The following is a 72089-nucleotide window of genomic DNA, read 5'->3' on the forward strand; positions in this document are numbered from 1 at the left end:
CAGTGTATACTTGGGACAACACATTAAGTAAGTAGCAGAAACCTAAGCAAGAGGCCATCTCCAGCAATAGTTTTACATACCCATACACAGCCAACCATTTGCAAGGCTGGTTGGGGGTGCCACAAGTCCACACAAAAACTATAACTATAACAACATGAAGAATGATTTTGTTGGGGATTACTTTCAGAGTGATCTATACCCTATTAACCTGACTACACTTTTCAGTTATCCAAAAAAGACATTTGTCCTACTTACAAAGATAGCTGACCTAATGAAAGGCAATGCCCTCTTGTCACGTCAGTCTCTTCCATGCAAACTTCGCTATGTATTTGACAAATTACTTGGCAGATAAAGCAATCAAAATTATTACACCAAGAACACCAACACGAAATGTAAAATTACTGAAAACTATATGAACTGTAACCGATCATCAGTTGGAGCAAAAACTCCTGTAGGCTACAGACGCTATACTGTGCCACGACCACGCTCGTGCCACACCCGCCTACTGTTTGTGCCACTGTCCCGTTTGGAACAGTGATAGTGGCACAGGACTGGGCTGGCAAGGGACACAATAGAGCCACGCACCAGTAACAACAACAATACCTTATAATAGTCTAGGTTTTGCTCCTACTGCTTCCCCTGAAATTCATAACTGAAATCCCCTCGTTCACGAGTCGTGGACACTAGCCTACTTCATGTCATGTTCAGCCCATGGTCAGTTCATAACGCCATTAAACTCGCCATCTAGCAAGCTAATCTATATCAGGTTTAAAGACAATAATCACATTCATATCCTCCATTTTTCACCTGAAGAGCGTTAATCACAAACCCATTGATAACCAGCACATCTGAATATATAGTTACCATGCTGTATGAAATGTATTTTATCAAGATAAAGTTTGTGTTCCCCCTCATAGCATGTCTAACGTTAACACTATGTGAATGAGCTGACTAGCTAACGTAAGCTAGTAAGCTAACGCAATCCGGTTTGAAAAATATAGCATTATAAACATAATAAAAACCTGTTGACAACCAACCTATCATCAGTGTTGTAATGTAACGGAGTACAAATACTTCGTTACTGTACTTAAGTAGACATTTAACGTATCTGTACTTTACTTCGCTATTTAAATTTATGTCAACTTTCACTTTTACTCCACTACATTTCCTAGATAAAATGTATACTTTTACTCCGTTATATTTCCACTAAGCATCTTCGTTACTCGTTACTAAAACATAAAATTAGAAGAAATGTGTTTCGACTGCAATAAGGGAGGTTTGGCGAATCACTGCTCCTAGATTGCATTACGCACGCTCCGCGCTCTATTTCAGCGCGTGTTTGTTGCTAAAGGAGGAGGACGCACAACTGAAACCGCCATGGAAGCACGAGCACCTACTGGAGGACCTCCCGTTATCATAGACGACCACCCCGACGATAGTGGTGAACTCGGTGAACAAGGTAGTGGTGAAGAGAACGTCATACACCCGTGGCCGTATTTGCAAGAAATGTTTCTGTACATTGGCAGCTTTCTGTGTAGCTGAACACTCCGCTACCTGCCTCAGCGGCCTGTGAAAGGCTATTTAGCATCGCAGGACTTGTCTTCAGTCCAGGAAGTGTAAGACTGAATCAGGCCCGGGGTGGGTAATCGGGAGAATTCCCGGTGGGTCGCTTCACTTTTGGGCTGGTCGAGGAAAAGAATATTGACATTTGTCACGTTAGTCTATCTTTTCTTAAAGTAGGACACGTTCCGCATTCTGTGCATGACCCCAATGTCTCTGCATGGGTTGTAGCCTACGTGAGGGAGTTCTCCCCTCCCAAAAGAGTTGGTTGGGTCCATAGCCCGTCTTTTCCAAAAAGTTTTCTCAGATACGGATAGCTGAGCCGGCCATAGACAGTAAAAGAAATGGACGAACAGACTCTGTCGTTTTCAATGGGAGTGCACTGAGTCAAATAGAACGATTTTTCAGTTGGTCCCCCCAGTACTGCGCAGACTCACACTTAACTTCGTGACGTTAGCCATCAAACTGAATCTTGTAACTCATATGATAGATACACAGAAATTCTTCTCACACTTCCTTCGCCTTCAAAATGTATGTATTATTAATATCATCCTCACCAAGTCGTGTTAATGTTGAAGCTACCACACATGATCATCTTCAAAAACAGTCATGCTAAAACAAAAAAAAAAGTTATAGCCTTGAAGCTAATCTTCTTTCCACTTTTCCGACCTACGGTCAATCCATCTAAAACCTCTGAAATGATTAGTGCCGTTTTAAAAAAAAAATAGGTTTACTTTTTTATTATTATTAGGTTGCCTCTGTGTAATGCTTTACCTTACATACGGTCGTGTATGCTAGGTTTTGTTTATGAGTTACCGTCATAGACAGTAAGGTGGACTGAGCTTCTTATCCAAACAATACGGTTATCTCCCTACGGCGCGAAAGAGAGATTACGTCAAAGCTAGCTTCCCTCCAACCGAACAAGCTAACCATTCTTCTTACGGGTAACCAACGTTACGGACGAGGTAGTGGAGTCTGTTTTGCCTTTGTAGTGTTTATGTAGATTACACAGAAGCTACAATATCGGCACAGGATATATGTTATATGAAGTTATGGTATTTCAAAAAAATCATAGAATGAATGTACTTCTATGGGAGTTAGCAGAGAGGTGGTCCCTCCAGCCTACGTCGATTCTTCTACTTCCGGGAATTCGCCTGCCCCCTTGGAGCCGGCCCTACAGTAGGCTAGACACAAGCGTCAAGAAGAATGGATGGTAGAAAGTGGCCAGGAGAGACTGAGCAGAAGATCAACCAGTCGACCACTGAAAATTATGAGCCCGAAATTAGTGATGAGAAGGCCATGACTACAGGGACAAGCAGAGAGGATAAATTAAAGTTATTTAATGTAAGAAAGAGCAATTACCCTACATGATAAACCTATATGCCTTGTTTGCTCAGAAGAGGGTGTAGTAAAGGAGTAGGCTAAATCACTAAACAACAATATAGACTACCCATGCAAAAAACATGTAGCCTAAACAGTAGTTCAATATGCCTCTTTGTGGAAGCGTGGGATAGGCTACATGTACATTTCAAAGGCTTTCTTTCTTTCTTTCTTTCTGTTTTTGTTAACTTGTGGAATAGTGGAATTTTTTTGTTAACTTCTCAGTTGAAGTGAATTATTATGACCGCCGCTAGCGAAGCTAGCGAAGCGGTCATATAGGGATTGTCAAAGTTTTTTTTTTTTTTTTTTTTTTTTTCCCGTCATCTACTTCCTGAAATTTTGGTCAACGATACCCGGGGCACCGAAACACCAGGGCACATGAAATTTGGTGGGTATGTAGCCCCACTAGACTTTTAGGGAAAAATTTCGTTTGGTCCCCGGGGGCCACTCCCCCTCCGCGCTGGGCCCCCCGAAACCCAAAAAATGCAGTTTTTCCTCAATAACTACCTGAACCGTGGCACCGAGGATGAAGAAATTTTTATGGTATGTTGGTCTCAAGGGCCCACATCAACTTAGCCCATAATCACTCATTTGTGATTTGCACCCCCCCGGTAAAAAATGAAAATGCAATATCATTCTGCTTTAATCGCCCCTCTCTTCAGTAAAGACGTTCAGAACTGCACCAAATTTTATGTGTATGATTAACCTGACATTCTCTGGGGGTATGCCAAGTTTCGTAGAATTTCATCCATGGGGGGGTCTAAAAAATTAAGTTATGTGTACATTTAGTGACTCTACACTCATTGGCCTGTAGATGGTGGTGCACACATATACACATGCACACACACACACAGGCACCCACATACTATCGGTATTAGAACGGCCGATACATAATTACAAATTCAGTAGGATTAAAAGAAAGCCAAAATAAATATTCATCATCATCATCATGGCTGCATTTCCAGTATTGGCGATAAGTAGTCGTTTGTCCACTAGATGGCGCATCGTTGCAGTGAGACGTAATTTTGTTGGAAGTTAATCTTAAATGGGTTGGAAAGACACTATGCTTCCTACAAGGACAAGACTGTAGGCTACAGTAGTTTACCGCAGAGAACGTCTAAGGGTAGGATGATTTCTGCATGACATGTAATTCCCATTTCCTCTTGAAGCCGAAATAAATCTGAGAATGTTTATCGGACATGCTTGTTTTTTACTGCAGGTAGGCTACGTTAATCCTATCAATAGCAGAACGTAGGTAAAATAATGTTACCGTTAGCATGGTTGAGTGATGGAGGCCAATTTGATTATTGATGTATTTGTAGAAAACCATAAATGCGTTTATAAGCTACCAAGCAAATCGATAACAGCACTAATTGTATCTTTCGACTGTCATCTCATTTGCTTATGACCATAACCTAGGCTACTAACAGGAGCTAAGTGAGTTAGCCACAACACGTTCGCTACGTGATGGTTTTTTAATGGAAAATATATAGGCTACCTGAAAGATAACCTGTCTATGATCCCGTGATGATCTACAATCTCCATTTAAACCAGATGTTTTAGAGCGCACGTTGAGATGTATTCAGGGCAGGGCTGTACCTACACATATTTGTTGCACGTGCTACAAAAATCATTCTTTGCGATGAATGATTTAGTACCAACGTTACAAGGGTCAGATACAGTTTTGCCTATGGCTATTCCGTGAGACTGAGGCGCTTTTTGTTTGTTCGAAGTGCGTGTTTAGGGTGTGAGAGGGGAGTCGATGTGCTTTGATTCCAGCTTGGTAGTTGTAGTCTATGCGATTAAAAAACACGTGTGTGTGAAGTATCCAAACAATGATAACGCTTTCATTATGGCTGCTTTAGCCACAGACCTTGAGCTACTGTACAGTGGGTTGGGTTCCGTTTAGAAGTGTCCACTTCATTCGCCCTTTCCGTGATTCACAGCTACGTGAAATGTATTACTACTGATATGCAAAACTATTAACTTTTTCGCCAAGAGGTGGCAGCTTGATACTGTAAGGTGTAAGCCATTGGTTCCAACGGAGATTTTATTTGGGTCGCCAGCATAGCCTAGCGACAATTTGTGTTGTGTAATAGGCCTAGCATAGGGCCTACCTTATATAGCTTATAGTTTGTTAACAGTCACGGTTTTGTCATAACTCCCTCTATGCATTTTTGCATTTAGAATAGCTCTAAAACCGGGGGGCGAACACGTCGCAGGGGGGGCGCCAGTGCGTGGATATCTCAATCGCAAAATTAAACAATATTTCTATCGGGCGCCTACCATGGACTAGGCTGGGTGAAAATCAAAAGATTGCGTCAAAAGATTGAGCTTAACCATTGACCTCATGGTTGCAAAATGCAAGGGAACATGAATCAGCATATTATTTGCACAAACAATAACGGAGAGTAGCTCTTCAACTTTGCCCGTTAAAATGTGTATGAACAGTCTCGCAACGCATTTCATGAAGGCCCTTTGGACATGTCAGTTATTTGCACCACTGGGAAAAACGGCATTTTGTTTTAGACTACTGGTATTTCATTTGTGCATTGACAATAAAGCTGAATATCATTTGAACTAGATGACTAAACTTATGCATATGTAGAAGAAGAAACATTCACAAAAATCCATGACATGACCTCTCTTCTTGATAGCTGTTGAAAACTGCATGGAACTGACAGGGATTGTTTTGTTTAATAATAAATAAATAAATACATTATGCTGCTACCTTCTGCTTTTCCCAAATACAATGTAGCCTACAGGTGTACCTTTCATCAGTCCAGTTGCAATGGATGGACTGTGATGAACTGCCCTACTTGTGATTGTTTAGAGATTTTAAAGGTTTTATAACAATGTTACAGATTTTTTGGCCCAGAAACAAATCTATTCACCTTTGCAGCGCCAGTAGGCTACTTTGTGTGCGGAATGTGTGCAAACACACATTTCAAACAAGCATACACAAAAGTTTCAAGAGTGGGGAATGGAGTAGAAGATGGAGACAAATTCATTAATATGATTTATTTTCGCGGAATGGATGTGCAGGACTGAGCGGCGGTCATATTTTGTACCGCTATGCGGTACATCTAGTTATATAACCTTTACACATTTGTTGAACCATGGTACTAATAAAAACTACAGGATAGTAATAGCTGAAATGTTGCTTTATTATGACCGCCGCTAGCGAAGCTAGCGAAGCGGTCATATAGGGATTGTCAAAGTTTTTTTTTTTTTTTTTTTTTTTTCCCCCGTCATCTACTTCCTGAAATTTTGGTCAACGATACCCGGGGCACCGAAACACCAGGGCACATGAAATTTGGTGGGTATGTAGCCCCACTAGACTTTTACGGAAAAATTTCGTTTGGTCCCCGGGGGCCACTCCCCCTCCGCGCTGGGCCCCCCGAATGTCATGAGCCCTCTCACTCCACCGGGTTACCACCTTAATTGGTTTCCATTATCTTCCACTCTGCTCACCACTCTCTCTACTCAGCCTAACTAGCTCCACCTGTCTCTGCTCTGCTCTGCTCTAATTACTCTGCCAGCTGCGCTGCATTACCCACTAACCTCTCCCAGTATGTAAAGCCCTGTCTTTCAGCTCTCCTTTGTCAGATCGTCTGCAAAGCTCACACCCGGAACCTGTTTGCTCGCGCTTCTGGCTGACTCTTGTTTTGTGACCACGGACCTGCCTGAATCTTGGCTACTCTTCTGCCCCTGAAAACCAGACCTGCTTTCTGCTGTAACGACTCCTGACTACTCTTCAATCCCGGACTTCCGGACCACCCACCACCGGCATCACAGGACGCTTCGCTGCCACTGGGGGGGGGGACAGACACAGCACGTTCCCGGCTACCCCTGGAACCCCTGGAGCCTTCATTCACTCCCTACTTCCCTTTTCCCTTAAGTTTAATAAACTTTCTGGTGTGACGCAATTGTGGTCCTCTGGTCGTCTGTCTGAACCGTGACAGTACGATCTGACCATCATGGACTCAGCGCACACTTCCCCCGACATGGAAGCCGATGAACCTGAGCAACCCACCGCCATGCAACGCCTGGAACACACTGAGAGAGGATTAGCCCGCATGAGCGGCGACATTGCCTCCCTGCTTCAGGTCGGCCACCAACAGCATCAGCAGTTCCAGCAACAACAGCAGCAGTTCCAGCAGCAGCAACAACAACTCGGCATGATCATCCAACTCCTCACCAACCTTACCCCAGCCACTCCGCCCACCGGCCCAGTTCCAGTCAGTCTGCCCACCAGCCCAGCCCCCGAGTTACCTGCCCCGGTCATTGCAGCCGCTGTCCCGGAACCCAAGATCGGAAACCCAGAGCGGTTCAACGGCGATTCAACCCAGGTCCGGCCATTCCTGACTAGCTGCCGACTTCAGTTCTCCTTGCAGCCAAGGACCTTCGCCACTGAAGGGGCTAAAGTTGGGTATGCCATCACTCACCTGACGGGCCGAGCTCGACTCTGGGGAACAGCAGAGTTCGAACGTCAAACCCCTGCATGTGCAACCTTCGACCTGTTTGCTGAGGAGATGCTGAAGGTGTTTGACCTGGATTCACCAACTGCAGAGGCGTCTCGTGAACTGTTCAGTATTCGGCAAGGCAGACGTACAGTTGCAGACCATTCCATCGACTTCCGAACCCTGGCAAGACGAAGTTCTTGGAACACACCATCGTTGGTGGACGCATTCTTCCATAGCTTGGCCGACTATATCAAGGACGAGTTGGTCTCCCATGAACTGCCTTCCACCCTTGACGAAGCCATCGCACTGGCTGTCCGGATCGACAGAAGGATACAGACCCGTCGTCGTGAGAGGGGGCGCCAAAATCCACCAACTACCGGCATTCGGAGAAATCCGACTGGGCTCCTGTCGTCTACTGCCACTCAACCAAGCCAGCTTGACCAGTCTGAGCCCATGGAAATTGGGCGAGCCTCCCTCACTCCTGCAGAGCGCCAGCGCCGCTTCACCTCAAACCTCTGTCTCTATTGTGGAGGTGATGGACATCGTGTTGTGACCTGCCCTTTAAAAGCCGAAGCTCACCGGGCATAGGGGGAGTCCGGTTGAGCTCAATGACCGTCCAGTCCCCCGACCGCAAACCCCTGCTGCAAGTTCACCTCCGTCTCTTTGACTCAACTCACACCCTGGCTGCTCTGGTGGATTCTGGCGCCGAAGCCAACATAATGGACATCAAGCTGGCACGCCAACTGGGACTGGAGAACCACCGATTGACACCTCCTATTCCTGCCCGGGCACTGGACGGACACTTACTCGGATCGGTCACTCATGTCACGGCCCCGGTCTCTATGGGTCTGTCCGGAAACCATCAAGAAACTATCCAGTTTCACCTGCTCCCCTCTCCAGGCCAACCCATCATCCTGGGTTACCCATGGCTCCGCCGGCACAACCCTCAGCTCGACTGGGTGACCGGGGTGATCAGGGAGTGGGGAGAGGACTGCCATCGAACCTGCCTGCTTGCTGCCGCACTACCTCCTCGGCCAGTACCCACCAACTCTGCTCCTGACCTATCCAATGTCCCAGAATGCTACCATGGTCTCAGAGAAGTGTTTAACAAAGCAAGAGCCACATCTCTGCCCCCTCACCGACCGTACGACTGTGCCATTGACCTCCTCCCTGGAACAGCCCCTCCAAAGGGCCGTCTCTATTCGTTGTCTGCTCCTGAAAGAAAGTCCATGGAGGACTACATCAACGACTCTCTGTCCGCAGGATTAATCCGCCCGTCTTCATCTCCTGCTGGTGCTGGCTTCTTCTTTGTGGGGAAGAAAGACGGATCTCTTCGCCCCTGCATCGACTACAGGGGACTCAACGACATCACGGTGAAGAACCGTTACCCTCTGCCTCTGCTCACCTCTGCCTTTGAGTTGCTCCAGGGAGCCACTGTTTTTACCAAGTTGGATCTCAGAAACGCTTACCACCTAGTGCGGATCCGGGAGGGAGATGAATGGAAAACCGCTTTCAATACACCAACAGGCCACTACGAGTATCTGGTTATGCCTTTTGGCCTCACCAATGCTCCTGCTGTGTTCCAGGCTCTAGTGAATGACGTGCTGCGGGACATGTTAAATAAGTTTGTCTTCGTTTACCTGGATGACATCTTAATATACTCCAGAAACCTGTCTGAACACACCCGCCATGTCCAGCAAGTCCTTCACCGTCTCCTGGAGAATTCCCTCTACGCCAAGGCGGAGAAATGTGAGTTTCACGTCAAGACAGTGGCCTTCCTGGGGTACATCGTGGCAGAGGGAAGTATCCAAATGGATCCTGCCAAGATATCAGCAGTCACTTCATGGCCCGTTCCGGAGAACAGAAAGAAGCTGCAACAGTTTCTGGGGTTTGCTAACTTCTATAGGAAGTTTATCCGGAACTACAGTACCGTTGCTGCTCCTCTCACTGCTCTAACCAGCACCAAGCAACCCTTCACCTGGACCCCAGCAGCCGACAAAGCCTTCAGTACCCTCAAGGTAAGGTTCACCTCCGCTCCCATCCTCCAGATGCCTGATGTGGACCGGCAGTTCATTGTGGAGGTGGACGCCTCGGATGTGGGAGTCGGTGCTGTGATTTCTCAGTGGGCTGCGGAGGATAGGAAGCTCCATCCCTGTGCCTTTTTCTCACGTCGGTTGTCCCCCTCTGAGTGCAATTACGACATAGGGAACCGAGAGCTGCTGGCTGTGAAGCTTGCCCTGGAGGAGTGGCGTCACTGGCTGGAGGGGTCCACTGTTCCATTCCTCGTTTGGACCGACCATAAGAACTTGGAGTACATCCGCACGGCCAAACGGTTGAACTCCAGGCAGTCCCGCTGGGCCCTGTTCTTCACCAGGTTTAACTTTACTCTGTCATACCGGCCTGGGTCACGCAACACCAAGCCAGACGCCCTCTCCCGTCAATTCCAGAAGGATGACACCCCCTCCAAGGATCCTGTGTCGATTCTGCCAAGTCCCTGCATCGTAGCAGCTCTGACCTGGGACGTTGAGGAACAGGTGCTGGAAGCTCTCCGTAACCAGCCAGGTCCCAGCGCTTGCCCAGCTGACCGCCTCTTTGTCCCCGAAAACCTGAGGTCCCAGGTCATTCAGTGGGGACATGACTCCCGCCTAGCTTGTCACCCTGGCTCCACCCGCACTTACAACCTGCTCACCCAGAGGTTCTGGTGGCCCTCTCTGAGAAGAGATGTACGGGAATTCGTCCAAGCCTGCCCCATCTGCAACCAACACAAGTCATCCTGCCAGCCCCCAGCCGGATTGCTGCAGCCCCTGCCTGTGCCCACACGTCCCTGGTCTCACATCGCCCTTGACTTTGTCACGGGGCTGCCCCCTTCAAGTGGCATGACCGTCATTCTCACCATAGTTGACCGATTCAGCAAGATGGCACACTTCGTTCCCCTCCCCAAGCTCCCAACCGCCAAGGAGACCGCCCAGGTGGTCCTGGAACACGTCTTCCGGATCCACGGACTGCCAAGGGATGTAGTTTCTGACCGTGGCCCACAATTCTCCTCCGCCTTTTGGAAGGAGTTCTGTCACCTGCTGGGAGCCACAGTCAGTCTGACTTCCGGATTCCATCCCCAATCCAATGGGCAATCAGAGCGGGCAAATCAGGAGCTCGAGAAGGCACTGCGATGCATGACATCCCGCAACCCCCACTCCTGGTCGCAGCAATTGACATGGGTGGAGTACGCACACAATTCCCTGACCTGCTCTGCCATCGGTATGTCCCCCTTCCAATGTGTCTATGGATACCAGCCTCCTCTATTCGCCAGCCAGGAGGGGGAGGTTACTTGCCCATCTGCACTTGCTTTTGCCCGTCGATGTCGCCGCACCTGGTCACAAGCCCGAGCCACACTCCTCAGATCCGTTGCCAGCTACACTACCGGGGCCAACCGTCGGAGAACTCCTGCTCCCACCTACCAGGTTGGTCAAAGGGTATGGTTGTCATCAAAGGACCTGCCACTCAGGGTGGAGTCGCGAAAGCTGGCACCTCGGTTCCTTGGCCCATTCCCTATCGTAAGAGTGATTAGTCCAACTGCTGTCCGGCTCCAACTGCCTAATTCCATGAGGGTGCACCCCACTTTCCATGTGTCCAAGATTAAGCCCATTCATGAGAGTCCGCTGGTCCCTGCTGCGCCTTCTCCTCCTCCTCCACGGCTCGTCGATGGTGGTCTGGTTTACACCGTCCGCCGCCTGCTTCGGTCCAGACGGAGGGGTAGGGGTCTCCAGTACCTCGTTGACTGGGAGGGCTATGGACCTGAGGAAAGGACCTGGGTGCCGGCTTGTCGGATTGTGGATCGGACCCTCATCACCGCCTTCCACCAACGGAATCCTGATCAACCTGCAATCCGTAGGGGCCGCCCCAGAGGGGTCCCTAACCGTCCTGCCCGCTCGGCTTCCTGTCCTGTGCCTGACCCTGTTTCGGGACCTGTCCCGTCTCCCGACCACGACCCTCCGGCTTCCTCCGAGGATGAGGACGTTCACTCGGACCGTTCGGAGGAGTTCTAGCCCTCCGCCGGCTCCCCTCCTCCCACCCGGCATGGTGCTGCTCTTGGGACTTCTGGGGCCGTCCCTTGGGGGGGGGGTTCTGTCATGAGCCCTCTCACTCCACCGGGTTACCACCTTAATTGGTTTCCATTATCTTCCACTCTGCTCACCACTCTCTCTACTCAGCCTAACTAGCTCCACCTGTCTCTGCTCTGCTCTGCTCTAATTACTCTGCCAGCTGCGCTGCATTACCCACTAACCTCTCCCAGTATGTAAAGCCCTGTCTTTCAGCTCTCCTTTGTCAGATCGTCTGCAAAGCTCACACCCGGAACCTGTTTGCTCGCGCTTCTGGCTGACTCTTGTTTTGTGACCACGGACCTGCCTGAATCTTGGCTACTCTTCTGCCCCTGAAAACCAGACCTGCTTTCTGCTGTAACGACTCCTGACTACTCTTCAATCCCGGACTTCCGGACCACCCACCACCGGCATCACAGGACGCTTCGCTGCCACTGGGGGGGGGGACAGACACAGCACGTTCCCGGCTACCCCTGGAACCCCTGGAGCCTTCATTCACTCCCTACTTCCCTTTTCCCTTAAGTTTAATAAACTTTCTGGTGTGACGCAATTGTGGTCCTCTGGTCGTCTGTCTGAACCGTGACACCGAAACCCAAAAAATGCAGTTTTTCCCTGAATAACTACCTGAACCGTGGCACCGAGGATGAAGAAATTTTTATGGTATGTTGGTCTCAAGGGCCCACATCAACTTAGCCCATAATCACTCATTTGTGATTTGCACCCCCCCGGTAAAAAATGAAAATGCAATATCATTCTGCTTTAATCGCCCCTCTCTTCAGTAAAGACGTTCAGAACTGCACCAAATTTTATGTGTATGATTAACCTGACATTCTCTGGGGGTATGCCAAGTTTCGTAGAATTTCATCCATGGGGGGGTCTAAAAAATTAAGTTATGTGTACATTTAGTGACTCTACACTCATTGGCCTGTAGATGGTGGTGCACACATATACACATGCACACACACACACAGGCACCCACATACTATCGGTATTAGAACGGCCGATACATAATTACAAATTCAGTAGGATTAAAAGAAAGCCAAAATAAATATTCATCATCATCATCATGGCTGCATTTCCAGTATTGGCGATAAGTAGTCGTTTGTCCACTAGATGGCGCATCGTTGCAGTGAGACGTAATTTTGTTGGAAGTTAATCTTAAATGGGTTGGAAAGACACTATGCTTCCTACAAGGACAAGACTGTAGGCTACAGTAGTTTACCGCAGAGAACGTCTAAGGGTAGGATGATTTCTGCATGACATGTAATTCCCATTTCCTCTTGAAGCCGAAATAAATCTGAGAATGTTTATCGGACATGCTTGTTTTTTACTGCAGGTAGGCTACGTTAATCCTATCAATAGCAGAACGTAGGTAAAATAATGTTACCGTTAGCATGGTTGAGTGATGGAGGCCAATTTGATTATTGATGTATTTGTAGAAAACCATAAATGCGTTTATAAGCTACCAAGCAAATCGATAACAGCACTAATTGTATCTTTCGACTGTCATCTCATTTGCTTATGACCATAACCTAGGCTACTAACAGGAGCTAAGTGAGTTAGCCACAACACGTTCGCTACGTGATGGTTTTTTAATGGAAAATATATAGGCTACCTGAAAGATAACCTGTCTATGATCCCGTGATGATCTACAATCTCCATTTAAACCAGATGTTTTAGAGCGCACGTTGAGATGTATTCAGGGCAGGGCTGTACCTACACATATTTGTTGCACGTGCTACAAAAATCATTCTTTGCGATGAATGATTTAGTACCAACGTTACAAGGGTCAGATACAGTTTTGCCTATGGCTATTCCGTGAGACTGAGGCGCTTTTTGTTTGTTCGAAGTGCGTGTTTAGGGTGTGAGAGGGGAGTCGATGTGCTTTGATTCCAGCTTGGTAGTTGTAGTCTATGCGATTAAAAAACACGTGTGTGTGAAGTATCCAAACAATGATAACGCTTTCATTATGGCTGCTTTAGCCACAGACCTTGAGCTACTGTACAGTGGGTTGGGTTCCGTTTAGAAGTGTCCACTTCATTCGCCCTTTCCGTGATTCACAGCTACGTGAAATGTATTACTACTGATATGCAAAACTATTAACTTTTTCGCCAAGAGGTGGCAGCTTGATACTGTAAGGTGTAAGCCATTGGTTCCAACGGAGATTTTATTTGGGTCGCCAGCATAGCCTAGCGACAATTTGTGTTGTGTAATAGGCCTAGCATAGGGCCTACCTTATATAGCTTATAGTTTGTTAACAGTCACGGTTTTGTCATAACTCCCTCTATGCATTTTTGCATTTAGAATAGCTCTAAAACCGGGGGGCGAACACGTCGCAGGGGGGGCGCCAGTGCGTGGATATCTCAATCGCAAAATTAAACAATATTTCTATCGGGCGCCTACCATGGACTAGGCTGGGTGAAAATCAAAAGATTGCGTCAAAAGATTGAGCTTAACCATTGACCTCATGGTTGCAAAATGCAAGGGAACATGAATCAGCATATTATTTGCACAAACAATAACGGAGAGTAGCTCTTCAACTTTGCCCGTTAAAATGTGTATGAACAGTCTCGCAACGCATTTCATGAAGGCCCTTTGGACATGTCAGTTATTTGCACCACTGGGAAAAACGGCATTTTGTTTTAGACTACTGGTATTTCATTTGTGCATTGACAATAAAGCTGAATATCATTTGAACTAGATGACTAAACTTATGCATATGTAGAAGAAGAAACATTCACAAAAATCCATGACATGACCTCTCTTCTTGATAGCTGTTGAAAACTGCATGGAACTGACAGGGATTGTTTTGTTTAATAATAAATAAATAAATACATTATGCTGCTACCTTCTGCTTTTCCCAAATACAATGTAGCCTACAGGTGTACCTTTCATCAGTCCAGTTGCAATGGATGGACTGTGATGAACTGCCCTACTTGTGATTGTTTAGAGATTTTAAAGGTTTTATAACAATGTTACAGATTTTTTGGCCCAGAAACAAATCTATTCACCTTTGCAGCGCCAGTAGGCTACTTTGTGTGCGGAATGTGTGCAAACACACATTTCAAACAAGCATACACAAAAGTTTCAAGAGTGGGGAATGGAGTAGAAGATGGAGACAAATTCATTAATATGATTTATTTTCGCGGAATGGATGTGCAGGACTGAGCGGCGGTCATATTTTGTACCGCTATGCGGTACATCTAGTTATATAACCTTTACACATTTGTTGAACCATGGTACTAATAAAAACTACAGGATAGTAATAGCTGAAATGTTGCTTTATTATGACCGCCGCTAGCGAAGCTAGCGAAGCGGTCATATAGGGATTGTCAAAGTTTTTTTTTTTTTTTTTTTTTTTTTTTTTTTTTTTTTCCCGTCATCTACTTCCTGAAATTTTGGTCAACGATACCCGGGGCACCGAAACACCAGGGCACATGAAATTTGGTGGGTATGTAGCCCCACTAGACTTTTACGGAAAAATTTCGTTTGGTCCCCGGGGGCCACTCCCCCTCCGCGCTGGGCCCCCCGAAACCCAAAAAATGCAGTTTTTCCCTGAATAACTACCTGAACCGTGGCACCGAGGATGAAGAAATTTTTATGGTATGTTGGTCTCAAGGGCCCACATCAACTTAGCCCATAATCACTCATTTGTGATTTGCACCCCCCCGGTAAAAAATGAAAATGCAATATCATTCTGCTTTAATCGCCCCTCTCTTCAGTAAAGACGTTCAGAACTGCACCACATTTTATGTGTATGATTAACCTGACATTCTCTGGGGGTATGCCAAGTTTCGTAGAATTTCATCCATGGGGGGGTCTAAAAAATTAAGTTATGTGTACATTTAGTGACTCTACACTCATTGGCCTGTAGATGGTGGTGCACACATATACACATGCACACACACACACAGGCACCCACATACTATCGGTATTAGAACGGCCGATACATAATTACAAATTCAGTAGGATTAAAAGAAAGCCAAAATAAATATTCATCATCATCATCATGGCTGCATTTCCAGTATTGGCGATAAGTAGTCGTTTGTCCACTAGATGGCGCATCGTTGCAGTGAGACGTAATTTTGTTGGAAGTTAATCTTAAATGGGTTGGAAAGACACTATGCTTCCTACAAGGACAAGACTGTAGGCTACAGTAGTTTACCGCAGAGAACGTCTAAGGGTAGGATGATTTCTGCATGACATGTAATTCCCATTTCCTCTTGAAGCCGAAATAAATCTGAGAATGTTTATCGGACATGCTTGTTTTTTACTGCAGGTAGGCTACGTTAATCCTATCAATAGCAGAACGTAGGTAAAATAATGTTACCGTTAGCATGGTTGAGTGATGGAGGCCAATTTGATTATTGATGTATTTGTAGAAAACCATAAATGCGTTTATAAGCTACCAAGCAAATCGATAACAGCACTAATTGTATCTTTCGACTGTCATCTCATTTGCTTATGACCATAACCTAGGCTACTAACAGGAGCTAAGTGAGTTAGCCACAACACATTCGCTACGTGATGGTTTTTTAATGGAAAATATATAGGCTACCTGAAAGATAACCTGTCTATGATCCCGTGATGATCTACAATCTCCATTTAAACCAGATGTTTTAGAGCGCACGTTGAGATGTATTCAGGGCAGGGCTGTACCTACACATATTTGTTGCACGTGCTACAAAAATCATTCTTTGCGATGAATGATTTAGTACCAACGTTACAAGGGTCAGATACAGTTTTGCCTATGGCTATTCCGTGAGACTGAGGCGCTTTTTGTTTGTTCGAAGTGCGTGTTTAGGGTGTGAGAGGGGAGTCGATGTGCTTTGATTCCAGCTTGGTAGTTGTAGTCTATGCGATTAAAAAACACGTGTGTGTGAAGTATCCAAACAATGATAACGCTTTCATTATGGCTGCTTTAGCCACAGACCTTGAGCTACTGTACAGTGGGTTGGGTTCCGTTTAGAAGTGTCCACTTCATTCGCCCTTTCCGTGATTCACAGCTACGTGAAATGTATTACTACTGATATGCAAAACTATTAACTTTTTCGCCAAGAGGTGGCAGCTTGATACTGTAAGGTGTAAGCCATTGGTTCCAACGGAGATTTTATTTGGGTCGCCAGCATAGCCTAACGACAATTTGTGTTGTGTAATAGGCCTAGCATAGGGCCTACCTTATATAGCTTATAGTTTGTTAACAGTCACGGTTTTGTCATAACTCCCTCTATGCATTTTTGCATTTAGAATAGCTCTAAAACCGGGGGGCGAACACGTCGCAGGGGGGGCGCCAGTGCGTGGATATCTCAATCGCAAAATTAAACAATATTTCTATCGGGCGCCTACCATGGACTAGGCTGGGTGAAAATCAAAAGATTGCGTCAAAAGATTGAGCTTAACCATTGACCTCATGGTTGCAAAATGCAAGGGAACATGAATCAGCATATTATTTGCACAAACAATAACGGAGAGTAGCTCTTCAACTTTGCCCGTTAAAATGTGTATGAACAGTCTCGCAACGCATTTCATGAAGGCCCTTTGGACATGTCAGTTATTTGCACCACTGGGAAAAACGGCATTTTGTTTTAGACTACTGGTATTTCATTTGTGCATTGACAATAAAGCTGAATATCATTTGAACTAGATGACTAAACTTATGCATATGTAGAAGAAGAAACATTCACAAAAATCCATGACATGACCTCTCTTCTTGATAGCTGTTGAAAACTGCATGGAACTGACAGGGATTGTTTTGTTTAATAATAAATAAATAAATACATTATGCTGCTACCTTCTGCTTTTCCCAAATACAATGTAGCCTACAGGTGTACCTTTCATCAGTCCAGTTGCAATGGATGGACTGTGATGAACTGCCCTACTTGTGATTGTTTAGAGATTTTAAAGGTTTTATAACAATGTTACAGATTTTTTGGCCCAGAAACAAATCTATTCACCTTTGCAGCGCCAGTAGGCTACTTTGTGTGCGGAATGTGTGCAAACACACATTTCAAACAAGCATACACAAAAGTTTCAAGAGTGGGGAATGGAGTAGAAGATGGAGACAAATTCATTAATATGATTTATTTTCGCGGAATGGATGTGCAGGACTGAGCGGCGGTCATATTTTGTACCGCTACGCGGTACATCTAGTTTATCCAATTTCCACCACTATGGAAAACGTGGGCCGGTCTTGGGCCTGAAACTCCCGGGCACTGAATTCTGGCAACTTTGAAAACCAGCTTCTTTTGAAGATGAACAGACACCTTTTCAGTTTCAACTAATGACTGGCATATTAGTAGCTGCTGGACATAGGTGGCCTGTGTGTGTGTGTGAGAGTGAGATGGTGACCTGGGGAGTAAGCCCTAGAAATGCTCATACCACATGACCAAAATGTTCTCCCTACAAGCAGGTAATTTGTTAAAAAAAATAAATAAGTTATTTATTTTTCATTTTTACCTGAAGTTCATACAAAAGTGAAATTTCTTGATGAGATTAACCTAACCTGGGAACCCTGAATATGCTTTATGCTTTACTATAAAAAAGCCAAAATAAAGTTCACAATAAAAGTTCAAAATAAAACCGCTTGCTTTTTACTTTTTACTTTTACTTCAAATACATTAAAGTACATTAAATATCAGAAAATTACTTTTGATACTTAAGTACAGTATATATCAGATACTTTAAGACTTTTACTTAAGTAATATTCTAAAAGGTAACTTTCACTTCTACCAAAGTCTTTTTCTAGTATGATACTTGTACTTTTACTCAAGTATTGCTTTCTAGTACTTTATACAACACTGCCTATCATCTAAAGTTGTCCTACCAAATGTGTTTTGTCTGAAATTCATTATTGACGTAGGAACATTATCTTTAAGCTAGCCTCTCTCCACATTAAGGTTTGCAGGCTAACTTTTGGCTTTAAAATTTCGGTCAACATTTAAGCAATAAATATCAGTTAAACAAGCAGCACCAATACCTAAAAGAACAATACCAGTATCTACTAGTGCAGTTGGTATAGGAAATGCATACCGGTATGCCAATTGAAACAACGTCGTACCTTCGTCTACTTACCAGTGACAATATCAGGCAGAAAGCAATGGAAGTGAATGGGGCTAAAGCCGTGAATGTCAAAGTTAGGAACTTTTGAGCTCTGCATAACGCCGAAGTAGCCTGGAAAAGGCGCCGCCATTGTTTCCTATGGAAGTCTATGGGAGTGTCGCCACTCTGTTTTTCTACCGCTCTGGGCCTACTGTCAAACAAAGGCGGTGTAACGTTTAGGTCCTTCGACTATTTCATTAAAATTAATGTCATTAGGACTGGCTATTTTATGCCTCAGAAGACCATATTGGTAGGCCTACTTATTTGTATAGTATCATATTGGATATGAAATGATCTGCTCTGCAATGTGTATCATGTTGATTGTTGTTAGCCTAGTCTAGCCTGTGCAAGACTTATTGTATACCGAGACAAATATCTGTAATAAACTACTCTATGTTATCACTTCGTATGTTTCCATTGGTGTTCCTTGCCCAAATAGTGTTTGTGTAGATTTAGCAAGTGTAGGCCTACTAGGAAGACCATATGGCCACAAGCCTGTGTCATAACAGAAATATATTTAGACGTCATCAGCACAGTTGTTTTGGGACAATCTATAGCAATTACTACAAATGAAACTGTAAACACACAAAAGGTTGTTGAATTATTTATTAGGCTACTCTGGCCCTTTACTAGCCTCGCGAGACCATCCTGATCTCGCGAGCTTCAGGGTTTCACTCTCAGATCAGTCTGGATACTTTCCGTTAAAGAAAATTTGGAGCAGTTCACCAAACGAACGTCCAATCAGCGTTGGCTTTGAGGCGGGTTGAGGTGTGACGCAACGAACAACATGACGGCATCCACAGAGATGAGCATAGCTATCGCGCAAGTTTTATTCAAATTAGAAAGTATTCCTGGGTAAACTGTGAAGCTATGAGTCTCAGCCATGCAGCTGGGAGGAATGACCGACACAGACATCCTCCACGGCTGATTCCAGTTCATAATGGAGGAATATACTATCTTCAGAAGTGTAGGGCCTACCGTGAAAACTTGATGGGAATTGTCGTTGATTAGGTTCATAAATGGTAAGTTAAAACATCTTAACGTTTGTCACGTTACCTAACTTAATTGTATGTTAAACGGCATTAGAAGAATACTTTGTTCATCTAATTGGTTGATTTGGCCCGTCGATAACCAACAAAGGTGGTGATAGACAGATGGTTTATCCAATCAGCTAACCAGTATGTCCGCCCCTTCCCAAAAATTCTTCAATGAAAAGTTCCCAGATGGATATGCGGAGCAAATCCATCTGGCGGAGTCAGGTTAGCCCTTTACAACCTGGGCAAATAAAAAGTCCTTTGGTGTCTGGCCAGTTCACACACTCGCAATGGTACCAACCCTGGCAGCCATCACATTGTATCTTAAAGACAAAAAACATAGGATTCACATCAGTATTAACTCAAGACGTTATATACATTAAAAAAGAATCTTATGTGCATATCATACCCAAGTATCCACGGACTCCTGTGTACAAGGATAAGTGTCTCCACATAATAAACATAATTTACCAAGGTCTTCTGTGGAAACAAACATGGTATTATGAATTCTGATCTGTAAGTCTTGAACTTAGATCTCTGACCTTTCAGGTAAGTTTGTCTGAAATACCTGATTTTTCCAGAAGGTATAGACCCAACTTTTTTCTGAGGTTGGCCACATCCCTCTGGGTGCAGGGCAGGGCCCGATTTATCTGTTTGTCTTTAAGGGGGTCTCGCGATCTCATAAAAAATAAGTTGGCACACCCCGCATATTATAGTAAATAGCCTGGCGCTTTTGCGCAGTATATGCACACGATAGGATAGGCTATGACTTGACACACGAACACAACAGACAGAGATTTTTTTTACAGAAATTGATTCCTTTTAATTCATTTCAACATATTATTGTTTGTAATAGTCAATATTTCATTTCAGTGTCATTCTCAATTTCACAATGAAATAAAGTGCAACTCATTTGAACCGGACAACCGTCTCAGATATCTTCAGTGTCAAACACTGTCTTTTCACGAAAATGCACTAACTGGCAGAAATTAATAAAGCCATGCACAGCCAAACTATGTTCTAGTCTAATTATGTATAGGCCTGGTGTTTTGAACTGATATATACCTACGAACAATTTTGGAATTTCCACCTCTGTGCTGGGCTTTACGGAGACAAAACAGACCAAATTGCCCTGCTATCTGCTGGCTGGGGCCTGCGTCCAGGAATCCATGACGCTGATGTCCGATGCCCACTCTTAATCCATGACTGGACAAACGGCATGGGGTTAAATTTCTCGATAGGAGGTCCATTCAAGTCTATGAATAACAGAGCAGTGAGGCTCGGGGCACGCAGTCTGTTTCTAGTTTTATCGTCTGTGTCATTGCAAGCAGAGAAACCCCTCTCACACTCCGCTGAGGTCGGGAGTACAGTGCGGCATGCAACGATAAGTTTCTTAAGAGTCTTCCCCTGAGAGCCTTGAAACTTCCAATCTCGGAATTCCTCGATAGCCTCGGGAGAGGATTCACCGATGAGTTTTGAGAACCTCCCCACTTCGCGCTCTCCAAATAGCACTAGGTTTGACCTCTCTGCAGGCCAGAAGTGCTGATCTAAAGGCTTGAGCATGGCAATAAGTCCACTGTCAGGAAGACGTGTTCTGAGACTATCAAGGATGGACTGATAAAACTGGGCCTTGTTGATTTTAGGCGGCGTTTCCCTGAGTACAACACCTTTGAACTGACGTCCACTTGTTATGCCTGTGTTAATCTTTGATTCCGTTTTACCTGCATCTTCTTTCATGGCAGACAGTACCTCGATGGTTTGATGAACATGTCTGCTGGCACCCACCAGAGACGTGTCCCTTCTCTGTAGTCTCAAGGAGAGCCCCTGCAGTTCACGTAGCACATCTTTCATTACTGCCAAATCGGAGAGGAAACCAGAGGATATCAGATGCTTGAGAAGGCCACCATACTTGGCCCTCTCCAAACCGTTACGCGAGCCATCTTTGCTGGCCATTCTAAAGTGCTGTGCCAACACGGGAAAATCCTTCACCACTGCTTTAACAGTCCGGAAACTGCTTGCCACCCACCTTATGGTGAAGACTTTGCCAATTTTTAGAATTTGCATGTTGAGCTCTACAGCAGCTTTCTCAAGCTCCCTTGCGTTTTTCGTGGATTGGTGGTACAGACTATGAAGCTTTGAAATGAAAATCTCAAAATGATTGCACCCTGCCACAGCCTTTAAAGAGTCAGTAACCGCTAATTCTAATCGGTGAGCCAGGCAATGCACACCCTGCAGTTGAGGGACTCTTGTTTAAGTTTTTCAACGAGTCCGCTATGCCTACCGGTAAGGACAGCGGCTCCGTCTGTGGCAGGGCTGTACAGTGCGACATATATGTCGCACGTGCTACAAAAAAAATAGTTTGTGCGATGGATGATTTACCAACGTAGCACTGGTGCTACAGTATACAGTTTTGCTTATGGCAATACAATGCATGCGTGTGAGACTGACAGGGAGGCTACAGCAATTACCTTCTACTGTGATCAGTGCAACTGGCTACACCAGATGTGATAGCGGCGCGTAGGCTACGTAAAAAAAAAAAAAATAGACCCTTCTGTTTTTGCGCGTCGCAAACGGAGCTCTTCGTTATGCGCCCGGTGTAGGCTCCCGGTGAAACGCTTGTTTGTTTGTTTGTTTGAAGTGCGTATGTATAGATTACTTCTGTAAGAGGCTACTTTGATTTCAACTTAGTTGCAGTCTACGCGATTAAAAACTATGTCTACTTGTTTGTAGGCATAGTATCCAAACAATCCAACTCCAAACCAAAAAACACCTTGCAAATTATCCTCGCGAATCAAACAAGTGATAGCTATGCTTAGCCTAAAGCGAAAGTATCTTCCGACCGGGCCGGGCTGAGGTGATTAGATTAGTCAAGCAGAGGTAGAAGTTTGTGGCAATCGCCTTGTTGCTTTGCATTTTTAGTTCAGTTTAAAACGAACAAGTTATCCAAACAGCACCATTCAGATCTAAAACTTAGAAGAAAAAAGTCCACTGGGACGTTCGCTTCTATCTGTCAAATATGAGCCCACTTCATGCGCAACAGTCTCGCTTAGTAGTGCTTAACCTATACAAGATCGGTTCCGAAAAAACCTTCACGACACTTTAATTACGACTGCGTTAGCCACAGACCTTCAGCTATCTTTAGTAGGCTACCTATTGTAGCCTACCTATTGTAGCCTATGTGTATGGAACAGTCTAGGGATGCATTTGACATGTCAGTTAGCCTACTCATTTGCACCACTGGTTAGATGTAATTACGGTATTTCACTCGTGCAATGACAATAAGGTTAAATGTAGGGTTACACTAATTTAATGAACTAAACGTGAATTAAATCTTAGTGGAATAAAATCTTCAGCATATCTTCTACTTATTCAAAAATAAATGAACAAAAAATCAATGGCATGACCTGTCTTCCTGATACCCATTGAAAAGTCTAACTGCATGGAACTGTCATGGATTGTTTTTTTGTTTTTACAAAAACACAACAACCAAATAACATGCTGATAGCTTTTGTTCATCTCAAACACAATGTAGCCAGGTGAGATGTTTACAACTACATGACCTTTTATCAATCCAGTTGCAGTAGGCCTAGATCCCAACCACAATTGATGAACTGTGATGAACTGATTGTTTTTAGAGATTTTAGAGGTTTTATATCGATGCTACAGAATTTGTGGCTGGTGCTACAAAACGTTTAACCTCTGTAGCACCAGTGCTACTTGCAAAAAAAGTTAACGTACAGCCCTGGTCTGTGGCTATACTTATGAAGTTCCTTTTAAGAAATTCTGTCTCTATTCCCAACTTTTGAAAACTGTCTTTTAGCGCATCGCAGAGCATCCCCTTTTTCCAACTCAACTATGTCCAGAAAAACGTTCTCTACATCTCCGTTTCCTGTAACATCGCACCTCATGTAGATAATCATATAGGAGCGTCCATGCACAGTGCTTTCATCCAGTGATATGCTGATACGTGAGTCAAGTTTCAAGACATGGGAAACGAGTCTTTTTTTCATTTCATCTGCTATATGTTTCACAATAGCAGCACAGGATTGATCAGAGCGATGGGCTGGGCCCACTGTCGCACCATTAAGTTCATTAAGTGTCATGATAAGCGTCATTTTGGTGTATGGCAATCTCTCTTTGGCTACAGTGTATGCTGCCCTAAATGAGCTTGATGTAACGTCGATGGCAGCCAAACTCAGCTCTACAACTTTGGTGGGCAGAATATCTTTTTGTTTGAGTTCTGCTATTTCCACTGCTCTTTTATGGGCAAGGCTGTCACGGTGCAGGTACATTTTCTTACGTAATTGCTTTTGTAGTGTGCTACTTACAGTCCCATTAACCCATGCATCCGAAAGGTGCACCCCATTCTTTTTTTCATGGAGCAAGAGAGTTTTTGCTGCCTGACAGGGAGCGCACCCAAGACCACTCTTACTTGTACACAGCCATGGATTTCTCTCCTTCCACGATAGCCACTGAGCCCCCAGCTCTTAGGAAGGTGCAACGTCTTCTGCATCGGTAGAACTGGGCGCCCGGCTAGAATTATCTGTTGCTAGGGCCATATTTTGTTTTTTGGTGGTAAAACCAAAACTTGTCAGGGCAGAATATGAATTTGCCACAGGTGGCCTTTTTTTCGGTGGCATAACTGACTGATATTAATATTTAGGATGTATTGGTATTTACCTGAAAAGCACATTTCACTAAAATCAAGTTGACTTCTTCGGACTGACTTACTGCAGTCAAATTGACCGTAGGCCTATGGTTTGCTCACATAGCCTAGTGGTGTGGTGGTGAAGTGTGCAGTCATGCTGCGTTCTTGAGCGTAGGCTCAGGTCCCGTTGCCTAGGCTATATTTTAATTTAACTAATGGTAAGAGGCCGCTCAGAGATGGATAATGAGCGTTGTTTAAGATTAAATTACAATGCCACATATGGCAGACACCTTCTGGCTCCCACGTAATTCGAACTCTGGTGCAGGGGAACTCTAAATGTCCCCCTGTTACGACTGCCTCTGCAAACTGAGCCATAAACATTCAATTCAGCAATGCTCTTTACATTAATTCTATTTGGCAGATACTATTAACAATTAACAAAACATTTGAATATGTCAACACACTTACTTTACACACAAACACACCACATGAAGTGCCATCAGGCTGGAGGCTGTGGGGTAGGGTTGAGCAACTCCACCTACCACTGATGCCTTTACTGGCCATGAAATTCCTTTAAGAGCGAGAAGTCATGAACATAGGATATGTTGACATTCAAATCAGCATTTTATTTTATCCATGTGTGATTTTACTCACCGTACAGCATTCCTGCAGTGTCCCAGTTTTTTTATGCTCACACCACAAGAGTTAAAATATTAAATGTTTTTTTTTGTGGGTATATAACCTGTAAAGGTAAGTAAAGGAATCAGGACTGTGCAGTGCTTTAAATAACTTTTAATAAGTTATTTAATTTAAATAAGTTTTAAAATTGAGTGATACTGACCACAAGAGTCCAGTGATCTCCTTCATTCACTGCCCCTATTATGAGGTCATACACCTCTGGATTAAACTACAGGGCAGAGACGTTTTGCATTATGGGATTGAAAAGAAAACCCTTTGTGATTTTATCTAGAGCATAATAGAGGGAGAGCAGCTTCACAGAAGAGAACTTCTGACGGCAAATTTGAGGAAAAGTCGGTAAACCACCTTTCTTACCTAATTTGAGGGTGCTGATTCTGAATATTTTGTTTACCAAGCTCAATTCTGAGTTCTAAGCCTCATAACCGGCATTTTAAAATAAAATAGCGATTATTTTGCTTGTTTTTCCCTTAATTGGGTGGATTTCAAAAGTAATCACTAAAACCAATTAAAAGTGATCTCTAAATACATGTTTGAGCATTAAAGAAGACATACTATAGTTTATTAACATATTTAAGTTTTAATAATTAAGTTTCATATTAAGATTACAGTTAACATGTAATGAACTCGAAAATTCTAATCAAAACACAACCATATTTTTTATTGCTATAGTTAGTCACTCATGTGGTGATTTAATGCATTTCATCACAATAACATAACACAATAACATAATAAAAAGTTGCACAGATAACTTTCAATTCAGAAATAAACCTACATATGAACTTAGATAGCGGGAATAAGCCCAACTGCAATATCTACAACATCTACATTAAAACATCAGCAACAACCGACAAGCATTTTTATTCACAGTTTGAGTTCCACACAAGATGCCTTCATCTTCTCATTCGTGGTAATTTATTCCATTGGCCTGTTGTTTATCAATCTCCAGAGGGTCACTGCAAAATACATTAAATTGTTAATTAAGGACATGTGCCAGTATGTAAGAGTAAAAGAAACTAAAAATAAAAATAAAATAGAAATAGAATTAAAACTTACCTTCCTCGGATATTCTATTCCTGGTCTTCATCTCCAGTGTTATGGCATGGGTGATCAGCAGTAGCTCTACATCTACAGGCCCCTGTACAGAGTAGGCCAGCACTGTGGCAACTGCATTTGCCTGTCTTACAACCAGACTTGCATCTGCAGTTCACCATCAGGTTGCAGCTTTTTGGGATAGGTGCAACAGACATGAGCTTGGGTTCCAGGTTGCCACTGACTAAATTCCATCCCATTTTCTCAACAGGTGGTAGCACTGGATTTGCTATGTGTGCTTGTCTCCATACCGTAGCTTGATAATGTGCTCTTCTTATATGCCATTGAGCAGCATCACTTGTTGGTGGTAGTGCCTCCGGTCCTCGACATCTAGAAAATAGAGTGGCTCTGGCATCATTACAGCTCTCATCGGTGGTGTCATAAACATGGCAAATGAACTTCTCAGCAGACTTTATTGTTGTTTCACTCAGTTCACCCCTGCCGAGTCCATCCAGGAGAGCTGGCTGCTCCAAGAAAGTCTGCCATGATGTTTTCTTGCTGTGACCCGCAAAGTAAGAGACTGTGTCACAGCCAGTTATCGCATGAAAAGAGAGAACATTCTCAATATTCAGTATCTGTGCCCTTAGAGACTCACGCACGGTGTGTATAGGAAGATTCTTTGGCTTCTTACGCGTTCCCATGCTCATCCACAACTGCTTGCACTTCATTTTATCAAAATGCGCAATTAATAACAGAAATACATCTGTGTCTTGACTTGAGACAACAAGGAAATCTGCATCAGAATGCACACAGTGCAGGACCATTCGAGTGTCTGCTTCCTCATGGTAACCCTGAAGAGCAGTGATGTCTACATCTGAACGTGAGCATTTCACTGTGTTCTCCTCTTTAAAACCACCCGCTGCAATGATGATCTTGTCATCTGGAGAAAGAGCCAATAACTCATCTGACAGAAATCGTGCAAGGTCTGCCTTATTCTCATCAAGAGCAAGAAAGTTAGACCAGTTCTTTGGCAGTGGCACAGAACCATCTTCAATGGATCGTCGAATGGGTGTAAACCTTCTAGTGTGTTTCTTCCTTGTTGTGTTTTTAATAGAGGTTTCCCTGTATCTGTCAAATGTTACATCAATTCTGTGAAAGTTTTTGCCAATTGCAAGCACCCCTCTCACAAACTTTCCTGCATACTCCTTAAATGTGCTGCAGTCAGATGGGTGTCCTAAAGACATGACTAGAGCTTGACCATCTATTACCAGTGTTGAATGAGCAGTTTTTGGAGTGATCACTACTGGACATTCCACATCGCTAGACAGCACCTGAGTTAGGATAGACTTATTTCCACTTCGCAAATAACCATCATTATCTGCAATAGCTACAGGGACATTAATCAGTTCATAGCTGAGAATTTGTCCTAGGTCCACTTTCCTTCCAGCATCATACGCAGTAATGATGCGTTGCAGGATGTTTCTTTCAGCTTTAACTTTGATTACTGCCTTATCACCTCCTTTCTTTCCTGCTGTATGGAGAGAGGAAAATGTGAGGGCTTTATTTTTGGGCAAAGTGTCTCTGAGCTTCTTATGCTTGCCATCTTTCCTTGGTAGCATGAGCCTCTCTTTCACAAAGTTTATCAATTTCTCCTGGCCAAGATTAAATGCATTAAGTAGAGAGTCTTGTATTTCTTGTGTTGCAAGGTCTTTGGTCACAATGTTCTGCAACTTATCTGGTATTGCTCCCTTTTTGCCATCAGCGAAGACCATTGACTGCTGCAACAGCTCCACCACTTTATCTTCATCAGCATTATCCTGTAGCTTCCTAAATAGGTTTGACTCACTATGACACATTTGATCCTCATTGTCAACGTGGTACATTTTCCTTGTATGTTCAGCAATGCGTGCACGAAGACTGTATGATAAAGTCCACCGGAATAGCGCTGATGGTGTTCGAGTGATACCAACTATCCCTCCACTTCTTTTCCCTATTCCATTCAGCCACTCTTGAGCTTGATCAGGATCCACTTGATTGAATCTTCGGGATGAGCCTTTTACCACCCAGTTTCCTCTCTCAAATTCTTCATGTACTTCAGCTGGCAGCTGCTTCATCTGTGCAAGGTACACAGGGCCCCATCTTGCATAGTTTGTTTGGTCATAGCGATGGAAGAAAGGTAGCATTTCCTGAAAAGCATACAGGTGTAAGTCCCACTGTCCTTCTCTCTGAGCTCGGATGAAAAGCAGGAGGATATGAACCATCTCTGTGTATTGCCACCAGAAATGAAAATTGGGGTTGTTTTCTTTCTTTGAGGCAATGAAAGAGGACAGAAGTGTTGTGTAATTGTCAGATGATAGCAGATTATGCATTCTTTCAAATTCCTCCCTTTTATCAGATTCTGCACACTCATCAAGACTTTGTTTCAAATTCCCATCATGTTCTTGTAACAGTTGGGATGATACTTGCCCTCAGCTGCTATCAAATCACTGATCCCTGCCACACGCACAGAAAGACTGTGATCACACTTTGCACCCTCAATAATCTGTTGACTGACTTTAAAAGTCATAACAGAACTTAGGGTTTCTTTTTTTGAACCTTTACTCTCTTGACAAAATATGCACAAATTCCAGTTGGATGATGAAATCCTACTCCGTAGCCCAGAGCTGGTCGTCTGTGGATTCTGCTTGAATGAAGATAATTGCTTTTTTAATCGAGTGATCTTACCCTTGTCTGTGAAAATAGCAAAACATTTCTTATGCCAACGAACATCTTCGATGTTGTCCTCAGCAGTAGACAAAATTCTTTCAATCGTGTCCATATTAGCAATATCTTTAAAATTTTGTCTTTCCTCTGCAGTCACTTTTAATGACTGTAAACCTTTTGTTGTTGCTTTATAAATGACATCTTGTCGAAATTCTTTGCAAATAATGCAATCTCCATAGCGCTCTTCATCGCTATTCAAACATGCACACTCTTCCATTTTTCTGCATGGCTGGAATTTCAATGATAGGAAAGAGTACCAGAGAGAGGTTTTATAACTAGGCAAGCACAGTCACCTTTACAGTAAAAAAAGAAAATACAGTGTAAATCCTCTGTAAAGACTGAACACTGATGATAATAGTTAGTGACAAATGAGCAGTCAGCTACTATTATATCAAATTATAATCAAGGAATCTATTTTGTTTCTAAACGTCATACCAATTTTTAGCTATTATTTCAATTTATATTTTAATTTGAGCTTATTTTCATGTTAATTTGCTACTTGGGGGTCACTGGGGTAATTCCTATCCTGTCCTACAACATATCTGATACATAAAGAGTATATTAGTGCCTTATTTTTTTGCGATTCCTATGATATCTGATGGCAAAACCAAAAAGTATGTGAATTATGCTAATTATGCTAATTAGCAATCTTAAAACTCCAAATTGAGCTTGGTAAACAACATATTCAGAATCAGCACCCTCAAATTAGGTAAGAAGGGTGGTTTACCGACTTTTCCTCAAATTTGCCGACAGGACTTTTTCTGAATGTTTGTTAGCTATCTGCTCTCCCTCTATAATGAGTATGAACCTTTTTCATTTTGCTGCCTTTTCCTTCCCAAATGTTTGTCATTTGAAATGTATCTATGGCAAATGCTTTTGTTGATGAGCCTGCAGCCAGGCTCCATAAATATCCATTGATTACCTGTGGTAAACATCATACATATTTCAAGGAATATAATCACAATATAGGTTATAATATTAAGAAAGGCATTTATAAAAATATACTGATAATATCAAAGAGAACCTCGCTTTATTTCCTGGTTTTAGATTTTCCAGGTCCCAGGTAAAAATCTTGAATGGGCCTATTTTGCTGCAGAGCTTGCCACCCATCCTCCTCTCCCAAATATTTTCCAGCACTGTGAGAAACGGAGATAATATTGCAGTGAAATAGTATGCATTTCATATACAAAAATCTAAATTGGCATGTATACAGTATAGGGACCTGCAGCAGCAGGAGAAGCAGGGCTCTCAGCAGGGGCAGGAGCAGCAGCAGCAGGGGCAGGAGCAGCAGCAGGGGCAGCAGCAGGAGAAGCAGGGCTCTCAGCAGGAGCAGCAGCAGTAGGGATGGCAGCAGCAGGGGCAGGAGCAGCAGCAGGAGTAGCAGGGGCAGCAGCAGGGGCAGGAGCAGGGGCAGGAGCAGGGGCAGCAGCAGCAGCAGGAGTAGCAGGGGCAGGAGCAGCAGGGGCAGCAGCAGGAGTAGCAGGGGCAGGAGCAGCAGCAGCAGGGGCAGGAGCAGCAGCAGGGGCAGGAGGAGCAGCAGGAGCAGCAGCAGGAGAAGCAGCAGTAGGGATGGCAGCAGCAGGGGCAGGAGCAGCAGCAGGAGTAGCAGGGGCAGGAGCAGGGGCAGGAGCAGCAGCAGGAGTAGCAGGGGCAGGAGCAGCAGGGGCAGGAGCAGCAGCAGGAGTAGCAGGGGCAGGAGCAGCAGCAGGGGCAGCAGCAGGAGTAGCAGGGGCAGCAGCAGCAGGAGTAGCAGGGGCAGCAGCAGGGGCAGGAGCAGCAGCAGGAGTAGCAGGGGCAGCAGCAGGGGCAGGAGCAGCAGCAGGAGTAGCAGGGGCAGCAGCAGCAGCAGCAGGGGCAGTAGCAGGGGCAGCAGCAGGGGCAGGAGTAGCAGCAGCAGGAGTAGCAGCAGCAGGGGCAGGAGCAGCAGCAGCAGGAGCAGCAGCAGCAGGGGCAGTAGCAGGGGCAGCAGCAGGGTCAGGAGTAGCAGGAGCAGGGGCAGGAGTAGCAGCAGCAGGAGTAGCAGCAGCAGGGGCAGCAGCAGCAGCAGGGGCAGGGCTCTCAGCAGCAGGAGGATTGTAAGGTGTATGGATGACAGGGGAAGGTGGCTGGATTATTCATGTAGGGAGCTGTACAGGGGGAATGGGTTTTTGTTTTTTTAGCTGGTGGTTCCTCAAAATGAATTAAATGGTCAATGTTGATTTTGGGAAAGACTGTACCCCTGTCATCCATTAAGTCAACACTTTTTCCATCTACCTTCACAACTGTGTATGGTCCTAGAAAATTAGGGTCCAACTTGCCACCCTTCCTCTGCTGGCTTCTAATATTTTGCCTCAGCACCTTGTCACCTACTAGTATGGCCAAATGTGTGCCCTGCTGCTGCTTCCTTTTCCGGATTTTATCCCTGACTTTTGCTGCATTAGCTTGCACAATTTTAAATATCTCATCCTGCCTCTGGATGGGATAAAAAAAACAATTCTTCGGCCACCAGGTCCTCAATGGAGTCATCAACCTGTAAGAGTAAGGTTGCATGTCAATTGTAATGATAGGAACTGTACATGTAACAACATTTAGTAGCTCTTTATTTGTGCAAACCTCATAATTGGGTGGTATTCCACTAGGATACTTAGCTTCTCTCCCAAACAATAAATAATAGGGTGAGAAGCAGGTAGTTAGCTGCTTCTTTGTCCTCAGTGCAAACATTGTTGATTCGAGATAATCTGCCCATGTCTCTGGCCTATTTTTTACAAGTTTGCTGAGGCATCTGCAGAAGAATAATACAAATGATTATGAATTTGTATCATGCCTGCTCAGTCATTATTAGCTAAATAATGATTTAATTTGGTATGGTTTACCTCTGGATGGTATCATTGAGTTTCTCCACCAAACCATTGGTCTGGGGATGGTAAGGTGCACAAAGGCTGCGCTTTATGCCCAGATATTTGCATAAGCCGTCATTGATCTAAATATGTGGAGTCAACAGAATTAATTAGAAGTGTTAACAATAATTACATCTATCACTGATATTTCATACTGCAGTATTCTAATGATAAAATGGTACTAACCTGATTTACAAACTCTCTTCCGTTGTCTGTTAAGATTATTTTTGGTGCTCCAAATCGATAAAAGAGTTTGATAATACACATGGTTACTTCCTCTGCACTTTTAGATTTTAGAGGGAATGCTTCTGACCATTTAGTGAAATAGTCAACACATATGTATTCATAGTTGCCCTCACTTGATTTCTTTACCTTTCCAACCAAATCCATCCCCACAACTTCCCAGGGCTCAGACACCTGATAAACAATTGTCAAATAATTAAAACATACTCAGTTCACATAGACAACACATTCTTTCATCTCAGAAAGTACTTACCACAATGGGCTCATATTGCGATTTCTTGCTCTGGCATTCAGCACACTGTTTTATCTGCAAATAATGGGATTGTTGATTCATTGTGAAAAAGTAGTGAAAGGTCTTATTTGAGAGAATGACCATTTCTTGTACTCACCCAGAGAGAATTACCATTTCTTGTACTCACCCAGGTTTTCACATCTACAGACATACCAGGCCAGTAGTACCTAGCATTTAGAGCATGTAGAGTCTTCTCTACTCCACAGTGTCCACCATGCGCAGAGTTGTGAAATTCCAAGAGAAGGGTTTCCACCTCCTCCTTTCCCTGGACCACTTTTACCAGCTCCCCGTCCTTTCTAGCGTAGTGAAGTTCTCCATCTAAACATAAAGTTTGACTGAGAAGTTCATTCTGAGGGTTGTTACCTAGGCCATGTTTGTTTCACATATTTACTTACCTTTGAGGGCAAACTTTGCACGTCTTAGTAATATATATTTTTCATTTTTACTAAGGTCATTGGGCAATCTCCCAAATGACTTGAATTCAAATAGTTCATTATAGAAGCATCCATCCTAGTAAATTGTTTTTTTTTCCTTTTGCTATTCTCCTGACTCACTAAACCCACAACTGGTCTGACAAAGGATGGGTATATATGTAAAGTTTGTTACTCAAAGGATTGTGGGTCTGTAATGCATCACATGACATTTGGGTTTTTAAGGGCCTTTACTATGTGTCTTAACTCTTATTTCAATTGTGTTCTTAGCTTATACTTTATCGTTTACCTGTTATATCAATATATATATAATCAGCCCATATGTAGTCATTCACCTCATTCGGATGAACTTATGTAGTTTTTTGTCATCCTCCTTGATGAGCACATAGTGCTTATAAAGTGTTACTTTGTTGCATTTGTATCTACTTTTGGAACAAACTGAGTCTGTATGACCATATTCTCCACATTAACAACCTTTAAGCTTTCCATCTCATTGTGTATCAGAATGACTTTTATAAGTAGCCATCATCCATCTAAAGGACTGTTTAGACAGTGTTTGTGAGATGATAAAACATATTGAATTAATGACCTTCATGAATAAACCAATGTGAGTGTATGGATCATTAATGCACTACTTCCATAATGGCACAATAACAACAACAGGATTGTACAAAACAAGTTTTATTATTGGATAAAATTTGCTTTTATTACATGATATATAACAAGGCCAGACACACAAACACACACAAATGAACAAATGAGCAAAAGGAGTGATGAATACAGACAGTATTTTTACAAGATACTCAGTAGCCCAATTCTGGTAGACCACTAGGGTTACATACAATATGTGATGCAAGTAGTTGCTTACACTAGGGTGTAAATATGCTATGTGTCTGTACAAGAGAAATAAATCTGATGGATAGGCCTAATTAATTACACAAGATTCTATGGTGGGATACACCAGAATGTCAAATAAAACATGGCTTAAAGATCTGCTGTGGCAACAACATCATTAGGTGTATAGGGATAATAAACAATTATGGACAAACGCTAATTATTGATAATGAATGACTATAAATGACAACTTAATGACAAAAGTTCCGTTTTATTTTACAAAGCTACATATGAATTTGGCTATATTATGATTTCGTGAGGTAGCCTAGGCTAGTGGTGGTCGGGGACTGGGCAGATAGCCTACATGAATTGCACTGAACGAGGCAATTTCAAACTAGGTTGTTTGTTTTAGCATTGAGTAGGCATACTTTAAGTAGGTAAGGCTTGAAACTCATTTGGAAAATCACACAAGTATCATCTTGAGTAGCCTACTGACACTTTAAAAGCAACAATGTAAGGTAGCCCATAATGTCCCAGTGACATTAAATAGGCCAAACAAATGGAAGCAATGACATTTGGTAGGCTATGTTTATATCTAGGCTACAGTATGTCACAACATAGACAATATAGGCGCAAAAATGCATTTACACTTACACTCGAACACTAGCTGTTGTCGAAATGGTCATGTCTTCTCATGATATCCCATGTGAACATACAAAAAAACGTGTTAAAAAGCCATGGCAACATCTCTGCCAACATTTTCAGTTCCATTGTTTCACGCTGCAGGAAGGAATGGGTCGCTAGGCGCGCGCGCACGACCTCCGTTCATAAATATTCACGCTAAACTCCACCCGACTCCACCCATGGAAACTCAGAATCTCAGAAACCGTATATCCGGTAACACCTGCAGTAAAAACCAAGCATGTCCGATAAACATCCTCAGATTTATTTCGGCTTCAAGAAGAAACGGGAATTACATTTCATGTGAACATCGTCCTATCCTTATTAGACGTTCTCTGCGGTAAACTACAGTCCTGTAGGAAGCGTCCATTGTTTTTCCAACCCACTTTTAACTTCCAACAAAATTACGTCTCACTGCAACGATGCGCCATCTAGTGGACAAACGACTACTTATCGCCAATACTGGAAATGCAGCCATGATGATGATGATGAATATTTGGTTTTCTTTTAATCCTACTGAATTTGTAATTATGTATCGGCCGTTCTAATACCGATAGTATCTGGGTGCCTGTGTGTGTGTGCATGTGTATATGTGTGCAACGCCATCTACAGGCCAATGAGTGTACAGTCACTAAATGTACACATAACCTAATTTTTTTTAGACCCCCCCATGGATGAAATTCTACGAAACTTGGCATAACCCCAGAGAATGCAAGGTCAATCATACGCATAAAATTTGGTGCAGTTCTGAACATCTTAACTGAAGATAGGGGCGATTAAAGCAAAATAATATTGCATTTTCATTTTTTACCGGGGGGGTGCAAATCACAAATGAGTGATTATGGGCCAGGTTGATGTGGGCCCTTGAGACCAACATACCATAAAAGATTCTTCATCCTCGGTGCCACGGTTCAGGTAGTTATTTAGGAAAAACTGCTTTTTTTGCGGTTCGGGGGGCCCAGCACGGGGGGGGGGAGTGGCCCCCGGGGACGAAACGAAATTTTTCCGTAAAAGTCTAGTGGGGCTACATACCCACCAAATTTCATGTGCCCCGGTGGTTCGGTGTCCCGGGTATCGTTGACCAAAAATTCAGGAAGTAGATGATGGGGGAAAAAAAAAAAAACTTTGACAATCCCTATATGACCGCTTCGCTAGCTTTGCTAGCGGCAGTCATAATAAGGGATTGATGAAGCAGTGGATTTCAGTATGTAAGGCAATGTTTGAATAGTAGGCTAGTTAGATCTATCTGCTCATATTGTGTTCCTGATGACAAACTTCACATGACTGAAACCAAAGTGAACTTCAGCTAAGCACCAAATTATAGATGCTAGGGTGATGATGGTCAAGGTTTTACTGTGTGTACCTGTGTTGCAGCTGTAAACTGGGCAGGATCTGGAATATGAGTGAGGCTGAACATTGCCTGTGGAACAGATAATCATGTACGGAGCATTAGTTTATAGACAATTTGAGGACCTTGCTATCAATACATTATATGACAAATATGTAGATTGTGATCTAGGCTACAGTGCAATGTGAATGTAGAGGATGTTTTTGTGAATGGACCGAGTCAAAAAAGCAAAATTACGTCCGAAGTGCCACTTCTGAGCTTGCATTGTCGTTTTCAGGTGAAATGGCCTTTTGATGCTAGGGGCACTACTACTTTTATACATGATCGCATCAAATCGCTAGCACTATTTTAAAAACACTAAGTCCAACCCTTTCATTCTAGTAAACTATGTGTACACGAACAATGTTCTCAATGCTCGAGTTCATGTGTAGAGACACTGATAATACTTCGATCAAAGTTTCAAGTTGTGTCGAGCCTTCTTAGTGTTTTAAAAATACAGATTTTGACACGATCATGTATCAAAATAGTAGTGCATTCAAAAGGCCACCCCACCCGAAAACTACAACTCATAGAAGCTTAAAAATGGCGCTTCGGACGTAATTATGGTTTTAAACTAAAGTTTGATTCAGGTAGCAGCTACATTCCCAAAAACACCCTAGGCTGCATTTTGGCAGTTACGCTTGAAGTTCTGCTTTACTGTTTCTGTTCTGTTTAAATTGAACGTAAATGCCAAATATGTAGTCTAACCTCTAGTCCAGGGGTCACCAAATGGCGGACCGCGGTCCGAGTCCGGACCCTGACGTGATCCTATCCGGACCCGGACCATAATAGCCTAATTTAGATTTTCACGTAAGATTTCAAAGCTGCGCTAAATGTTTCGTTGGTTAGGATAACAGCATTTACTTCAGGAGCTTCAGGAACCATCATTTTGCTTGCTGCTACTCAGCCAGTGAAATCTGTGAATTCTGATGAAGTCGAGTCAGTGAGTAAAGTAGCCAAATGGGAAAGAGACTCACTGATAGCCTGAAACGAGCGAGGAGGAGACAGGACAAGAAACAATCAGATGGATATCTAAGTTAACAATAAGTTATTTTCAAATCATCGATTTCTCAAAGAGGAGAAAGCTAGACAGCGAGAACAGAGCTATATACAGAGCCGGACAGTAACGGAGTACATTTACTTGAGTACAGTACTTGAGTACAGTTTTGAGGGATCTGTACTTTACTCGAGTATCATTTTTGGGGAGTACTCATGACTTTACTCAAGTACATTTGAGAGGCAAATATTGTACTCTTTACTCCACTACATTTCTATCCATAGCCGTGAGTACCCGTTACTTCTTCTAAAAAAAAGGAAAAAGCAAAAATCTCGGAAACCCTCAATTTGTTGTTACCCTCTCAAACGTGATTGGATTGTGCAGGCGCCACTGATTGGGACAGCCTATCAGCAATCACCTTCAGCTTTCCGCCAAAGTCAACTCCATGGTTAGATTTAGATAAGAGACGAAACCATGGACGAAACAATGGATGAAGACGCAGCAGGTCCATCCCGGGAATGTGCCAACCTGTGGCCCCACCTTGCCAGACTATTTCAATTTAAGTTAATGATAGTTTTCACTTCAAACGTTTCAATTACAAAATAGTATTTTGTATTCGTATTTTAAATACATGTATCAGAAATACTGCCCATCCCTGGCAACATGGTAAAAAGATATAAATTACTTGATTTTACTTTCAATTCCTTTTACATTCTCCAAGGTATTAACATCATATCTCCATGTAGGATGTTTCTGTACATAAATGTAAGCACTGTGGCAGTAGTAATGCAATATTTAGAAAATGTACTCTTGTACTCTTGATACTCAAGTACTTTTAAAAACAAGTACTTCAGTACTTTTACTTAAGTAGACATCTGACTGTTGTACTTTTACTTGTACTTGAGTAAAATTTAGCAAAGGGTATCTGTACTTTTACTCAAGTAATGAAGCTGTGTACTCTGTCCGCCTCTGGCTATATATATAACGATACGGGGGCAATACCACGCAAAACTGTCACGTCCGTAAGCCAACTAAATATGGATGTGACAGTTTTGCGCGGAATTGCCCTGGACCTCTTCTACATATTCTGAGACAGGCGATTTTTAAAAGCGCCAATTTGAAGCACCTCTACTAGACAAAGCATATATTTTGAGCAAGCATAGGGTAGGCTAGGCCCATTCAACAGTGAACTGAGACCACCGAATATTTTACGATTTAAGAAGGCAATATATTGATCCACCACAATCTAGTTAAGCCTACATGCATTCACTGCCCAACAACGTTATGTTCCTGGGTTTCCAGGATTTCGGGTCAACATAACAAAAAAAAGAAAATTAAACTTGCTGATTAATGGGTTCAAGGAACCAGCTGTGGAATATCCATCCTTGTCTCAGCTCAAATTTTATTATTTTTATTTATTATAATTTTCTACTCAGTTTTTCTCCCCAATCTTGCCTTATTTCTCCTCATTTCGAATGTTGCCTTTTAGGCTACTTATTTTATTTCACATTAAACATTAGGCCTAGGCCCACAACTAGGATCCATCCATCCATCCTAATACATATACATATATATATATATATATATATATATATATATATATATATATATATATATATATATATATATGCATACATAGCCTAAACACACGCGTTAAATATTATGATGCTCCGGACCTTTGCTTGAGGAAATTTTCCGTAACTGGACCTCGCTGAAGATTAATTGAATATCCCTGCTCTAGTCCCTCAGATTCAAAAGAAGTGCCGAACTTCACCTCTGCTATGACTCAATGCTATGGCCAGCGAAGTGGCAAGCTAACGTTAACGCTAACTAGCTAGCTTCTACCTACCTAACGTTTGCTGAAAACACATCCCGTTAAAGCACTTTCTAACCACAACAGACGTCATAGAATACAGTATCTAATTAAAAACACTTTTACAATGAGTTTACTTATGTGTTATTCTAAGTTAGCTATATATATATTGTAGCGTCGGCGCATAAAGACTGTGTTAGCGTTCTCCACCGAAAGGCATGCTGGGACACGAGGGTGAACAATCGGGGGGTTTATGTCGTATTTCCCCTAAGTTAGAAGTGTAAAGTTGGTGTTTTATCGTAACCTGTTTCCCTTTTTAGTTATCCCTCATGTGTGTTCCTTTTCGTGTGGGGGGCTGGACCTCCCCTGTTGGTGTAGTATGTATGTTTCCTTGACCTGCCGTGTGTGTATTGTAATCTGTGTCTGAGTCCCTGCCCTCGTTCGTGAGCCAATAAAGCTGCCATTGAACAACGTTGGTGTCGTGTGCATTAAACGTTACAATATGTATAGGTCTACAGTATGTAAGTTAGCAGCTAACGTTAGCAGCTAACATAACCAAATAGCTTGAAAAATAGCTAATGTTAACCTTAATATAACGTTACTATCTCCAAAAAGTTAGCCTACACCGGATTAGTCTATGCATTCTACCAAATATCATATCATATCATATATCATCATATAAATTGTGGCATACGGATTTTACACAAGTTCAACATACCTTCGCGCTTTCACTGCCGGCTTGTCGCTTGATGTGGAGGACCAACGGTTGCAATCAAAGATTCTAGAACACCGTTCCACAATGGCAGGGGTACAAGACTGTTGTCTTCATGTCTTTGCTATTGTCAATCCAACTGGTAGACTATATTATAATGACCAATGACTGGGTTAAAATTACCCAGGCACTGGGTGCATTACATGATTTTTTGTGCTTTCAGCCCCTAACCCAGCACCTGGGTCTTAACAATAACCCAGCATGGGTTATGATAACCCAATAAAAAGTAAAAATGTCATTAACCCAGTGCTTTAGTTAAAATAATAACCCAGCACTTTTAAGAGTGTACTTTCAGCTAGACACATCAAATTTGGTAGGTGTGTGTATCTCCCCAAGATGAACAACTTTCATATGTACAATGCATTAGCCACGCCCAACAGGAAGTGAGGTATTTGGGATTTTGTGCGGACTAAAATGTGATGAATTGTGATGCCAAAAGAGGTGCTTCCCATCGTTGAAAACGCATGAAATTTGGCACACAGGTCAAGAGGTACCGTGAATATACAGGGGAAAAGCCTTGGCACCGGGCGTTGCCCAGGAACTCCATAGCGCCCCCTTATGTCACTGTGACTTGTGGTTGGCATATAGTTTTAGATACACACACCAAATTTGGTGGGTGTGTGTAACTCCCAAAAACAATCAACTTTTGTATTAACATGCCATTAGCCACGCCCACAGGAAGTGAGGTAATTGGGATTTTGTGCATTGTGGACATGATCCATTTTAACATACTCCTCCTAGACGGTTGATCCGATTCATGTGAAAGTTGGTATACATGATGCCAATATGCTCCTGATTCTAAATTATAGGCCTGCCTGGCATAGCGCCACCACCTGGTCAAGCAGGAAAATGTGCCAGAAATTGGTAATGCCTATATTGGTTGATCTGAAACTTTGCAAAATATTGGATATCATTATTGTGATGATATTCACATGTGTAATTCAAATGCCTAATATAGCGCCACAATCTGGCCAAAAAGTGTATCAGAAATGTTCTTTGCTTAAAATGAATGGTCTGAAATTTCTCAGGTTAATATATATTATGATTATGATGACACACAATGGGCCTGCCTTGCATTGCGCCCCCACCTGGCCAAGCAAGTACATGTGGCAGAAAATAAAATACAAAAACAAATAGCACACACATCAAATATGTACATTTTACAAATGCACCACGTTGGTGCTTCGTTGGATTCTGAAATGTCACGGGTTGCGGCCCGCAGGTGCTCGGGCCCGCCATTGCCGCTTGCGGCTATATTTTAATATTATGTTTTGTTTTGCTAATGCTGAGGCCTTCCTGTGGTTTTGATCAGCCTAATAATCTCTGAAACATCAATTGTAAACACTAAGGTGAAATGTGTTGCCACCAGAACAGACAGAGGCATTATTATGCCACCAGAACAGACGTTTATCAGCTTTGAGGTAAAATAAAGTCTCCAGTCTTGTAAATTCACATTATGTAACATCGATAACGTCACATCCATAACGCACCATTAAAGGTTTTAAAAGTAAGAAAGAGGCACAATTTTGTTAATCATACTTTACATTGATATAAATCAGCTTTGCACAGACACTTTGGACATTGCTGCATCAACACTGTATGTGTAGCATAAACTTTTCCTATAAAACGTTATGGATGTGACATGGCCATGGAACTTGCTGACTTAAAAATAAAAGCCTTACAAAGGCAAACTGAGCATACACATTGCTCTACCATCCCCTTGTCGGTCTTAAATTTGTCAAATGATAACAATTTGTTGGAACTTTGAGTCCATTTATCCCCTTTTTAGATATGTATAATATTGCCATGTGAAAACTGTTGTTTCTGTATGGTTGCACACCATATTTATGATGTAAAAAGAGTGTAACTCTCCATGAAATTCAATCAGATCAGTTACAAACAATAAAATATAGACCTAAATGAACATTTTAACAATAGCTATATTTGTGTGTGCACAACTTTTTTTCCATGGTAAGGATGACCTTTGCATGCAATTGCCCTTAGGCTACCCGATCTGCAATATGTTGCCAACAACCTTGCCTTGCTTTGTTCACTGCCGACGTATTTGATTTTTGTCGTAGAGTGGATTTTAATTCCTCATAACTTGTCATAATAATTGTGCATTCCTCATCCGTAAAATAAGGTGATCGCGTCATCATTGAAAGTGGACTTGCGCTGCAACCCGCCCCTTTTATGTGAACGCGCACAAACTCAAATTAGGTTAACCCCGGTTCAACTAATCAACTTCATAATCAGTGTCGTAGTACCGATTAACACCACTTAAGATAACCAGGCTTTGTCAACCCCGGTTTAACATAGTAACCCTGGGTTACATCTGGGGAGGTTAAGCTCCCTTCGTAGTACAGGCCCCAGGGGCGTTATTATGGGGTGGACAGGGGGGACGTGTCACCCTCATCTTTCAAAACGGTGGTGTCCGCCCCAACAAGATGTGTGTGATCATGGCAGTAGCAGAACCTGACTGATGCACTGCTGGCTAATTCCAGCTAAGCTGGAAAGCTAGTGCCCTAAATCTAAGTTTCTTAACTCTATGATGTCCACACAAAATGTAATTTTTGTTTATAAAAGCAGAGCAAAGTGTTTTGGACAACCTATGGCCATGACCATTTCCCCTGTGAGTTAAATGTTTTCATGCAGATGTCGGATAATAGATGAGAGGTGGATTTTCCTGGGGTAACACACCCAAACCCATACTGAGTTTTAGGCTATGCCTCTATGTTTGATGACACCAAATTAGCATGCATTTCTTCCTGATTGCGAAAAATTTTTTTCTTTTTCTGTCGGTCCACGGTTCCTTGATAAATTGCGCAGCAATTTGGACATTCGGACACCTCGCTCTCCCGTTGACTTAACACTGGAACAGCTGATTTTCGGCTGCATCGCTGGAAACACCCCAACATGCTTGAAAATCAGCCCTTCCCAAATTAAGTCAAAGGGAGTGAGGCATCTGAATGCTTTTCACCGTTCTAGTAGGATCCCACCGTTATATTAGGTTTTATTGATTTGTTTAGGCTTATTACATAGGTGAATCACATATAGAAAACTACTGTACAACAAAAATAAGAAATTCCCCCAAAAAATAGTCTGTCAGTTTAAAAGTAAATAGTCAGTTAGTTTAAAAGAAAAATCAGTCCAGTCAATTAGTTTACTTTTAAGATGCTTGCTTGCTCCACTGTGTCAGTTAATTAATGTCAACACTTGTCTTGTCCAGAGTCAATGGCATGAATCTACCATGCACAGATAGATAGATAGATAGATAGATAGATAGATAGATAGATAGATAGATAGTTCGATAGATACTTTATTGATCCCCAAGGGGAAATTCAAGGTCTCAGTAGCATACAGACATCACACACAACATGCACTTACAGCAGAACAAGTAATATAAGTAAAAATAAATTAAAATATATATATATATATAAATTAAAAGCAGAATTAACCTCAAAAACATGAAGTTTAGAGGCCTACTATTTTTTGGGGTTCATCATTTGGGCTTGTAGTCTAGACGCTTCAGAAATTGGAGTAGGCTATATGCATTTAATTCCATTGAGCAGCCAAATTCGTGTTATGCAGTATAGTGACTGTGACCAATCTTTGATGCAGCCTGCTGCATCCTGCTGGCTGCCTCAAGATGATTGGTCACTGACAGTCTATAATGCAGTGCAATATGGATAAACTACATCTTGTGGAGGTTCAACCATATGAAACTACAATATGAAAATATAAGCAATTGTAAAACGACATAAGCTTAATTAGAATGGCTTAAGAATGGTAGGCTGATTAGAGGTGGGTAAACGCAATTTCTGAAATTCAGGAGGTGTCTGAACGGCATTGACATGCGTTTAGCTTCCATTACAGCCCTGGACATAACGCCATAACATTTTGTTTATCCACAGAAAGCCCTGTTCGACCTTTCATCCTAGTAGCTGTTGAGGAGGGAAAGAAAATTGTGAATGAGGCCTATAAGTATTCACGTGAAGAGTAAGTAAATTCAAATTGTCATTAATTGTTTTCCATCTATTGGTGTTATTCAAGTTAACACTACCAAATGCTATTATATAAGGGTGAATCAGTATAAAATATAAAAGTATGGTCATGAACGTATGGTCATCTTCTGCCATGTCCCACCCTGTAGGAGTCTGAGGAGAGTGCGCAGAGAGGACATCCGCCCCTCAGATATTTTGCGACTGATGAAGCAGCCAGCACGGGATACCCGCAATGCAGTGCGGGCCGCCGACACCATGGATATTGCGCTCGGGCTCATCCACCAGAAGGCCCATCACATCCATAAGAGATCGATCAATGCCACAGGTCATTAAATCCTATCACACTTATCATAACGTGTAGGGGTTCCCCGGTATCCGGGCAAATTTCCAAACCTGGCTCGGCTCATTCAATCTGTCCCTCTAATCATCCCCCAGTGTAATTGGCTCATTCAATCTGGCCCCCTAATCATCCCCCAGTGTAATTGGTTCATTCAATCTGGCCTCCTAATCATCCTTCTGGCACATCCTTCTGGCACATAATGGCTGCCATGCATTACCCAGGTGGGTGCTACACATTGGTAATGGTTAGTGAGGTTCCCCTTTTATTGTAAAGTGCTTTGGATGCCTTGATAAAGTGCTATTTAAATGCAGGTTGTTATGGTTCATGTTGAAAACAATACTTGGATTCCCTATCCCCACAAAAATGTCCTTGCCTTTGTGTTAGGGAGAACTCACTGTGTCTCCCTCTTTCAGACCTGATCACAGAGGACGAACGGCAGCTCATTGAGCGTCTCACAGGCTGTACTAGCCGTATCCTGCCCCCATCCTGCAGAACAACACCCTTAATCAACAAGTACCGTACTGCCACCAGTGTCTGCAACAACAAGTGAGTTCTGCAGATCAGTCTCATGTAGGGTTGCCACCTGTGTCTGCCATCCAATCGACCTTTTTGTTTGTAAGCAACGGCGCCTTTCGCACATCTAACCCAAGATAAAAACCGTCATTCTAAGCGACAATTGTATAGCTATTTATTTATTTGTTTAGTTAATTGCTTTATTTAATAGCAGACCTTTATTATTTTGTTATATTTTCAACAGTTTTTAGTTGTGGACACCTGGGGGCAGTATTGAAAAAAATACTTTCTCTGTCTCTCCTTGTCCCACACACTCTCCGTCTCCACCTTACCATTTCTAACGAACCTCCACGGTGCGTGCCCCCACCACCACCACCCATGTTATGCTACGTCATTTTTGTAGAGCCAATAAGGCTGTGCATACGTTTATGGACGTAGGCACGCTTCAATTAAACTGAAATACACATTTTGCGCATCATGTACAAAAATCCGGGACAATCAGTGTCCAGGATTTTTATTTTTATTTTCCTGGACAGACCATGAAAATCCTGGACAATCAGGAAAATCCTGGACAGGTCTCATGTCACTGGATTTTCTTTAATGCTACAAATACATCAGAAGAACAGATTTGGGAAATACTTTTGAAAGACTACAGTCTCACACTTAAAGACAAGTCACAGACTATGATTTTGCAAAGACTGGGGGCCAGATGTACTAATGCTTTTGTGCCCACTTCAGGCGTATTTGTTTCGCAACGTGCGTGTAAAATCATTGTGAGGTATGTACAAACTCAAACAAAGCGCAAACTGCCTGATGCGGTAGCTGAAAGTGGCAGATTGCGTTGTTCATGTCATACATATGCATTCATGGGAGGATCCAGGGGAAAGTGGGAGTTTAGCGTAAAAAGATGGGAGGGGAAGAGTAAAGAACGCCTAATTATGTATTCCGCGGTATGTACAAAGACTGCTCCTGAAAGCGCACGTCTATTCTGCGCCTAAATACTTCCGCCTTGTAAAAGCAGGTGTTAATCCAAATTGCAGTTCAACACGTCAATAAGAGAACCTTTCAAGACAACAGAATCGCTATTTAGAGCACCCGTTTTGTAAGTCTTTATACTATCAAAAGCAACATTAACTTTCGTTGGCCTTTTGAATGTCTTACTTTCACTTTCACGTCATTCACTTAAACTTTCCTACTTGTTAGATTTGACCAATCTTCCATAGCCTACGTGCACAAGTAGTTTGAGTAGAACTACTGATCCTCATTATCTCCCTGCTTGTTGACATCTTATCATGTATGGTATTATTTAATGATCGCTAAACGTTTGATTCTTTTTAATGTTTTCATCAGTTAACTTCATTCATGTAGGCGCTGGCATTCAGTTGTGGACGTTCGTAAATTGCGTTTATGGGCGGAGAAAGGCAGAGAAAGGTGCAGTTTACACTAAGGATTGAACGATTGATAAATATGACGGAAACTTGGGTCTGACAGCTTTCGCAATCTGCGGTTTGTCCATGACGCTGATAACGCTAAGTTCACAAATGTACGTACATCTGGCCTTGGGAGTCTTGCAGGGTCACCGTTTTTTTTTTTTTTTTTACTCTTTTGATCTTTACATTTGGTCTCTGCATTTATACCAATCCGTGAATTAGTAAAACACACTCAACACACAGTGAGGTGAAGCACACACTAATCCCGGCACAGTGAGCTGCCTGCAACAACAGCGGCCCCCGGGGAGCAGTGAGAGATTAGGTGCCTTGCTCAAGGGCACTTCAGCCGTCCCTACTAGTCGGGGTTCGAACTGGCAACCCTCAAGTTACAAGTCCGAAGCGCTAACCAGTAGGCCACGACTGCCTCCTTTCAATTATTTCCCATTGCCAGATATTAACAGAAGCTCAACTAGACTTGTATAAACCATTAATACCCTACTCCGAACATATATCTGTGCTTCCTAGTCACATTTTTTGTTTCATGTGTGACCACCCCAACCTGCAGTATCATGTATGTATCCTAACAACATCAAATAAGATCATGTCACGTCTCCATATGCATGATCAAGTTCTGGTTTTTTCAGGCAGCTCATTGGCTATTGCGTTGTTCTGTCATATCAGGTGGCACTAATAAATAAAAATTTAAAAAATAATCATAAATAATCGTGTAAGGCTTTGTCCCTTTGTCACTTCCTGTTTGGTGCTGGGGAGAGTTCACTTATTCGTTTTTATATTGTCCACTATGTGTCTGAGCCTAAAGACCAAAGGACTTGTGATAATATTAAACATGTTTGATATTGTTGTATCGTCAAGACAAGAAAAAGATTGACTGACAAAAACAATTTGGATTGCCACGATCGAGATGTAAAACTCAAGATATCATTCCGACTTTGGAAATTTAGTCTCCGACTGTTGAAAATCATTTGGTCTAAGGCAGGGGTCTCAAACTCAAATGAGCTGGGGGCCAATTCTGCCAACGTCATCTGATTGGAGGGCCGGCTATTTCTGAAAATGCAATGTTCTTTTTTTCATGCTGATCCTTGCCCTACCTCTCATGTCATAGACATCGAAAACCCTTTCAACCCTTAACCCTGTCTTAGTGACCTAGAAAAATCTAGTTCTTCTCCCTGCCTACAGATGGCATGTTAGATCGCTCTCTAAGAAGACATTTATTGTAAATGACATTATCACAACCCACAAGCTAAACTGTATCTTTCTCACTGAAACATGGCTGGATGCCTCAGGCAATTATGAACTTCTTGAAGCATCACCATCTGACTTTTCCTTCTCACATTGCTTTCGCTCCAATCAGAAAGGTGGCGGCGTGGCAGCTCTTTTTTCTAATGTGTTACCCTGTAAGGATGTTTCTTTTGGTACTTACTCCACCTTTGAATACCTAGCTATTGCAATGAAGCCACCAAACTCCTGTCTAATGGTCAGAATTTACCACCAATTTTCTCACATGTGGTGATTTTAATATTCACATTGATAACACAGAAGACTGTTATGCAATGCAATTCACTGATCAGCTGTCAATGTTTGAGCTTACACAACACATTTCTGTACCTACTCACAATCATGGTCACACTTTAAACCTTGTTATTTCAAAAGGCCTAGACATTTCCATAACTGGTACTTTAGATGTTGGGATCTCTGATCATCTTTGTATTTTCTTCAATGTTGCCTGGCCAACTAAACTTACATCTGGCCAAAAAACATTTCTTAGACGCAACATTAGGGAAGACACTCCGAAGGATTTTATCACCGCTTATATTAATGCTGCTGGGTCACATTATGACCTGAGTCAGGTCTCTGTTGCAAACCCAAATTTGAATTTCTCTGATTTTATTTGTGATAGTATAGGCTCATCCTCAGACTGTGATGAATTAGTCAAGTATTTTAATGCTTCTGTTACACAAATTATGGATAACATCACACCAATGCAACTTAAGTCTGTCTCAAGAAAACAAAAGCCACCCTGGTGGACATGTAAGAGAATAAGCACCTTTAAAAGAACCTGCCGCAAATATGAACGCAAATGGCACAAGACTAAATCACAGGTTGACCTCATGAACTATAAGAGTCAATTGCTTATGTACAACTGTGAAATAAAAAAAGCTTGACGACAGTATTTCTCCCAGATTATATCAGATAGTTCTAATAATTCTAAAGTCCTGTTCAATACCATTGACAGACTAATAAATCCTCCTCGTTTGATACCCTATGAGCTCCACACTGAAGAGAAGTGCAATCAGTTTGCTACGTTTTTCAGTGAAATAAATTCAACTATCAGGAGCAGTATCTCTTCATCTTTCACTGATGGTTTCAATCCTCAACCTCCTCTGCCTGATAGTAAGGAAGAAAAAAAGGAAGGCCCAGGAGAATTTTTTTGGCCTGGGGGGAGGGCCGAGGAAAATTATTTTTTCCTGATCCATGATATTTTTTTCCCCTGATCCGTTTTCGATATTTTAAAAGGTTTGTAGGCCAAAACATGATTCACGTCTCTTTGACAGAGTGGGCGAGTCCCAAAAGTCGCAACCTGAATCTCCCACAACCCTCGTAAGCTTGCAGGTCACCCGCGGTTATGAGTCATAAACCAAATATTTTAATGATATTCGGGTCATTGGCGGGCGGATCAGTTAAAAATTAATTAAATATATATTTTCTACAAATAGGCCTACTTAAAATATCACGAGAAGGCTATAGCAATACAGTAAGTCAACAGTAAAGAAGCTAAAGACGCGAGTTAAAATAATAAAGACACCCCTTCAGGAAAAGCGATATAGGCTATGGGAAATATTGGGAAAAGTTCTTAAAGAAGATGACAGTAGTACATGTTATGGTCTATGTAGGCCTACTTCTTGCGAAGCCATTTAAAAGTATGACAGCCGAAACGGGCAGCCTGCAGAAATAAATCTTATGGCACAGACTACATAGCCATATCTACTGGTAGGCTATGTATAGATTCGCGCATGCATAAAAGTTACCTTAGTTCTTTGTGTTTGTGACTTTAAACAGTGGATGTGCTTTAGTAAAGCTTTGTGCTTCATTCAGCATTTTAAACCAGTTCTTACGCTAACGTTTTGACCAGCAATGTATCTCTCTTGCCTACCTTTCCTACCCATTTCTATTTTCGAAAGAAGTATGTCCATGGCCAAATCTTATCCTAGTGTTCTGCGTGCTTGCGCTCTTATTCTCATTCTCTCTCCTGCGCAAACATTATGTCCTGCATGCCTGCGTGTAGTTCTACTGCATAAAGTTTCGCAAATAAATTAGTTTGTTTTACAGAAATGGACTACTGCATGCAGGCTATAACCAAAAGCAAACATTTTGTAAATAAGCGGGTCGGATCGCGGGTCGGGTATAATTTTGTCCTAATATTCGCGGTCCGAGTTGCGGTCGGGTTGATTAAAATATCGGGCGACCGCGGGCCGCTTGTGACCAAACCCGCGCAACACTGGTTTGTAGCCCCGTGTTTGTATGTGTGCTTATGACATTTGCTGGCCGTTTTAACCTTGTAAACGTCATTTTTCGACCAGTTTTATTTGATTCACGTAGGGGGGAGGGCCTAGGAGAATTTTTTTGAGCTGGGGGGAGGCCCCTGAAAAAAAAAAAATTGACCAGGGGGGAGGGCCAGGCAGAACATTTTTAACCCGATCGTCTGGCGACCGGCCCTCCCCCCCGCTAAATATCGTACAGTCCCTTAGGTTCAGCTACTTGCTCCCTCGACCCTGTACCTACTAAGCTATTCAAACGAGTCTTCAGCTGCTTGGCTGCTGACATACTTCAAATTGTCAATACCTCCCTACTATCTGGAACATTCCCTGGTTGCCTTAAACATAGGGCTGAACGATTTATTGCATTTGCGATAATATCGCGATATGATGAAACACGATTTTCAAACCGCAAAGGCTGCGATTTGTAATATGTGACGTCACCAAAACGCATTTATACTTGCGCTTGCAGATGCGCCACCGACTCTTCTCACCTACCACTGAAAAAGAGGACCAGCTAACAGTGTCAAGAAAGGTCTGATCAGTAGAGCTACTTTGGTTAAAAATAAACCTCTTCATTACCTTTTGCTCGAACCTGCCATGTCCCTGGTTCTAGTTCATAATTCCCCTGTGCTGCTACTCTGGCTGGTAACTTCGTTCACTTGTCCAGCTGACGATTAAAACTCCACGACTGTTTAGGCTGCACAGCAGCCATGCACCTGTGCACTGGGGACTTTGTTTACTGGAGTACAGTGACAGTGGGGGCATTTGCGATATCCAAGGGGGTTGGCGGCACAGAATTGATGCATAATGTTATCCGCAAGTAGTTGACACAGCTAACCACCAAAAACCCAGCTGTTCTAACATTAGCTTACCAGCTAAGGCTCTATGCTACATACATGCTGCTAACTTTCCATGTTTAAAGAGTTTTGTCTCCGCGATTGGCTTTGTGATATGAACAAACTAGTTAATTTGCATGCATGCGTATTGCGCTGCGGTGTTGATGATGCTAACCTTTAGTTAACACCGAGCCGAACGGTCATTCGGCCGCATTTATTTGCGCTACAACAATCTACAGTAGTTTGTTCCGATTCACGTGTAAGTAGCCTACAGAGGAGAGGAGCTGGTCTGTGTGTGTGTGTGTGTTTGTGTGCCTGCGCACACGCGCGCGTGTGTATGGATAGCACAGGACAAGGAGAAGCCGTGTCAGTGCCACTACATGTAGACCTATTTGTTAACTAACTAGAAGGTCATATCTACATGAAATAGAAACAAAATAGAAATGAATCAGAATCATTAAATGTTTACAAGGCTGGAAGTTCAACAAATATAGGTCTACTAATGTGATTAAAATATTTCATTCATCAATCTTATTCAATGACCTAATGCCATCATAACATAGGCCTGGGCTCCAGGAAAGAACAGTTTATGTTTAACTTATCTAATTTTGTGTTGGTCATACTATAGAATAAAATATTGCTTGTCTTTGTTGAATAAGACAGAAGATAAAGAGCTTAAAAATAATTGCATATCGCATCGCAATCGCAATATTGGTGAGAAAAATCGCAATTAGATTTTTTTCCAAAATCGTTCACCCCTACTTAAACATGCCATTATTACGCCTCTACTAAAAAAACCTATCTAACAAACCCCTGGCTTGTGAGTTACAGGCCTATCTCTAACCTGCCTTTCTTAGGCAAAATTCTAGAGAAGGTTGTTTACAAGCAATTTTGCACCTACTTGTCTCAAAACTCTATATTTGATGCCTATCAATCGGGGTTTCGGGTAAATCACAGCACAGAAACTGCTCTAGTCAGAGTTGTAAATGACCTTAGAATTGCGACTGACAATCACAAAATGTCGATTCTTGTTCTCCTTGATCTAAGTGCTGCATTTGATACAGTCGATCATTCTATACTTCTGCAACGTCTTCAGCACTCAGTTGGTCTTCAAGGTACAGCTCTTGATTGGATCTCATCCTATTTACGTAAATGGGAGATCTTTTTCTGTTTCTATTAATAACCTCTCTTCTGATGTAATGCCCATTTTATATGGGGTACCTCAGGGGTCAATTATTGGTCCTTTGCTTTTTAACTTGTACATGTTACCTCTTGGTTCTATCATACGGCAACACAACATCTCTTACCACTCATACGCTGATGATACCCAACTTTACATTTCTATCTCCTCTGATGACCCCAGTCCGCTAAATGACCTCACTTGCTGCATCTCCAACATTAAAAAGTGGATGGCCCAAAATGTTTTATTGTTAAATGATGCGAAGACAGAGATTCTGGTTGTACGCCCTAAGGCTATGAGACATCACTTTCACCCAATTTTAACCTCCCACTTGGTAAAACCGTGTGAGGATGTAAAAAAATTAGGAGTGACTCTAGATGCAGATCTTAACTTTCAAAAACATATATCTAACATTATCAAAACAGCTTTCTACCACCTTAGAAATATTTCTAAAGCCTGTGGCCTCCTGTCCTTACAGGATTGTGAAAAATTAATACACGCTTTTATCTCCAGTCGTTTAGATTACTGTAACGGACTCTATGCTGGTCTAACAAAACAGATGCTAAACAAACTTCAACTTATTCAAAATGCAGCTGCTAGAATACTCCCTAGAACACCTAAATTTAATCATATCACCCCGATTCTTAAATCACTTCACTGGCTCCCAGTCAAACAAAGAATTGATTTCAAAATACTACTTCTTGTTTTTAAGTCAGTACGCTTGAACTCATCGTGTGTGTGTGGCCGCCTCAATGGCCGCCAGTTCAGCTCGTCTCTGCCTGCTCGACAGCCACAAAGATGCAGTGAGCATAGTAAACGGAGTAGAAATTGGACTTACCAACCCAGAACATTCTATGATCGCCTCCCTCAATGTCGCTGACATTAAGTCTGAATTGCAGTCCAGGACCTCCTTGGCCGACAAGCAGAACTTACTGCCTTGCTCTCCAGGTTGGAGCTACGGAAGAATCTGCTTTCACCTGTTGACGATCCTGCTCCCCGCAACTCTCTTTGGGGGCCTAAAGCGAAAACCCGAGGGAAAACGAAGCGGTCACTCCCTCTCTTTGATCCTCTGGGGAAAGATGATGATGTTCTGTGTTTGACCAACCGGTTTGCCCCTCTCGCTGATCCTGGCCCCGACCTTGACTCAAACACGGAGAGGTGCCCGACGACGGACGGGGTATGCTACCAAGAGCCAGAGAAAACGGGGTATACAACCAAGAGACGGAGAAAACGCCATTCCCACAACACATCCAGCTCATCTCAGGACCGATCACCGCCCGGGCCCAGCTCCACACCCCAGAACAAGCGACTCCGGCTGTCAGTCCACGTCTCTGCTGCCTCCATGGAATTCCAGGGCTCCTCTGTGGATTCCAGCGGTCATGTGGCGGATCTGCCCTGGCCATCGCCCGCGGCTACTTCGGCTTCAGATGCTCCTCTTAGCTCTCCAACGCAGCCCGCCTCGCCGATAGCAGCCCCACAAGCCGCTATTGAGGCTGGGCCTACCAGCGCAGCCTTTCACGCTGCGAATAGCATGGCGGCTAGCCAGTCGCTTCTCTCTCGCTACTCACTCCAGGTCAACAACTGTAGCGGAGCCCCAGAGTTGTTATGTATTGGTGACTCCGTCATCAAATTTGTTTCCATTCCTGGTGGGATTACTTACAGCCTCGCTGGCGGCAAGGTGCAAAACTTTATCGAGCTCATTCCACTGCTTATCGAACGCCACCCCTCTGTCCATACAGTGATTATCCACGCGGGCACGTGTGACGTCATGGCAAGACAATCAACAAAATTGCACGAGGAGTTTGAATGGCTGACCTCTACTGTTGAAAATCTTGGCAGAACATGCGTTCTGTCTGAACCAATCCCAACAGTGAAACATGGCAGCGAACATTTTAGCCGCCTCTTTAGCCTGCATCACTGGCTCCAAAACTTTTGCACTGCAACAGGACAGGGCTATATAAACAACTTCGACCCCTTCTGGTCAAAGTTTAACCTGTATAGATCCGATGGCCTCCAACCTAACAGGATGGGGACAAAGCAGCTGACTTCAAATCTCATACAGTTCATTGCCTTCAGCCTCCCTCCCAAATATGACTGACTAGCTGATCATTACTGTGCCCCATTAGCGAATCCCATCTGCTGCTCATATCCCCAACCCTCACCCACTAAGCTCTCTATCCCTGTGGTGATTCTTTGCAGAAAGTCCCGTAAGCACACGTTGCGTGAGGTGAATCTTTCGTCCCTTCTACCAGTGCCACAGCGCCCTTCCGATCCTGAGACTTTACGTTCTGCAGGTGGAGCAAATCGCCCCTCTCACGGCCACCCCACACCTTTAGAAAACATAAAGGTTGTTCTACTAAATATAAGGTCGCTCTCAAAGAAAACCCTGTATATCAATGATTTAATTTCCCAGCACAAATTTGACTTCTTGATTTTAACTGAGAGCTGGCTCTCCTCAACTACTGGTGCTGCAGCGACTCTTGCGGAGGCGACTCCACCAGACTATAATTTTTCATTTTCTGTCAGGGAAGGGAAAAGGGGTGGTGGTGTGGCTTTGATTTTCTCTAACATTTTTAATCACACTGAATGTTCATTTGGAGACTTTAGGTCATTTGAATATTTAGCTGTGGTCATTAGAACAAACCACATTCTTGTTCTATCTATATATAGACCACCCAAACATAACCCTGACTTTCTCTCAGAGTTTTCAGAGTTGGTCTCCATGACCGTGGTCAAATATGACAAAGTCCTGCTACTAGGAGATTTTAACTTCCATGTTAATAATCCCTCAGACCGTAAAGCCATGGACTTTCTCGATTTAATAACATGTCTCGATTTCACCCAACATGTGAAAGACCCCACCCACACCCACGGTAACACACTTGACCTTGCCCTTATGTGGCCTTACTGACTATGATAATGACTACGCCACCCCCCTATATCTAGAGAGGAACCCCTGGAGCTACCCACTCAGCCCCCCCAGCTGTAGTGTAGGCTAATGTTCAAGACAGGGTATCAGGAGGCACAGGTGATGATAATACAAAATTTCATTTATTATATTATTAGACAAAAGCTTAAAACATAATTTGCGCCCATACAAGTGTGTGGTAACGAATGGGCAATTGTTGGACTAAACAGGCAAAGGCAATCCTAAATACCGTCCCACTCCCCAGCGAATGGGAGGAGAGGAATACAGGCCAAATAGTAATCAATACTAACAGGTGAAATAGCATTGGTCATACACAGCACACTGGTATCAAATCAAACCAAACCAGAAAGAAATTAAAGAAATAAAAATAATTCATCAAATAGGGTAAACAACACCAATGTCACACCAAAGGCAATTTGCACTGCAAATCAACAATGGACCAAGTTACTAAAGCCTATCAGCAACAGAATACCAGTAGCCTATCTGACCTACTCCAACCACGAACCTGGAGAAGAGTTAGTATAAACAGATATAGCCTAAATAGGAAACTAGCGATGATCTGAATAGAGCATGGAATGTTATATGCCAACGCAAGGAAACCACAGTTTCAATGGCTGGTAACTGACCAATTGCACGTTGCCCAATAAATCACCCACATCCCCCCTCACAATCCCATATAAATATGCACACACGCACCGTCGCTAAACAGTATACAGGAATCCCTCATGAACTCAATAGGAGAAAACAGTGGCTACACGCTGGAGCTGCAGCCCAAGGGTCTGTATCAGTGTCCACAATCCACCTCAAATGTCCCCGCCGTGATCGCCACCTACACCTCGTTCCCAGACGGAATGCTGACTCGGTTCAGGCTCTTGATTTATAATGTCGCCTCGCAAACCTAGGACCCGACACACTGCAGCACCAGCGTTCTGATTCTCTGCTCCTTACTACCGGAAGCAAAACAGTCCGCACGTAAAGGCCCCGATGTATAAATAGACTTGCCAATTTACTAATCTATCAATTACCTAATTCATCAGTGTCTGGTGATTAGTTGCCAATCACTTCCCCCCTACCTAGTTGGCCTGTTATTCCTACACGTGCCTAGTGATGGCAGCGTTTCCCCAGTCCCACTGCCCACATCCTTACAAGAGGGATTGATGTAAACGCTCTATCAGTAGAACCTGTCCCTGTATCATCATGCATGCATCTCCTTTACTGTCCCTGTTCACATGCCATGGAAGGATCACCGCCCCGATATCCATAACTCTCGCCGCATTGACAATAACGCCAAGCGTTTATTAGCCGAGCGGCTGCCTGACATTATATCCTGTTGTTCAAAGATATCATCTCTTGATGAGTTAACAGACAATCTAAACACTGCACTGATCCAGGCGATCGATTGCGCTGCTCCCCTGACGTCACGAAAGCACACTCGCACAAAATCAGTGCCATGGTTTACAACAAACACTCGTGCGCTGAAAAGGACCTGCAGAAAGTTGGAGCGCAAATGGCGAGTGTCAAGACTTGAAACTGACCGGTTGGCCTGGGCAGCTAGTTTTACAAAGTATAAAGACTCCCTTTTTGCTACAAGAGCAACATATTTCTCAAACCTGATTAACTCTAACAAAAACAACCCTAGGTTTCTGTTTGATACTGTCAGCAAACTCACAAGATCACATGCCCCCGTCTCTAGCACAGAATTCACTGCTGACGAGTTCATGACCTTTTTTATGTCAAAAACTGATTTGATTACAGAGAAAATTGACACTATTACAGATGTCTCAGACACTACAGAGAGTGATGGATTAGCTCTGCATCCCGACTGTGTTTTCTCTCAGTTTGAATCCGTCTCTTTGGATGCCTTTACAAATATAGTAAAAATATCAAAGCCTACAACCTGTCAGTTGGACCCAATACCATCTGCTTTGTGTAAAGAGTTGCTCCCTGTCCTAAGTAGTGCTTATCACCTCATTATTAATAAGTCTCTCACTCTTGGCATTGTTCCAAAGGCCTTCAAGTCAGCAGTAATTAAACCACTGCTCAAAAAGCCAAACATGGACCCAGAAATCCTGCAGAACTACAGACCCGTATCCAACCTGCCTAAAGTTCTTGAGATGGCTGTTGGGGAACAACTCACGACCCACTTATCTCACAATTCTCTATTTAAGAAATTTCAGTCTGGATTCCGAGCTGTTCACTCCACAGAGACGGCTTTGACTAGAGTCACTAATGACTTATTGCTTGCAAGTGATGCTGGCCAAGTGTCCCTCCTGCTTCTTCTTGACCTGAGTGCAGCCTTTGACACAATTGATCATAGTATACTTCTTAGGCATCTTGAGAATCTCATTGGAATCAAAGGGTCACTCCTCTCTTGGTTTTATTCTTATCTATCAAACAGAACCCAGTGTGTAACCTTCAACAACACCAACTCTGAACAGTGTGATGTAAAATGTGGTGTACCTCAGGGGTCTGTACTTGGCCCTATGCTTTTTTCCATTTATATGCTACCACTAGGCACCATAATTAGCAAGTTTGGTGTGAACTTTCACTGTTATGCTGATGATACTCAACTGTATGTTCCTGTGCTGCAAAATGACAATTCTACACAATTGAAATTACAAACATGTCTGATTGAGATTAAGAAATGGATGTGTATGAACTTTCAATTGTTAAATGCTGACAAAACTGAGCTGCTCATAGTGAGACCAACTAGGAGTAATAACCTGCCGGATGATCTGTCTGTAAATATTGACAACTGCATTATCTCTGACAGCCTAACTGTTAAAAACCTTGGTGTTACATTTGATTCTAACCTTACTTTTCAGCCCCATATGAAAGCGGTCACTCGATCCGCTTTCTACCATCTAGGCAATTTTGCTAAAATTAGATCCATGTTGTCTCTCCGTGATGCCGAAACATTGATTCATGCGTTTGTGTCGTCAAGACTTGATTATTGCAATGCCTTATTCTCTGGCCTCCCAGCAAGTACAACACGGAGTCTCCAACTTGTCCAGAACACTGCAGCTAAAGTCTTAATGAAAGTGAAGAAATACAGCCACATTACACCAGTCCTAGCTTCTCTTCACTGGCTGCCAATACAAGCCAGATCCGATTTTAAAATCCTTCTTTTAACATACAAAGCCTTGCGTAATCTTGCACCTGTTTACCTGAGCGAGCTCCTTAAGCCCTACACACCATCACGTGCTCTGCGCTCTATGAGTGCTGGCCATCTGATTGTTCCTTCCGTAAAGAAGAAATCAGCTGAACACAGGTCATTTGCGTACCGTGCACCTACCCTCTGGAATAGCCTTCCTTTACATATCAGAGAATCTGTGGACTGTTTTAAATCCAGACTAAAAACCTTTCTTTTTTCCCAACATTTTGGTCAACCACTAGCCCTTTGATCACCCTTGTCTCACAGACTCTGCTGCTTTATTGCTCCAGGGGATATGTCCTGTCTTTACTGTCTCTTACAGTTTTTATTGTTGTTTATTGTATGTTATGTTTTACTTTTTTATTCGTTTATGTTTTTAATGCAATTGTTTTATTCCACTATACAATTTAAATTTTATAATTTTGTTTTCTCTTAATTTTTAATTGTTTAAGTGTTTTGAGTCCATGGCAATGGTGATATTACAATATAAACATCAATAAATTGAAAATTTTAAGTCAGTAAGCGGCCTTGCCCCACCCTATATTTCTGATATGACCTTTGACCCCGAGCCGTTCTAGTCAGTAAAAATTAGACTGTAAAATTAAGGAGAGAGAAAAAACGTGCTGCCTGGATCATTGATTGGAACATTTACTTTTAAAAAACGGCCTGATGGTGTTGATAAAAAATAAAGTGTTAATAAAGTCCTCTGCAATGTCTGCAGCAAGGAATTTGCATATCACCGGAGTTCATCAACTCTATAGTCGCACATCAATGCAAAGAAATAAGTGTTGACATTGAGGGGAGTGTTAATTTATTGTCTTCCCTAGGTTATATCTGTGGCCTGAAATGCCTTGTATGTGAAAAAAAAAACTTCTTCCCGAAGCACTTTTGAATTTATTTCCTCAGCATATTAGGTCATATCATAGATTATTATGGCAATTATTTGAACAGTGAAAATAATAATAAAAGACTCTTTGAACTTTAATGTCACTAATGCTGATTATTCAATGATTCATTTGAATTTAAATATTTAAAATACTTTCACAGCAAAAATTATATATGCGATTAATTTAGATTAATTAATCACAGAGTATGTAATTAATTAGATACATTTTTTTAATCGATTGACAGCTAATTTTTATTATTTTTATCTATTAACTTTCTTTTTTTTTTGTTGTTGTTTTTTCCTTTCTTTGACTTTTCTTTTGCTAAGTGTGTTTTTTTATTGTCTAAAAGAAAATAATAAGTTATGTGTACATTTAGTGACTGTACACTCATTGGCCTGTCTGTAGATGGTGGTGTTGAGCGAAGGGTTGCAGGAAGAGGATATTGTCTCACACAGACACTCTTTTTCACAAACACAAATACATACATCAACACACACACGCACATACACATGCACACATACACACACACATGCACACACACTCACATCCACAGGCACAGACACACGCATACACATACACAGACACACACAAACACACACACACACACACACACACACACACACGTACGCACGCACACATACACACACACAGACAGAAACACACACATGCACACACACACATGCACATACACACAGGCACGCACACACACACACACACACACACACACAAGCACGCACATACTATCGGTATCGGCAATTAAAACGGCAGATACATAATTACAAATTCAGTAGGATTAAAGAATAACCAAATATTCATCATCATTTAGCTGCATTTCCAGTATTGGTGTTACGTAGTAGTTTGTCCACCAGATGGTGCATCGTTGCAGTGAGACATCATTTTAAAAAATCTAAAGTGGGTTGGAAAGACAATAGACGCTTCCTGCAAGGACAACACTGTAATTTACTGCAGAGAATGTCTAATAAGGATAGGATGATTTTCACATAAAATGTAATTCCCATTTCTTCTTGAAGCCGAAATAAATCTGAGAATGTTTATCGGACATGCTTGTTTTTTACTGCAGATACGTTAATCTTATACAAGTTATATCAATAGCCTTCAACCTAGGTAAAAAATGTTAGGCCTACCGTTAGCATTGGTTGAGTGATGGAGGCCAATTTGATTATTGGTGTAGGCCTATTTGTAGAAAACCATAAATGCGGTTACCAAGCAAATTGATATCAGCGCTGTAATTGTATCTTTCGACTGTCATCTCATTCTTTTCTGACCATAGCCTAACAGGAGCTAAGTGAGTTAGCCACAACATGTTCACTAACGCAATGGTTTTCTAATGGAAAATATAGGCCTACCTGAGATAACCTGTCTATGAAGCATCCTAAACAGGCTGGGACATTTCTGCTTGCTAAATAGGTTTTTCTGCTGTTGATTCGCTCACAGTCCTTGGTGGCCCTGTCAGTGCTTTGTAAAATGTTGCATTAAGACCACAAAAAGTCTCAAAAAGCAATTTTACTTTACCATGTACCTTCAAGAATTGCACTTCACCATGTACCTTCGACAATTAATAGCTCATTACACTTATGTTACTGTTAAACGTAACTGGTATCATTACAAACATTATTCTGTGCCCTAAAAACTGGCATATTTCATGGCAATGTGTTATGTAAGGTCGTTGCAAAATCTAGAGAAATGTGTGAGGTGGTCAGCGGGGTACAGTTGAGACACACATTGGATTGATAGTGTACATGAACATTCCATTTGTAGCCTACTGTTCGTCATATCTGTTCCTGTGTCACATATTTTATTCATGATGTATTCCTTTTAACCAACGCTAATTTAAATGAAATTAATGAATTTGAACTACAAACACTTTGCAATTGCTATGTTTTTATTTATTCAATTTTGCAACGAACAGTTAGTTAACTATACATCATTAAAAATGGGTGTCTCAACTGTACCAGGTACTGTTTAAACTGTACTCCATATGGGTACAGTTGAGACACAGTCGAAACAAAAATGCACCTTATATTATATTTATGAGCTAATTGTGGAAAATACTTATGGGTATTATTGATTGATAATATTTTAGTCTACAAGCTAAGGAAATGGCATGTGGAATGTCATGTGGAAAATCATTTCTTTTCAGTATCTATTTTTTGTTTGATTTTGTGTGGGCAAAAAGTGTCTCAACTGTACTCAGTCTACCCTAAGGAAGAGCATGGCTCAAAGTAAAGTAACTAGGGCTGAGACAACGTAATTGACTAGACTACATACATTCGTCAAAGTGAATCATTTGTGTCAACTCGTCACAATGTAGATTAATTAACGCACCAGTGAGTCCATTTAAACCAAATGTTTTAGAGCACACGTTGAGAGATGTATCCAGGCCAGGGCTGTACCTGTTGCACGTGCTACAAAAATCATTATGTGCGATGGATGATTTACCAACGTGTCTGACAGTTTTGCCTATGGCTATACATGCGTGAGACTGAGACGCTTGTTTGTTTGTTTGAAGTGCGTGTTTAGGGTGTTAGAGGGGAATCGATGTGCTTTGATTCCAGCTTGGTAGTTGTAGTCTATGGGATAAAAAGGCATGTGTGTGTGAAGTATCCAAACAATGATAACACTTTCATTATAGCTGCTTTAGCCACAGACCTTCAGCTACTGTACCGCACACACACACACACACACACAGGCATGCCAAACAAGCATACACAAAAGTTTCAAGAGTGGGGGATGGAGTAGAAGAGGGATACAAATTGATTAGTGTGATTTATGTTCGCGGAATGGATGTACAGGACTGAGCGGCGGTCATATGTTGTACCGCTATGCGGTACATCTAGTTTTCATTTATAATCATTTCCTACTTCCAATTTTCTCCTCTTTTATACTCTTCCATTGCGGGGGGCACTGTGGCTCGAGTGCTCAAGAGGCCCAAGTTCGAGTCAGAGCTACGGTCATTTCCCGACCCCATCCCATTTCTATCTCCCATTTGCTTACTGGTCATATAAAAATAAAGGCAAAAAGCCCAAAAATATACGATATACTTCCATTGTACTCCCCCCTGGGAAGTTTTATGTTCATAAGCTTCCTGGCACCAAGCTCTACCCGTGTCCCCATCTGCTGGTTGTGTGCAGGTGATAAACGTGTCGATGAGAACATTGCCCTGACGTCTCTCCACACTCTGTTCATCCGGGAGCACAACCGGCTGGCCAGGGCCCTGCGGCAGCTCAACCCCCACTGGAGCAGCGAGACCCTCTACCAGGAGGCCCGCAAGATCGTGGGTGCTTACCAACAGGTGGGGCTACGCACACACACCTTCTCCTTCCAGACAAATAACTTATACGACTTTGCCTATTTGGAATGGTCAAGAATTTCTGAGGTTTTTCGTCTTCTTTCTGTCCCCTTTACCTCTCTCTGTCCAACCCATTTGTACTTGTGCTATTCCAGGTCATTGTGTACCGTGACTACCTGTCCCACATCATTGGCCCTAAGGCGCACAGAAGATACCTGGGCACTTACTCGGGCTACAACGAGAACGTAGACCCAAGCATCTCCAACGTGTTTGCCACGGCTGCCTACCGTTTTGCCCACAACACCATCCAGCCGCTGATGTTTCGTCTGGATGAGAACTACAATGATCACCGCCAGTTTCCTAGCGTACCCCTCTTCAAAGCTTTCTTTACCCCATGGAGGGTGGTCTTTGAAGGTTAGTGTGAGCCTCTCAAAAGTAAAATGGTAAAAGTTCTTCATCTCCAGCCATGTATGGTCTAAATGAGCTTCAAAATCCCATTAACTTCCTGTTTCCCCCACTTCAGGTGGCATTGACCCTTTGATCCGGGGCCTGGTGGGGCGACCGGCTAAGCTGAACACCCAGGACCACATGATGGTGGATGCCCTTCGGGAGAAGCTCTTCAAGTTTATCAGTCACCTGGCGTTGGACCTTGGCTCCCTTAGCCTCCAGCGAGGCAGAGATCATGGCTTACCTGGTACTGCGCTAAACCGGATTAATTTACTGTGACTTTTACTGTCCAAAGACATTATTTTTTGCTTAACTTGTCAATGACTCAAAGGTCATAGATTTTCTGAAGATATTATTTAAGTTCACATTTTTTCTTTACACAGTGCTTGTCTTCTCAGTTGTCAGCAGATGAACATGTGATGTCTGTTATCTTAGTAATTGTAACTCATTGTCCCTTTCTTTTGCTCTTTCCAGGGTACAACTCATGGCGCCGGTTCTGTGGTCTTCCTACTCCCAGGAGATGGGCACAACTGGCTAAGGTCTTGCAGAACAGGGGCCTAGCCCGTCAGATCCTGGAGCTGTACGGATCCCCTGACAACATTGACCCTTGGCTTGGCGGTGTGGCAGAGCCTTTTGTCCCTGGGGGCCGCGTGGGGCCCCTTTTTGCCTGTCTCCTCGCTACTCAGTTCCAGAAGGTCCGTGATGGGGACAGGTGAGATGGAGGGGGAACTCTTTGGGGGGTACATGGGGGAGTGTCTATATGGCTTGTGTTAGCATGCGCTGTAGGTGCCACATCCCTTAGGGGGTCCTTCTGTTTTGTTTTCAGGCTGTGGTGGCAGAACCCAGGGGTGTTCACAAAGGCACAGAAGAACTCGTTGGCCTCGGTCTCTTTGTCCCGCATCATCTGTGACAACACTGGCATCAGAGATGTTCCCAGAAACCCCTTCCTCTTCAGTACCCGCGGCTCTGGCTACACCAACTGTTCTGACATCCCACCATTCAACCTCCGTCCATGGCTAGAGACAGGTGAGTGGACATTAGAGATTACCACACATTTATGTGTGTGTGTAGTCCCTGTGTTCCTTCTGTGTCTTCATAATGATTGAAATTGAGTGACTTGTAAGAACATGACTGTGGTAAATGGCCAATTGGTGGTTGACATAAAGCTGTTTTGAACTTCCAGGTGTCCATGTTAAGAATCAAACTGTCATCGATGGAAATGAGGTTAGAGAGGATTTACTTTTACATGTTGCATTTGCACAGATTTTCCAAAAAGAGACCAATAATATCAGATCAGTTTCTTTTGTACACATAAATCATATTTTGCATTGATTGCCTGATCTCATACAAGGTAATCAAGATGAATAATTACTGATGTAGTATATTTACTGTCTTGGCATCATGGTTTTCCATATTTGTACAGCTTTTTATGGGAATTGTTTTTTTTTTTTCTTAAATCCTTATCTCATCTCATCAATCAGTAATATTATTCTCTGAAATAATGATTTGTTGTGACAGATTGGAGACAGAACATTTAAACATTTTCCTATATTTTTGCAGATCCGGCCAGAGAGCCTATCCCAGGACCATGTGGGCCTGCTGGGGAACGAGGTAATCTATTCCACACAGCCATTCATATCTGCCATATTAGGAATGCACCGATATTTTAATTCTGGGCCTATACTGATGTTTAAAATAACAATTTGGCTGATAACTGATATTTGCTTGTATTGCAATATTTGTATGTATTGTTTATTTCTTTGTTTACTTCACTTTTGTTGTTAATCAAAGCATTTAGTAAGTAAACAAAAATATTCATTGACTATCTCCAACTACTGATTCATACATTCAACTTAAATAAAAAATTATGTCTAACAATCTATTTTAGACTTTAGTAGGGGTGTCACGATTTCGATTATATATCGAAATCGATCGAAATTACATCTTAATCTCGAACTTCGAACTCAAAAGTAGAATCGACGATGCAGCCACACCCCCAATCTCATGTCTAACATGTATGCCAAGACGCAAAAACGCACGCGCACGTGCTGAACTGCGACGTCAACACTCCTCTAATTTTAGCCTGCAGCCAGTTAACACATCAACCTACCGAAATCAAAGCCCCTCTTGCTACTCTGAAATCACTGGTGTGGAAGTATTTTGTCGTTCATTCACGTCAATTCACACTAACGTTAACTTAGCCTACTCAACGTAGCAAGTGAAAAGATGATCAAGTTACAGTCCAAAAACGTTAAGGCTTAAAATGCATTGATAAATACATATTCCATGAACACTAACCTTGGGTCTCTTCGGAGTGTGCTGAAACAATCAAATTATCATTCATGTGTTTCATTTCACTATGTTCACGTCTCTGTTTAGCCTAATGTTTGTTCTGTTTGCATTACAACCTCGTGGTTGGAACGTTTCAAAATAAAAAGCGGTTTCAAAATAAAAGCCCCACGAACCAGAAAAGGCTAAAATAAAGTAAATAACATAAGCAATGCATTAATAGTAATATTTTTAAAAAAGATCGAAAATCGAATCGAATCGTGACTTTAAAATCGAAAATTAAATCGAATCAAGGATTTGGAGAATCGTGACACCCCTAGACTTTAGTGTTGAAAAAATATTGCTATGACCGCCGCGCAGCAGAGTTTTTTTTCTTCAGTAATTTTGTGTCAACGATTCCCGGGACACTGAGAGACCGGGGTGCACAAAACTTGGTGGGCATGTAGCCCCACAAGGATGACACGGAACCATTGTTTTTTGTTTTGATCAGTCGCATAAAATCCATCGAGGTGCTTCCTCCTTCAGTCACTTAGGAATGACTGTAGCTTTTGACCAGGAGAAGATGTGTCTAACTTTCATTGGGCGTTCCGAACCACAATGCCCTCGAGTTGGCGGGTCGGCAGTGGTGGCCAGTCACTGCCCATCTTCTCCTGGTCCCCAGCTTAACTCCTCCCTCCTATTCCAGAGCCAGCAAGACAGCTGCCTTCCTCTCCCTTCCTGTTATTCCCAGAGCTGTGAGTGTGTTCCACACAGATTGTGCTGTGAAGCCCTTGCATCCAACCTCAACTGGGAATAGCCAGGCCTGCCATCATTTGTTTCTGCATTGTTGGACTAGGTCCTGATACTTGGTGGCTTTCCTCTCTGAGGCTTTAGCACATCCCTCCTCCCACGGGACGGTCAGTTCTATCAGGATGATCTTCTTGGCCTCCTCCAACCAAATGACTGTGTCAGGCCTAGTGTTGTCACGATACCAAAATTATGACTTCGATACGATACCTGCCATAAATATCACGATGCTCGATACTGAAACGATACTACGGCGAAAGATATCTGGAAAAGAAAGGACTCATACCTCCTCCAAGTGTATTGAGTCATGTGCAGGTCAATTCTGGGTTCTAAACTTCTAAACTTCCTACATAATTATTATTTTTTATAGTCAGAAAAAATAGTAGGCCTACTTTGTGTGATTAAGTCCTTGTTATAGTTCATTTGTTGTGTTTTGGCAATAAAGTAGCTTTAAATAGCCAAACTAGGCTAGATCAAGGTCAGTGTTGAAATTACTGCATGCAAATCACTGAATGCTATGCAGAGGGGCCTAATCTTTAGGCCATCTGATGTACAGTATAGGCTCTAGGCCTTCCCGTGTTCATGGGATTTCTTTGACAGTTGCAAAGGGAAAAATGTGAGGATAGTCTTCTTTGCGCCCAGTGTACAAGTACGACGTTCCAACCACTCAGGTCTTCGTCAGATAGGCTTACACCATTACCTGTTGCAATATATCTGTGTGCATTACATTACGTCTATTTCTTTGATAACATGATTTGCTACCACGTAACAATAAGCCGCTATTATTATTAGGACTCAACACGCTTTGATGGTAATATGCTGTGGGCTTTAATTAGCGCATTTCGGCTAGCCTATCCTACATCTGGGCAATAATTATTGAACAAATTGCAGTCTACATGCCATGACTAATATTACCAGTAGTACTGACCGAACATGAAATAGATTGTTTGGTAGGGTTGGTAGGCTAATGTTATTCTGGCGTGAACATTGCGCTTTCATCACGTTAGCACCCTATGATTACAGCTCGTTATGTCTCGTCAAAATGATTACAGCTCGTTATGTCTCATCAAAATTCATTGATGAAGGAAGGTTCGCTTTATCCCAGAGAACCATACTCGTTTCACTTTCACAAAACAGAAGAGAAGAACTTGCCACTAACCATGTAGTTGTGTTTTCTATAGCATATTCGTTAACCTCGTTCTCTGAACTCTTTAAAAATGTTTGGATATGTCTGCGAGGTGTTTAGTTCCATGCGTAGCATACTGCTTTTAAATGACTTTGAAACATATTTTACAAACGGGCCTCTGTGTACCTGATGGCTTGCCTTGACTATTCGCGATGTATCCGAAAAAGTTCCAGATTTCACATCACCTTTTGTTTTATCCACAAGGCCGAGGACTGTCGGCAAATAACTATGTTGACGTTGCTGCGCACTCACTCACTCAGAGCTGCCTGCTTGACACGCCCACTTGCCTAGATGCGTGCAAGGAGCAGTGAGAGCAGCAGTTCACACAAACACAGAACGTTATTATTTTAATAAAGTATCGATTCTAAAAACGTCGGAAATCGTATCGTTTTTTGCGTGAAGGCATCGTGATACCTTTTTAGTATCGATACACCGTGCAACACTAGTCAGGCCCCAGGGAAGGTTGAACGACCTGGGGAAAGTGTAGCTTCCTTCCCAGATCTACCCTCATCTCACATGATGGTGCTGACTGCAGGAGGCCCTTTTTGGTCTTCTTGGAGTATGATGGTTTCTTCCCCTCCCTGACGAACTGGATAGATGGTGTTGGTCTCGCTTGGATGTGATGTTTTTTCCGTCTCTCCTGCTCCAAGATATCAGCCAACGCTCTGAAGACCTTGTCGTGGCACCATCTGTATCTTCCCTGGCTTTTTGGTGTTGGAAGGGTGTCTTACACTGAGAGGAGCAGGAACAAGATACGGAAAGGCTTCAATCTCCAGAGTTCAAGTCAAATGATTTTGCACTTTGGCAGATCCTACTTTGTCCAGGCTCCTTGTGGTCCAAGCTCCACAGCCCTAGACCAGGGGTCGGCAACCCGCAGCCCTTTAGCCACTCTCTGTTTGCTCCCTGGCTTTGTTTAAATATAGAAATTAATAAAATATTTTTTACAATTTCTTAAAAATTGTATTATAAGATTAAAATATTTGTACAACAGTGTTAAAATTTAATACATCCTTACGTTATAAACTTGTGAAAATATGTAACCTGTAGCAAACGCTGTGTAAAAAGGTGATGTTGATAAGCTAATTCAGACCAATACGTTGAAGACTGCTTGTATATAAAGAGTATATAAAAATATTGTTGCGGCCCCTAGAAAGTATTTTTTAAATTTTTGGTCAAAAAACTGGTTCTTTTGAAAGTAAAGGTTGCCGCTAGCCGTCGGACCTCGGCTTGGACCATGTCTCTCCTCTGCCTTGGCTCGGCTTTCTTCCATTGTTGGAAGTGGTTGGATCCGAGTCCCTGCCGCCCCATGCACGGGTTCCCAATGATGTCCCTCAACTTCAGCAGGCTTTCTGCGTGTGCCACTGATGTCCCTCAACTTTAGCAGGCTTTCTGTTTGTGCCACTGTCTGCTGTCCATTTGTAGAGACGCCTGCGCTGCTCACCTTATCGTCGGTGAAGTCTCTAAGCAGCATCACAGCCCTGCACTTTGCCACCTTGAACTCCTCAACCACCTATGATGGGGGGCAGCTGTAGCTGTTCGGACCTGGTATAAAGCCATACTGACGTGAAGCTTGGTGGAATATCGAGCCACTTGCGGAGATGTTTGTTTGCGTGCGTCTCGATTCCTTCCACCAATGTCATAGGTACTTCATAAATCATCAGTAGCCACAAGAGTCTTGGTAGCAGACCATGCTGGAATGGCCAGGCTTTGAACTTGCCTGGTAGGCCTGAACTCTTGGTCTTATGTAGCCATTCCTCTGCCTGCTTCTCTGTCCTAGAAACACTGCCTCTGTAGTTGAGGGATGAATCATACCATCTGCCCAGGCATTTTATTGGATTCGCCTCAATTGGTATGGCTTCCCCCTGAATTTGGAGCTGGAACTTGTTTGTGATTTTACCGTTCCTGATCACCATGCTTCTCGACTTCTTTGACATGAACTTCATTTGGGCCCAAGTAGCGACATCATTGAGTGCCTTCAGGATCCACCTTGCTTGCACATGGGTTGCTGTTGCTATGGTGAGGTCATCCATAAAGCCTCTTAGTAGAGGTTGGCAGATACTAGACACCATTGTTGGTTCTCTGGATTCTCTCCCTGCTGTTGTAATGAGTAAATTCATTCCCATAATGAACAAGATGGGGGAGATGATGCAGCCCATTCTCCAGGTCCTGCCACTAGGTTGTAAAATGCATGGTCTAGAACCTTAGCTTGAATCCTCTGAAGTAGCTTGTGATCATTCCCCTGATGGGGTGGGGACATGGTAATGTTCCATAGCTGCATTGATGAGGTTGTGAGGGATTGATCCATATGCATTGGCCAAGTTGAGCCAGACAACCGTTAGATTTCCTTTGCTCTTCTTGGCCTCTAGAATCAGCCGACTAAGGATGCTTGTGTACTCCAAACACCCATGGAAGCCTGGTATGCCGTCCTTCTGGACTGATGTATCAACATATTTGTTCTTCACCATGTAGGTGGTCAGCCTCCATGCCAAGACAGAAAAGAATATTGTGTATTTGACCTCCCCTCTTCCACAGATGGTCCTAGATTAATGTATCTGAAGTCCCCTTGCATTTTTGCAGGATTGCGTTTTTGCAAGATGTTTATTATGAAGCATGATGTCACTTCTTATGACGGGATATTTCAGATAGGCAGTGAGGAATGTAATGCTTCTTCTCTCATTAATTTGCACAAAATGTTGAGGATACACCAACAGTAGATACATTATTTTCAACTCTGTTATTGTGATATTGGACTGAATGCCTCACTCATTTAAAAAGAAAAACAGTAATATGAATAAAATCCATGAAATTCTGGTTTCATACATGATGCCATGTGGTAGCTAGTTTGAGGTTAGCATGTGAAGATAAGTAAAATTGATGGGAAATGTCAGTGTTGCCATTGGATTACATATGATTACAGAGTTGAGCTGTTTTCCACACTTGAAATGTATACATGTTCTTTCCTGTCACATTCCTTGCTTTGCATAATCTGACCATGTTCTACCGTACCGAATGTTGGGCTGTGAAACTGACCGTAACTGTGTGTGTAACCCTGCAGGTCCCACAGGGCCCCAAGGTCTAAAGGGTCCCCCTGGGCCCCCCGGCAGCAGCAGCCAACAACCTCGCTCTGCTTTCTCTGTCAGCGTTGGGAGACCCATCCCTTTCAGCAAAGTTCTCCACTTTGCCTGCACCACCTACAATGGCCAGGGCCACTATAGCACACAGACCGTATCAAACTATATCAAACAATCTTATTACTGTTTTTAAATGTAATATTCTAATATAGCACTGAACTTGCATTCACACTTCATATGCTGCATTATATGGCAAACATGGATGGTAATTTGTCAAATGTACCCCTATGTGCATTGATATATTTTTGTTTAGAAATTATGCTTGCTAACAAGAAGCTGATGGCAGAATCATATGATTGGTTTGAGAATTCAGAATTGATTCTATTAAAAGTGTGGAATAAAGACTTTTTATGTTTTGCTCAGTATGTACTGTATATAGATGTTAACTGAAATAATTGTAACACAATCTGTGAATTCCCAACATATACCTGAGAAGTTCTCTAGAAAAAAAAGTACCCAAAGCTGCCATCTTTGCCCATATAAGGAGATCCAGGTGTTAATCGAAGCTAATTACCTAAGGCAAGTTGCACTGCAAGTTACTGCAATCAAAGTTCGATGTAACAACCTACATCTGCCCTCTGTCAAATACAGTCGCATTTTCAACTCAGAACGGAACTGTTAAGGAGTTACGAAGCAGAAGTCGAATGTGGGTTGTTTCATGAAACAAATGAAACAGGCACGGGTGACATAGTCTACAACACAGCTAATATTTTGTCACTAGCAATTATATCCGTCCTCTGTCAAATACAGTCGCATTTTCAGCTGCAGAAGTCGAACGTAGGTTGTTTCATGAAATAAATTAAACAGGCACGGGTGACATTGTAGCCTACAACACAGCTAATATTTTGTCACTAGCAACTATATCTGTCCTCTGTCAAATACAGTCGCATTTTCAGCTCTGAACGAAACTGTTCAGGAGTTATTGAAGCAGAAGTCGAACATGGGTTGTTTCATGAAATAAATGAAACAGGCACGGAACATCGTACTGTAGTAAAAATTATTTGTAAGAACATACTGTAAACGAATGTGATTAACTTCATTAGTCTCTATTAACATTTACATCTTTTAACAGTTGCAGTGCAGAGTGGAGTAATGCATTTACCAAAACAGAAAATGCTGTTGCATGCCACATTTAGGCTGTTCTAATGTCAAAGAGTAGGCCTATGTGTTTTGAATTGTGTGTGTGCAGTGCCCCTGCTGGCTATTTTGGTGCTTAAAGCAGAACTTTTTTGTGGTGCCCCCCCCCCCCCCCCCCCCATAAATAAATAAACAAAATGATATTGTAATATATATTATTTAAATGATAATAATGACAGTCATTTTAGTTTAAAATATTGATTTCTTAAGAAATACAATACTACTAATTTGATGCAGTTTAAAGCCCGTGTTGCAGGTTAACCACCACTGTTGATTAATGGGTACATAAAGCACTCAATATATGTATATCATTTTTAAAAATGTCTCCAAATGGTGTTCAATGCCAGTTTTTGTTGTTTTTAGCATTAGCGGGTTTTTTTACGCAATTCGGTGATGACGTCACGTTGGGGGCTACATGATCTGCGCTTCAGCCATTTCAATGCATTCCAATGGACATTGCGGTTACACTTTCAACATAAAGTTTGTATATTTACACGAATTTCGTCACAGCATTTATATCACAGCTACCCTATGATCTACCAATGGTAATAACATTGCCTGATATCAATTTAGTAATTTTTTCTGAATTTCGAGAGGTCTCGTTTTGGAGGGTATGTTTTACATTCATTCCTACGGGAAACGGTCGCCGTTACACTTTCAACATAAAGTTTATATATTTACATTTCGAATTTAGTTACAGCATTTATATGACAACTACCCTATGGTCTAACAAAGATAACAATGTCTTCTGATTTTGTGGTTGTGTGGGCTGTGCCGTCCCGATGGAAACTGCGGTGGAGAGCTGCTGTAACTAGGGAAGCGAGTGCGTTTTGGCCGCTGGTCGAGCTCACCCCGCGACCAGCAGATGACATGATCTATCTAGCTATCTATCTATCTGTCTATATCTATTTATCTATAATCTGCGCTATCTACTGCTGAACACTCCCTTTGCTCGTCTATCTTTACTCCTCTCTCGTTAATCTCAAGGGTCTCAAGGTGGGCTTTGGTCTGTAGCCTCCCCGAAGTGACGTAATGCAATGCATTGTGGGGGAAAGGAGAATCACTTCAAACCGCTGTGAAATAGTACCTGCTTTTTCGTATTACATTCCGTTTTGTGATACCCAACAACATCAAATACAATTGATAACATTACCAACTAGAAATGCAATTCCGAGGAATTACACGAGGGGATGCAGTCTGCTGGTTAGGGTGTTGGTGAGGCTGTTGAGCTTGCTGCTAGCTGTTTGGTAGGGTAATTGTGATAACCTGCAAAGGTGCTTTTGGAGTAACCAAATTTGAATCGTGTGTGACATGGCATTCTTGAGATATCATACTCAATAGACACACAGGAAACACTTCAACAGGATGTGTAGTTCAGGTAGAGCTAGATTGTATGCTTAGAAGCTGAGACAGTTGAATTCCTCACAGGTGACACCTGTGCCAGTGTTCTGATTAGCCTGGGAACTGCTCTGAGAACTACTTAACGAGCGCAGCTGGCTCTATTATGACATCACAGCCCCCACTCAAGTCTATGGGGGAAAAATACACTTTTAATTACAAATATCTCAAAAAGTATAAACTTCTCAAAAATGAAAAACGGATAGGACGGTAAAGCCTTGGAAGATCTACGGAACGGTGCTTCAACCAAATTTGTACGTTAAGCGGTTTAGGCTGAATAGCGCGCACAAAAAGGTAAAAAGAAAAATAATAATAACTAGAAATGCAATTCCGAGGAATTACACGAGGGGATGCAATCTGCTGGTTAGGGTGTTGGTGGGGCTGTTGAGCTTGCTGCTAGCTGGTTGGTAGGGTAATTGTGATACCTGCAAAGGTGCTTTTGGAGTAACCAAATTTGAATCTTGTGTGACATGGC

At 42.6% G+C, this 72089-nt stretch overlaps 1 pseudogene; it reads right to left on the reverse strand.

Moving 5' to 3' along the window:
* Positions 1–20739: 20739 nt before the first annotated feature.
* LOC143127064 (E3 SUMO-protein ligase KIAA1586-like) lies at positions 20740–24439 on the reverse strand (annotated as a pseudogene).
* Between the last annotated feature and the right edge of the window lie 47650 nt (positions 24440–72089).

This window comes from Alosa pseudoharengus, unplaced genomic scaffold, assembly GCF_046254945.1.
Source record: "Alosa pseudoharengus isolate Yale_2024_CS ecotype anadromous, Long Island Sound unplaced genomic scaffold, YU_APseudo_1.1 YU_APseudo_1.1_scf_17, whole genome shotgun sequence".
NCBI lineage: Eukaryota > Metazoa > Chordata > Actinopteri > Clupeiformes > Clupeidae > Alosa > Alosa pseudoharengus.